Source organism: Leptonychotes weddellii, chromosome 4 (assembly GCF_054177405.1).
Source record: "Leptonychotes weddellii isolate Sample4059 chromosome 4, ASM5417740v2, whole genome shotgun sequence".
NCBI lineage: Eukaryota > Metazoa > Chordata > Mammalia > Carnivora > Phocidae > Leptonychotes > Leptonychotes weddellii.
In genome coordinates this window covers 119,967,659-120,039,747 of record NC_138372.1, presented here as the reverse complement: position 1 = coordinate 120,039,747, position 72,089 = coordinate 119,967,659, and the positions used below count along the sequence as shown (strand labels likewise).

Sequence of the window (72,089 nt, the reverse complement as noted above, 5' to 3'; positions counted from 1 at the left end):
AAGCCTCTCCTGGAAATCTACAGAAGCATGAGTTTGACAATGGTGTGCTAGAGCTGCCTTGTATAGCTCACAAGAGCCAGCTGTGCACTTCTCTTCCTAACTCTGTGTTCGGTAACCCCACATTGTGGTGGGAGCATTCATATCATGGGAATTGGCAAACATTAAAATCAGAATTTTTTTCCCAGGGAGTTGGTTATTAAAAATTTACCAGCATACTACTGTTAGTTATCCAAAATATATTAATAATGTCAATATCCGTAACTATGAGTTATGCCGTTTATGATAAATGTGAATTATACAATAAGCCATGAATTCACTCATTCTAAGAGTTCACAAAATTTACATGTGCATACCTTACATATTATTAGTTTAACATACTGCAAATTCTACAATTGATATACATCTTAATTATAGACCTGTTTCATTATTATTTGTAAGACTTTGAAACACATCCTAATATTTAACATAATTAGCTAGTTATCTTTGGTGTGAAAACCAAATTTAGCAAACCTTAGGACTTATGTGAGTGGTTTGGCACTTTTTTTATTTATTCTTTTTCTATTTTTTTTCTTTTTTTTTTTTTAGTATGTTATGTTAATCACCATACATTGCATCATTAGTTTTTGATGTAGTGTTCCATGAGTCGTTGTTTGCGTATAACACCCAGTGCTCCATGCAGTACGTGCCCTCTTTAATACCCATCACCGGGCTAACCCATCCCCCCACCCTCTCCCCTCTAGAACCCTCAGTTTGTTTTTCAGAGTCCATAGTCTCTCATGGTTCATCTCCCCACTCCAAATTCCGCCCCCTTCATTTTTCCCTTCCTGCAATCTTCTTCTTCTTCTTCTTTTTTTAACATATAATGTATTATTTGTTTCAGAGGTACAGGTCTTTTTCTATATGGTAATGAGGTTGTACATCTCAATTTTTTTCCCCTAAGTTTCTCAATGATGTAGTTCACAGACCTCAGACTTCAGAGTTCAGCGCATTCCATATATGTATTTGATCTAAATGTTTGACTAGATATTTACAGGAGCCATAGATGATGTTTTTGTCAAGAAAATTAAAGTTTACAGAATTAAATATTACAGTTATTCAAGATATTCACATCTCTGTGTACTGATTTTAAGTATAAATTTCAAAAAGGGGAAAATTTGTTCTCTTGGTTCTGTAATGATCTTTCCTTCCTGTGAAAACTTTTGTGTGAAATGGTAATCTTAGTTACTTTGTAGCATGTTAGAAAACTTTGATAATCTGATATACCTATAAGTATCAAAAAGTGTCAAGGAAGATATTGCTATTTTCTGAAATAGTACCTGTTGAAATAATTTATCCACCTCTTTCTACACACACACACACATACACACACAACTTTTTTTAAAACTCATATAACCTAAAGTTAATAATGTAAACTCTAGTTAGAGGAACATAAATACTTCAAATATACTAACAATGAGGGTTAGTATAGCTAATAACTTTTGTTCTCATACTTGACCCTCCTTCCCAGTAGCCAGAGAAAAAGGCAGGGAGAGGGGATGAAAGTTGTGTGTGCCTTACTTCTGGAAAAATTAAAATTAAAGACAGTATTAAAAATTAAAGACAATATTTCCTCTTGCTTAATTCATTTAATAAATTCATCCAGTAAATATTAATTACCTACTAAATGTTTGGCACTACACTGAAGCTGAGCATACAGAAATTAAGCAGCCATGGAACGTGGATATAAAAATCACGTAAGTGGAGGGACACCTGGGTGGCTCAGTTAGATAAGCGTCTGCCTTCGGCTCAGGTCCTGATCTCAGGGTCCTGGGATCGAGCCCCACATGGGGCTCCCTGCTCAGTGGGGAGTCTGCTTCTCCCTCTCCTCCCTGCTTGTGCTCTCTTGCGTGATCTCTCTCTCTCTCTCAAATAAATAAATAAAATCTTTTTAAAAAATCACATAAGTGGAAATAAGTATAACGTGTGCCTTGCTGTAATGGATGTAGAACACTGTGTGGCACCAAATGAGTGAGTAATATATTTAATCTAGGGGGGTGATCATAAAAGTTTTCACAGAGACTTTTCCCAGAAAGATTTTAAAATTACATGTATCTTTGTATGACAGGTATTTCAAGTAGAGAGTGTCACAAGCAAAGGAACAAAAACCTATAACAGCAGGGCACATTCAGGGAACTTCCAGTACTTTTAGTTCTGTTGGAGTATAGAGTTTGGGGAGATGGAGAGAGATTGAAGGTCACGGCGCACAGAGAGTAACAGATAATAGGAGAAGAGAATTGGGGATATTGACAGTGTCTACTCTGAGAGAAAATAAGCCTAAACCATAGGCGGTAAAGAAGGGAGGCTAATAGGGTGAAAGAAGAGATTTCTAGACACAGAGTTCTCAATGAGTGAGTTAGGAAACAGAGACAGTGGTGAGCATGTGATTGTATGACTAGACTTTCAGAGGTAGAGAATTCAGAATTCGTCCAGACTCAGAGAATTACCATGGAGGGGAATGACCAGGATAAAATAGGAATGAAGGTAACTGGAAATGAGGAGCTCAAGGAATTGAGAGTCTAAGATCTGGTTGAAATACCCAAATTAATGGTATGAACTGGGTAAAAGGGAAATGGGAAGCCATAACCTACCTACCTATACTTCTTTTGACTTTTAAAATATTGCAAATTATTTATTAGTTAAATTATTTAATTTTTCCCTAGACATTTTTGAATAAAATAGGTGCTGGAGGATGATGTGCCTTATTTATCTTCTGACTTATCACTTATGAGAAATTGTCACATCCCTTTGTGCATGTGTGCATGTATGTGTGCATGTGGTATGTGTGTGTGTTTCTATGGTAGAGAGTGGTGGCATGCTCTAGCCTGAGATATACAAAGTATGGATAGAAGATAAAAGATTGGCATTTGCAATCAGACAAATGCAGTGTTTGTTATTTGCCAGGAATGGGTATAGATTCAATTATTTCCAATAAGGAAACTAAGACTTAGCAAGCTTAAGTAAATTAGTAAGAAGCAGGGCTGTGAATAAAATCTATACTATCTGACAAAACCTCCATTCTTAATATTATACTGGGCTAATTACTTTATTATTTAAATAGGAATAACATCTACTCCATAGAGATAGAACTAAAGATTAAAAGTAAAGACTAAAAGTGGTTGAGTTGTTAACTCCCTTTGCCTGGAGGTCAGATGTTTGCTTATGAATATGTCTATGTGTTTATGTTTTTATGTAGTCATTTAGTTGCCAGCTCATTCAGAAAAAACTTCGTAAGTGTTCAATGAGCATGTCGTATATTGAACTACGATGACTGAATTTAATAATGTATAGGCAAAAAAGTAATTATATTCAGAAAGATAAACTTTCAAAAATATTTTATTTAAAAAACAGTACTTTTTACATATGTAGCAATGTTCTAAGCAAATTATCCATTACTTCATTAACTCATTACTATTCATTGTAATATAATACACATTAGCATTATCAAAGAATCAATCAATATAAACAATAAGGGCCCCTGAACTTCTTTCATAAGAATTTTCTCCACTGTTTACCTGGAGTATTACAGGATATGTCTGCATCACGGAGGGAGAGTTATGGAAAAGGGAGAGTACACTATGCTGATAAAAATTATTCAACATTTGCAATAAGATCTAATATAGCAAACAATGTCCTAATCAATATCTTCTCATTTCTTGCAATACTCCAAAATTATAAAATCAGCCTTCAACTATATCTGTTTTCTTTTAATTATATGAGCCTTTTAAAAATTCCTTTTAGGTTTTTTTCTAATGCAGTGGGCTACAAGGCCATTGTTTGTGTCTATGCAGAACAATTTCCCAGCCTTGCTCTTATTCTGGTAGCAGATGGGCTTCCCTGGTCAAAGAGAGTGGACATGTGAGCCAGGTCTGGCCAATCACGATTCCCTAAACTTTTTGGCTCAGTGACCTACATGGTATACAAATAACAAGAACTAGTGTTGTTTTCAGGTTTTTCATTAAGTTGATAAGCCAGGAACACATGGTTCTGTGGTTACTTAGGAACATCTTTTACCAGCAGCAAGAATGAGGGCTGTTCCCATAGGAGGAAAAGTGGCCACCAAAGAGAGAAGCTGATTCTGGAGATGAAAGAGAGACAATTCAATTAAACTAAAACCACTGGTACCCATAGATCAAGCATTAATTACAATCTGCCCACTTATTAATGCCATGAACAATAATTTTCCAAACCTGAATTGTTTTCTGTTTCTTACTATTCAAAAGGTCACAGCTAACACTTCAGACATAGGTCAAAAGGTGGTTTCTAGTTCCAACTAGTCGGTCACTCTTGGGCAAATCACATTTTCCCCCCTGGGTGTGAGCCTCCTTACCTAATGATTGATATGAACTTAATCCCTTGGTCTTAGTTCTAATGTTCCATGATTCTATGACCTAAAGACACAATTAAAGTGACTCTCACACTCTATCCTAGTTTTGCTCAAATAGCATTCCTTCTATAACCATTTCCCTGATTCTTACTCTGTATTATTCCTACATAGTGGAATTGACAGAAAAGAGAGTACAAAAAGAAAGCATAACCAGTGGTATTTTGCAGGGTTTAATTTTTGATTCGGCACTGTTTTCATGAGAATATGAATTGTCGATAAGTCACCTAAATGAAAGTTATTCATTCTCTATAGAAATGATCCAAGTATGTTTCTTTATGTTTAGTTTATGTTAGAACTTATTATCTAAACTTAAAACTATAATAAAGTCTATACTAATTAGATTTGATTCAGAAAAGTTTATTAAACACTTATCCCAATAAAAGAATAATTTACATATCACCCCAACTGGGTCTCTTTGGGTCTCATGCTTAGTGCTTTGCTTTGCACATTAAACACCCAATAAATGTTTGTAAATTAAATTAAATTAAAGGAGTTGCTTTTACTGCAGCTCATATGCCCTCCCATGATTAATGAATCATCACTAAGTGAGAAATTAATGAGTATGCTTGGCACATCAGGAAAAAAAATGTGTTCTGTTTTGGAGAGGGACAAAATTTCACAGCAGGGGAAGAAGAGAGGCAAATCCAGGAATTAACAAGAAAGAAGTTTGCAATTACAGCTACTGACATGTGGATAAACTCAAAATAGCTGCTAAAATCACTACCTGTGAACTGATATACACACTAGCTTCAAATTAATCAAGATTTCACAAATCTCTTCTCCATACAATTAGAAAAGAACAGAGGATGGAAGAATCTATTGAGGCCAGTTCCAAAGCAGACACAGCTCCAAAGTAAGATTTCTTATGGCTGTCATGTTTCCAGTCCCTCTACCCACATTTCTCTACCTATTTCCCATAATCAAAGAACCAGAGCACACAGGAAAAATCCTAACAGTAAAACCAGGCAACATGAATGAAAAGAAAAGGCAACTGGGGATGGATCCCAAAGTAGGAAAAGGGGGTAATTCTGAATCCACATGTGCTATGTTGGAGAATTGCAGCGAATAGAGAAATCTAAGCAATCAGGTAGGCAATTAATGGCAAGAAGATCCCAGTATACAGCAGCTACTCCTGAAGGTAGAACATAATCATCAATGGGGAGCAGCTATAAACAATGAGAAGTCTGAATAAGCAAGCAAACAGGAAAGGATATAAAGTCATCTAGGAGTCTGGTGGTAGGTAAAAGTGGGTAAGATTCAGGGAGAAGAGTAAGTAATGCAGAAATTAAGTAGGAGATGGATAAAGGTCACATTTTGGTCAAAGACTTGATGACACCACCTATTGCAACTGGGGCATAAGCAAGGGGTAATGCCTTCCTTATAAAGGGATGGCCTGATGCTGAGTTAGCAAGTTACTGTCCCAAAGCCCATTAATATTTCTCAACTATGAACAGAATTGGTCCTGGGCCTGGACGAGCAGAAAAATGATTGAGATAGTGTGTGCCAAGTGTCTAACAGAAAAGAAACACTTCACTAACACCATTCCCTTTTTTATTTTCTTCCATTCTTTCATTTGGTGACTGGAAACAGGAAAATCACACAACTAAAACACTCACTATAATTTTGCAATTTTTGCAATGTATACCCAGTCCCAGCGACATCTGACCACCTGGATTCCTAGCATATCATTTCCATTATTTGTTTTACAGCCACTGATAGTACTATGCTCATATGAAATATTATGTGCTATGAATAGACAATAAAGAGAGAATAAGTGGCCTTGGGAACTAATAAGTAGAGTCAATGAAAGGAAGAAATAAGCAAGAGAACCTGGATTTCAGAATCCCGGCAAAGTAGCTCCAGGCCCTCTCAGAACATTTAAGAATCTCCACATGTAGGAAGGAGCCCACCATTACTTCTCATGAACTCCACGGATGCTGCTGAGTGTGGTTACTGGAAATGAAAGACTGGTTTTCTTTCAGAATAACTTGCTGATTTATATAAATAAAGAGAGTAAAAGAATTGGTTAGAATATTATACCAGTGTCTCCTTTATGACTGTTCTATTCCAAAATTTTTGCACTGATACCCTCCTACCCTCCCCCCTTCTTTTGGATCTGATAAAATATAGCACTCAATAATTTCCTGTAGAATTCTGCCGTTACTTAGAATTGGCGCCCGACAAACATGAGTGGTCGCATTTTTTGGTCAAGAGATGTATGGGGGTGGAATATAGTTTTCAGATTTGACACTGACTAACATTGACATTGCAATATAATGGCAATTAAGTATAATTCTGAAAAATAGAGAGAATAATGATCTACTGAAACAAATTCCTCCTACCCTTGTCAATTAATTCCAGTCTAACAAGTTTCTCCCTTGCTACAAAGTTATATCCACCCACAGTAATCTTCACATAGTCATAGACTTTTTAGTATTTGAAAGTTTAAAAATCCATGTGAACTAGTTTTCTTCAATCATATTGGGATTTACTTATCCTTTCTAGTAAGATGCAGTCATCATAACATTTTTAAAAGTTATCTTTATTCTTTTCTGACTAGGACATGATACTGTTATGAGAATCTGATTGGGTTAAAATTATTACGACATATGTTAATTTTATGACTCTCAACTGAAAATGATGCAGAAATTTAAATCAACAATTTTTTTAAAATACAGACTTGATATGAGATGAAAGAAAACTTGTTAAAATTTACATCAAAATAACTGCGAAAAAGAAACTATGAACACATTTAATATAGGACACTGTAACAATTAGTGTTTACTCCTGCCAACAGGTTATTTTCTCCATTTATGATTTTAGGTTTTACAGTGTAATCATCAGGCCAGTCATAGCTAATCAGGGCATAAAATAAAGTTAAAATGTTTTACCAGCCTTATAAACATTTGTGCTGCTAGATTTTTCACTAGTTGAAAGCAACAAGACAGCCTGTTGGGTAGCTGAATATAGAGTATATTGGAATTGCGCCATATGCTGTTTCAAAGAAACATCTGACTTAGCTAAGAACATGCTTTTGATTTATTAGTTGACTTCTGTGCAGACATATGTGATTTCTTGATTCTTTTATTCGTGTCACACTTTTGATGCAATCAACCCTCATGTTCTCTTCTCCTTTTCTTCAATTCCTGGGAGAAAATACAATCAATCACTGAGGAAATGTGGTAGGGTAACAGCCCTTTTTCTAATACAATTTTCCTTTTTTATCCTGCTGTTTTAAAAAATACATCTTTGAGAGAGAAAATAAATGAGGTGATTTAGTGGTGGTCTTCCTCTCTGCACATTTTCAAATTTGGCCTGCCTTGATTTGTCAATTTTGATATTGGAAATGGATAGAAAATGATAAAATTCCTCTTACTCTTATACTAATTTGTTCCTAAAAAAAAAAAGTTATAGTTTTTCATATCTTCCCATAACTAGAATTCTAAAATAAAAATGGGATTTGAAAGACTAGACAGGTAATTGGTATATGCTTCAGATGCCAAGTGGCAAGCCCAATATTAAAGGTAAAGGAAATATATTTTATTATAACTTAGCACTTATCAAAAACATACTACATGCTGAGGATTATGCCCTTTGACATAATTCCCTTTACCTGGATTATCACGGGTATTGTTCCAACAATTCATAATTCAAATATTGGCCTTAGCCCCATTTTGCCCTTAAAGTAACTGAGTCTCAGGACTTGGGTCACTGTCCAAGGTCACACAGCTAGTAAGTTACAAAGCAGTGATTCAAACAGAGGCCACTAGACTTCATGGCTTACAATACTAAATCGTTCCCTCTCTTATCAACTTTAAAACATGGTAAACCACCTAGACTCTCTTAGCTTCTTTTCTTATTCTATTCTCTAAAGCATGAATAATATCATCTACCCCTACAGACATTTGGGAAGATTAAGTCGATTAAAAAAAAATGTGTGAAGAGTTGAGAGCAGTAAGGCACAGACTTTTATGGATCTAAGGAAACCATAAAGGCTCTCTCTTTTTAGAGATTAGATTTTCGTAAGTAATCTGCCCCGATACTCTTACAACCAAGAACCTTCACTGAATCACACAACTATTTTAGAATCAAGGCTAGAACTAAGCTGCTGCCCAGCCAACTATATTCTTTATCCAACTAGCTTGAAACTAAACCTGATCATTTCTGTACTTTGAATACTCGTCTGAGCAGCCATTTGATAGAACGGGAAAACAAACCCTTCAAATTGAAAGGATAAGACAAACTGTTACCATTACTAAAACTACTTCGGGCTAGCCTTCATGGCAAGTGGTGAGGTGAAATACAGGGATGGTTTCAGGGATTCTACAAACAGACCAGACCAATGGGTGAGATGCAGGCAAAGTACTAAAATATGTATAATTATTCCCATTCTCCCATTTTCTGAGAAGGAAAGATTCTCTGGCTACTGGTTTGGTTTATCCCAATTGAAGGGGTTGGCAGAAATGCAGAATTGAAGAAACTCAGAGGAAGGGAGAGATTTCTTTACATAATGCAGACACAAGACATAGATTCTGTTCCCTCTTAAATCCATTGTCATTAGGGTCCAACCTTATCACTCCACCAAAACTGCTTTAGTCCAGGTCACCAGTGACCTGTGTGGCTCAAGCAAGTGGTCAATTTTCAGTCTACATCTGTCTTGACTTTTCAACAACATTGAGCACAATTGCTAGTTTCCACGGGGCATCCCTTTTCTTGCTTTTTCTCCTCCCTCCTTGGTTTCTCCTTCTCGTTCTCCTCAGCTGGATCCTCCTCTTCTCCCTGATACTTAAATGTTGGAGTATCCCAGGGCTGGTCTTTGCTCCTCTTTTCTATGTGTTGTCACAGAAATGAAAACAACAAAAACATGAATGAGTTTCTAGCAAAGAGAGGTAAGGCAAATAGGCAAAAATGAGAAGCTGACCAAGATAACAGGCCTGTTTATAGAAATTTTGAAAATGCATGAGAGGAAAAATAAAGATACGGAACCCAGCAATTGTCTGAATGTCCAATGAACAGGATTGTCTGCAACATGGTATTTCTAACATACATAAAATGATCTAGTAACGATACTGCAAGTTGGAGGTGAAGGCTAAAAGGAGCCTGAGAACTAGAAAATGAAAACTGAGCAAGCAGGATGAGGGTCCACATGGGATTGTGTGAGCAAATGCCCTATAGCAGAATGAATAAAATCTTTCAGTTGGTCAAAATGCCTCAGAGAAAGACATCTAAAGAAGTGCCTCTCCCCTAGAAGAATGTACACTTAAGTTACCAGCAACTGAGTCTATAGAAAGAGACATGTCTCAAAAAGAATCATGGGTGTGACTATTGGCAAATTGAGCTAACCAGAATTAAAGATGCAAAGCTATGTTTTTGTGAAAGTTGTGCTGTCACCAGCCTGGATTAAAAGATGATTGTGACCATTTGTTACTATGTCCGTTGGTCTCCTACCATTCAGAAGCGGGAAGCAGAGGCTGAGAAAATCACTCAATCCCCAGAGAAGGAATGCCTTCTGCAGGTGTAGTCAAGGAGAATTATGCAGATGGAAGAGGACAGAACTAACAGTCATGGAAAATAGTAGAAAACTGGAAACTAATCAAAGAACATTTCTGCACACCTAGGGTAGAAGGCTATGTAAGTCTAGGTCTTCTGGATGCCAAGACAGGATTAAACATTAAACAATTTTATTAGGGAAAAATCCTACGTAAAAAGAGAAAGAGCCAGCCAGATTCAGCTGAGAGAGCCATCCGACCATGATACAAGTCTGTTCATGACTGAAGGAGAGAAAGGGAGAACACTGGGAAGCATTCTAGACTGCTATGCAGTTTAAGCAAAGTCTAACAAAGCCATGAGGGAGTTGGCATTACGTGGTCAACCCACCCATAATTCAAGCTTGGCCTTTTTCTTCCTCCTTCCATATATGAATATTGTCATTTTTCCCATATGAACTGTTTCTGATCCCCTTTTATCATTGGAATGAAAAATAATGCATTTTATAAGTCAATGGCCACATCCTTGTACCTAAGGCCTTAATTGAACTATTTTAGCAGCAACACCATATCTGGCAACAGCAGCTTCAGTTGGGGTTACTACTTGGTTAGACCTACAGTAGTTGATAGCCATTTTCCTGGATCCATCTGGTCTCTGCAGGGGCCAGACTGGGCAAATAACTTGACATATAATAGAGACCACCACTACTGCATCATCTAGGTCTTTAATAGTGACACTAATCTCCACCATCCCCACTGGGATAAAATACTGTTTTGATTTTCTATCTTGGCTGGGGTTAGAGGGGATTAGTTTTAGAGGTTTCCATTTGGCCTTCCCCATTATAATATCACTTACTCTACAGACCAGGGACCTAATGTGGCAGTTAATCCCATTCCAAGTATATATCGATTCTGATTATGCATTCAGGACGGGGAAATGACCACCGGGTGGGTCCATGGAACAAGTGGATGCACTGTGAGCTGGATTTTAGTCAGGACTTTATTTACTACCTGGTCCCCATAGCCCCACTCCAACAGGAGATCAGGAGGACATGTTGGTCTCTGGTTACCAATGTCAACTCAGACCCTGTGTCTAGTAGTCCTCATAACTCTTTTTATTCCCCTTTCCCCAGTGTACTCTTACCCAGATAAATGACTGTTTAAGTCTCTTTGGGGAAGGATAGGAGAAGTGTCATGGTATATACTTTACATGGGGTTGAAGAGCTCTTCCTCTTAGTCAGTGGGTTCCAGACCTGAAAATTGACTATCTCTGAGAACTGAGCAAGGGATCTTAGTTTCTTATTGTGCAGGACTATTCTCAGCCTCTTGCTCTTCTATAATTTTCTCTTTTCTCTCTCTTCCCCTCTCACTTTTCCTTTCTCCCTCTCTTTTCTCTTTCTTACTTATTGATCCTAGGCAGCACTATTCTTTGCCCTTGGGGACACACACTTTATTTACCATCTCTGCAACTCCTGGTGACCTTGCCAGATTCTAAAATAATTGTAGCCTGCTGGCTTCTGGTGGTTAAGCGCCACCACCTGGCTTCTACTACTGATGGGCCCCATAGGACATCAATTTATGAAATGAGCACAGCTCTGTGACTACCTAGCATCATTACTGACCTATATCTTTCTCACCAGCACATTCCTGATGACTTTGGTGAATGGTCTGTCCTCTCAACCTTCTCAAGGGACATAATCTCATCGTGGATTTTCTGGCCTTGCATAATATATCCACTCCAATATGCCCCTTTCTCTACCATCTGCCAGGCCAACTCAGGCATTCCTAACTTACTGAGAGTCAGCCATTATTTTTCTTGGGTTCTGAGAGCCACCATAGTAGCACATTGTCCCATGCCTAGGGTCTTTGCTATGGTGGTCATCCTTATTTCCTAAGAAAGTGCCTCCAAGTTAACATACTCTTGTTTATTCAAACTTACATTCTGGCTCCTTGACCATGCACCTTTAAAAAATCCTATCCCTACTTACTAGGAGAGGTGATGAGGGTAAATCTGAACAGGGCACAAGAAGAGGTTTCTGCAGCATCTTCCAACACAGCTGAAGTGCTAGCCCTTTCTATGGAAGGGAAGGGTGGTCACCTCCACACATCTAGAGGGTCCAGAGGGACTGTAGAGTCAGCATTCTTGGGGACATCCACAGATCTTTGTACCACTTCTCAGGATCCCCAAGTTTTCCCTACTAGGCCTCTGAGCTTCCCCTAACAGATCTGCCTTGGCCAAGTGTTCAACATCTCTGAAACTCTGCAACTCTCACAATTAGTTCTTCTCCCTGCCATTTGACTGTACCTACCTTTAAATATGCGAAAACCACCAAGCTCCCTAGTTTTCACATTTAGTCATTAACCATTAAGAATTAGCGGGCAAACTTCCATTATCCTTATTCTCCATAGCCTCATTTCGATATGGCAGTAGCCAGTCAACTCCATTGTCTTTTTTTTTTTTTAAAGATTTATTTATGTGTGTGTGTACAATGGGGGGAGGGGAAGAGTGAGAGAATCTTCAAGCAGACTCCCCACTGAGCAGGGAGCCTACTGCAGGGCTCAATCTCATGACCCATGAGATCATGATCTGAACTGAAACCAAGAGTCAGATGCTCAACTGACTGAGCACCCAGGTGTCCCTCCACTGTCTCTGTGGGCTTGGCTACCCTGTTATGGTCACCTGTGGCCATACCTAACCCTCCCGTGCCAGTGACTTGTATCTTTAGTATAATGTTTGGGATGTTTGTGGCTGATTGGAAGAATGATTTCAGTACGGCTTCCATCTCATCTAATGGCCCAAAGCAAAGCCTGCTTCACAGGCATGTGACCTGTGCAGGGCCTTGCACTCAGAAGAGCTCTTCTATTTCCATCATGAAATTCTCAATAATTTCATATTTGAACTTGTTTTGTAAGTAAAGTCCAGTGGGACAATGGAGCATACATGTGGGCAGAGGAGATAAAGCAAAATGCATGTCAGCCTGTTTTGTTTCTTACCCCCCAATTTTTATGTGTGCTCATGAGGTCCGTGAGCAGGATTCCAGGGTACCCATAATAAGCTGAAGTTTGGAGAGACTCAAATCAAGTGCACAGTAACTGTGTTATGTCTACAGATGAGTAAGCAAGGACACCAGTAGTCCCAAGAGGCTATGCTTTCTGTTCCAACCAGAATTGCTTCAGAGAGAAAACAATGGTGTTTTAAGAAATATGAACAACCAAGAAACTTTATCATATTCTTTCTAACTCACATTAGCTCCCTGTATTAGTAAACTACTTTATATTAAAAATGATGACACGGAAGGAAAGGAAAAACAGGGCAACCCACATATCCTTCTTTCAGTCCTTCCTTACTCATCAGTAAGTCAGAGGTAGAAAGTATTAGTAAAATGTATGTCAAGAAGTGACATAAAAACAGTTGAGTTAGTTTTGTGCAGTTTCCACTGTTCTGATAAGGAGAAAAGATATTCAGATATAAGCTACCAAAAAAATAGAATTTTGGTGATTCCACATACAAGTCAAATGCTCTTCTATTTGCATTTAAAAGACATTGCACAATACAAAGATGAATGGCAAAATTAATGCTAATAATTTAAACTTTTAATTTCCCTTTACTTAGAACAACATTAAATGGCAAATTAAAAATACCATGACAAGGGAGATTATGAAGGAAAGGAAAAGGCTTTATATTTTAGTACCTTTAATGATACTTTTTCCCCCTACTTTTTGAACAAGAGGCCCCATATTTTCATTTTGAACTGAGCTCTGCAAACTAGGTAGCCAGCCCTGGTCACCAGCTAGTTATTTGGCTTCTTCCCACCTCACTCATTTATTATTGAGTGATTAAGTGAAAAGCAGGTTCTGGCTGCAGGTGCTCAAGTCCCAGAACATAGCTCCCAGCCTCAAAATAAGGGAAGCTGATGTTCAGGTTGATTTGTTGGGAGGAAGCATGTCATAGTAATTAAGAACACACATGCCAGAGTCCGAGAAACTAGTGCAAATTCTGACCTGTTGCCTTCATGATCAGGGGCAATTTACTTATTCTCTGTGCCTCATTTTCTTCATCTGTAAAATGGGATTGTGATTATAACAATGTCTACTACACAAAGTTGTGAATATTAAGTGAGCTAATATATGTAAAACACTTTGAATAGTGTTGGTACTATATAAATATTAGTCATTAATATTATTTCACAAAATAGAGTGAAATAGCCTAACCTTAAGCAGAAATATGAGCCACCTATACTTCATTATAAATTAGTATTGTGTTATAGGTTAGCATTATTTTTTTTTTAATTATACCTTAGAAATATTTTCCTTCACTAATATTACTTAAACACACTCGGATATGGTGTAAGATTTTGATAGGTGAGCAGAAATCCATCATGATTACCACAAAATGAGCAGTTTCTGGTCATCTTAAGCTTATGAGTAGTGCTCAGGCACTTCGGGTAGCTGGCCTGTAGAGATGCAGACTACATTATTGCTGCATTGTGTTTGAGCTACAATTACTCAGGAAGGAGAGAAATTTACAAAATTTTATTTCCTAAGTTAAATGTGTATTTGGTAATTCACTAACCACATAGAAAAAAATAACTCACAGCAAAGCTAGCTGAAACAAACTGGCCTTCATGTATCCTAGAGACTCACCAATGCTTGGATGTTCCAGAACACACAGATCATACATTATATGGATGTAACACAACTTGGAAGGTTCAGTACTACAGAGAATAGAGCCTGAACTTGGCTACAACTGGAAGTAATGTTTGTAATTAGAGGGACCTAAGTTCCCATTTCTCTAAACAGCTACGGAACTCTTCCATGTTCCAAATCCCTTTGGAAGTACGTGAATGTAAGGAGGAAACAAGTACCCAGCCTCAGTAATTAAAAATACCACTGCAACATTTATCTTTAAAGAGAGTTTGCATGCTGGGGAAAGAAAGATCTCAACCTGATTCTAAGTAAAATAATCTTTAACAAAGTCCTCACAAAAATTATTTTATTAAAAAACCAAAGCATGCATTTTCCCTTTTAGGTTAATTCCATTCTCCTACAAAATGTCCTAGGTGTTTTGATTTTTATTGTTGTTTCTTTTCATTTCTTTGTGCTTTTCTCCTCTCCTAGTAGACAAGCACTTGCACATAAGTGTTTATATCCTTCCAAAGTGATTAATATAGTGTCAGACAAGCAGTAAAAATCTTGTATCATTGATTGTCATTAGTGAAACTTAGTAGGATTTTCTAACAAAGATAATTTTAAAATGATAGAATTTGAAAGGAATAAATACAGAAATCAGAGATTTTATACTCTTTCTATAAAAATGGCTAAAAAGAACACTGTGACGTTATTAAATCTCTGTAAGTTCAATACTATGAAACAAAACACTTAGAGATGGTATAGCAATAGCAGGCCTAACTTGCTTGACAATTCTCTGTGCTACTTTTCTCCTCAGAAGTTTCTGGAATCAAAGTGGACTAAAGCTGTGCTTCTACAACTCTGGATAATGTCAAAGCCTAGCTAAGCACGCTACCCTTTGGCATTCACTCACCTTGGTATCTGGGTCTAATCCGAAGTATCTATAGGCAAGCGGCACCTTATCCTTAGAATGGTATAAATTTAGAACTGGAAAGGTTCTCAAAACTTACCCAGCCATACTCTTCATTTTCACATGCAGTACTAGGGCCCTCAGGAGTTCTATCATTTTCCCAAGGACACTCAGCTCAACAGAGAGGGTGAACACAAGAGATCAAGTCTCCTTAACTCCAGGCCCCTTCTTTTAACCTGACAGCATTGCTTTATCCAACTTTCAGGGGATTCTCCGACCCAGAGATAATCAGAAGCAATGTTTAGTTATTAGATCCTTCTAAAATGAGTTACAGGAGAAACAATGCATTAATTCAGAAACTCAAGAGAATCAGGACTTCTGGATGCTTCCCAGACTGTTTAGAAATCATGTGAAATCCCCATGCACCTATATAAATCTTTATTCTACTTCCTACATTTTGGAGGCGCACAAGAATATTGACTGCAGACTGGTTCTAAACCTCTGATGTAATGAGTCAATAGCTCTTGTTTGAAACACCTTATGGTTTCCAAGGTTTCTTTTTGAAGAAATTTTCCCTGCCTCTCAGAGTCACTGCAATCCTCCAGGGTTGGGAGTTGGGCTGGGGATGAAGCAATGCATTGGATGCTGAGGTTGCAAAGTTTAATGGTGTCAGGTTGAATAATTGCCATCTTTTTTTTTTTTTTTCTTCTCCTCTCTAACTTCCTCTGTTATAGCAGTAAGATATACAGTACAAATACTTAAATACATGCAAAAAAGGGAGAGATTTTATAAGGAAATGACTTCAGGCTTATTCCTCCAGGGCTGGTACAGAATTCGTCTGCCTGAGAGGTGGAGGGAGTATCCGCTCCTAAACTATGAGATCAAAAATAAAAAGAAGAGGAGCCAAATTGGGGTTAGGCTAAGAATTTAGGACTTAGCCTCTCTTATGGATGTAATTATGTTATTGTGGAAAACTTGCAGACATAGAAAAGATAGCTTCAAAAAATACATGGAGACAGCGTAGAGGCCCACATGTTTAAGTGTAGAATTGGCTTGAAACTGCAGTCTTACAGAATTGTCCTTTAGATTCCTAATCCATTAAAACAAAAAAGAAATCTTAGAGGACATGTCAAACAGATGAGAGATTAAGAAACTGAGGCTCATGACAGTTAAGAGACTATCCAAAGGTCACACAACTGTCAGACACAAATCAAAGTCAAGCCTTTCTATGTATTTCATATTTGCAATCACCTGCTTAATACTGTTGTGAAACAGAAGTTCAGCCCCAAAATTTAAGAATTAAAATGTAACCTGCCTGACTCTATGGACTGGAGAGTTGTGAGACATGTCAAGGTCACAGAGAAACTATGAGAAAAGAGAACGCGTATTTTCCTTTTGTCATTATTTAATGAGCAGTCCGTTCCTCCATGGCCACTGCTTTTGGCTAGGTATGAGCTATGGAAACATTTTTCCTGGATTCATCTATTCCCTGGAAAGGAAACTCAATCTGGCTTAAGAGAAAAAGTTTCTCTCCAAGTAATGATAAATTGTCTAAATTGAAAGCTCACACCATAAACAAATTTGAACAGTACAGACATCTCACAAAATTAAATTTCCATCTAGTGAATTTGAATGATGTTTTGAGAAAAAGAGAGGATAATGTTTTCAGCCCTGCTTTATAGGATTTTCTTCCATAGTAGTGTTTTCAAGGCCTACTCCCAGGTAATTGAGAACACAATCATAATGACTTTTTATTTCTACATGCCCTATTTTTAGTGAAATACTTAATGTGCTTTGAATGTAACCACAAATAGTACTGTTTTTACAAGGAAATAAAGTCTTGCAAATTTTGATATTCATGCCATTTTACTTTAACTAAACACAAACTGAATACATCTAAGAAATCTAATCACACAAAATGCTCCATGTACATCCCTATTTTTCTTTTGCATTTCACTGTAACTAAATTTCTTATTTTCATACAATCCATATAATCGGTTTCTCCATATTTCAAAGTCACTAGTATATTATCTCTATAATAGTTCTGTTGTATAGTTTAAACTAAAATGTAGTTGATTTAAATTACTTGTCAAAAAAATTCCAGGATCAATTTTTTAATAAAAATTACTCATAATCTTTTACATAACTGTAACAAGGCTCCAAATTACCTTTCTAATTTTAATCTCCCACTATTCCTCATCCTGCCCCAGCTCTAGACACAGTGAGATGTTGTTTTCTCATCTGTCTCATGCTTTTCCACCTCTTTTGCTCATCTAATATATTCCTTCCTCTAACAGCCGCAAGCCTAAATCCTACCCAGCCGTCAGGAGTCAGATCAGAGGGCTCCCTAGCACTCTAGCATTTCCTAATACTCTGATCAGGATTAACCTCACTGCTGGTAAACTCTTAGAGCCCTTCCCTTTCTTCCTATTACACCCATATCCTTTTGCCTTATAACACAGATCTTGAAGGAACAATTTACAAACAGTCCCTGACTTACAATAGTCCAACTTACAATTTTTTGACTTTATGATGATGCAAAAGCAGTAAACATTCAGTAGAAACCGTACTTCAAATTTTGAATTTGGATCTTTTCCTGGGCTAGCAATATAAAGTACAATCTTCTCTCATGATGTGGGCAGTGGCAGCAAGCCACAGCTCCCAGTCAGCCAGGTAATCACGAGGGTAAACAGTCAACACGTTTGTGACCATTCTATGACCATCCAGCCAGTCTGTTATTCACTTTCAGTATTCAATAAATTATATGAGATATCCACGCTTCATTATAAAACAGGCTTTGTGTTGGATGATTTTGCCCAACTGTGAGCTAATAAAAATATTCTGAGCACATTTAAGGCAGGCTAGGAGAAGCTATGATGTTTGGTAGGTTAAGTGTATTAAATGCATCTTTGACTTAGGATAATTTCAACTTACAATGGTTTTATCGGGACAGAACTCTAAATAAGTAAGCCGAGGAAGATCTATATTATAGCAGTTAAGAGTGAAAACTCTAGAGTGATACAACCTGGGTTCACATCCTACCAATATGTTGACTGACTGGGGATCTTGGGAATGTCCTTTAACCTCTCCATGCTCCAATCGCATTATTTATAAAATGAGATAATTATAGTACCTATTGCGTAGAGTTGATGTAATAACCTAAGATGATATATATAAAATTATTTGAAAGGTGCCTAACATCTAGTAAGTACTCAAGAAATGTAAGCTACTATCAATTCTAATTTTATTGCTATCATCATCATTATTTCACTAACAACTGGGAGACCCGCAAAGTTGCCTTATCATGTCGGTTCTTTTTTCCTCATCTGTACTAAAACAGTATTAATATCTTTAGTTATCTATTGATGCATAAAAAATTACCCCAACACTTAATGGCTTAAAAAATATTTCTTATCTCGGGGCACCTGGGTGGCTCAGTCGTTAAGCAGCTGCCTTCGGCTCAGGTCATGATCCCAGCGTCCTGGGTTCGAGCCCCTCATCAGGCTCCCTGCTCGGCGGGAAGCCTGCTTCTCCCTCCTACTCCCCCTGCTTGTGTTCCCTCTCTCGCTATCTCTCTCTCTGTCAAATAAATAAAATCTTTAAATATATATATATATTTCTTATCTCATAAGTTCTATAGGTCAGGAATCTGGGGCGTGGATTAGCAGTGTTCTCTGCCTCTGGATCTCTCACAAAGCTGCAATCAAGGTGTTCACTGGGGCTGCTGTAATCTCAAGGCTCTATTAGAGAAGGTCCACTTCTAATTTCATGCTCTGGTTGTTGGTAGGATTCAGTTACCCACAAGCTATTGGACTGAGGGGCTTGGTTACTTCCTGGCTATTGGCTGGAGCTCACCCTCAGTTTCTTGACATGTTGGCCCCTCTATATGGCAACATACCACATTGTAGCTTGATTCATCAAAACAAGCTAGTAAAAGGGAAACAGAGATAGTATAAGCAAGAGGGGTCATTCTCTTCTGTAACCTAATCCCAGAAATAATATCCTATTGCTATTGTCCTGCTCCATTTTATTGGGATAGTCAACAGGTCCAGTGCACACTCAAAGGGACAAGATTACACAAGGTCATACAATACTAGTGGTGGGATCATTGAGGGTCATCTTTAGGCTGCTTACCACATGTTATAAAGTTATTGTGGAAATTAAATAGGACTGATATATCTGAAATTCATTGTAGAGTGCTTAGCCCCTAACAGATATTCAACTATATGAGTTTATTCTCCACTCCTTAATAAAAGTCCTTAAAAACAGACATTGATCAGTGAGCCCTGCAGTACCTTAACACTATGCTAGGCAGATACCACTCACCAACCACCAGAGGAATACATGATAAATGATACTGATACAATTGTTCACATTTTAGTTAATATTGTTTCCATTTTCAGAAAGCACAACCTATGTACCTTTTAGCAGTAATTCATTTTATAGTGCAAGTGTATGGTAGGCAGAATAATGGTCCCCTAAAAATGCCCTTACCTGAACACCCCCAGGACCCATGAATAAATTACATAGCAAATAGGGCTATGCAGATGCAATTAAGTCAAGGACTTTGAGATGGGACATTGCCCTAGGTTACCCATGTGGACCTAATTCTTATCACAAGAATCCTTAAAAACAGACAGCCTTCCCAGAGAGCCTTAAAACCCAGAGAGGTATGACTACAGATTGGTCAGAGATACAACATTGCTGGCTTTGAAGGAGAAAAGGGACCACTAGTCAAGGAATGTGGACACCTCCTAGAAGCTGGAAAAGACAAGAAAATGGAGTCTACCCAAGAGTTTGAAGAGAGGAATGCAACTCTGCTGACAACTTGATCTTAGCCTGGTGAGATTAGTGTTGGACTTCTGATCCACAGAACCATCAGATAATAAATGTATGTTATTTTAAGCCATAAGTTTGCAGTAATTTGTTACACTATGGTGGGTCACAGAAAAATAATACAAAGAGAAAATATGTAACTTACTCATGAGAGGAATCATACACAGTACTCTCTAAATGCCCAATGACTATACATGGTCATTGTATAATGTAAAATATTAAAAATCATGGAAAGTTAAAAATCTCTAAACATCACAATCACAAAACTCTGGGCTATTTTTTTAATCACTGTATTATAAAGACATTCGCTATCATCAAAAGCAATGAGAATATAAACTATTGTGTTTTCACTTAGCAAACACTTCTAGAGTATTTACTATGTGGTAGACACTATTATAGACACTTTAGAAACATTAACTCATTTGATCTGTTAACCCTAAGAGACGGTTACTACTGTCATCCCTGTCTTACAGACAAAGAAGATACAGGCTTCATTAGCTCGCCCAAGAGTGCATTTGCAGTAAGTGGCAGAGTCAGAATTCAAAGCTAGGTACTCTGGCTCCAGTTATGCTTCTTCTAAAATCATAACCTTATATATTCCCGGTAAGTTGCTTTATATACTGTTTTAGGCTTAAGCAGAATTTTTTCAATTGTATGTTTTCTGAGTTATTTTTCCTTTTCATCCATTCAGCAATTACTAAGCACCTCCTCTGTCTTGGGCATAGAGGTAAAAAGAAATGAATAAAGCAATGAGCCTCCCCTTCAAGAACTCACAGCTTAAGTGACAAGAGACAGACTTGTAAATAGATAATGACAAAATAATATAATAAATTCATTCAAGCAAAACCATCTCTTTTTTTAGGAGCATGGGGCGGGGGGCGGAGGGGAGGGAGACAAGCAGACTCTGCACTGAGTGTGGAGCCCCACATGGGGCTCAATTCCAGGACCCTGAGATCATGACCTGAGCTGATACCAAGAGTCATATGCCCAACCTATTGAGACACTCAGGCTCCCCCAAAACCATCTCTTATTCCCTATCAATGAGTTCATGATTTAGAAGGAAAGACTAGTGTTAAAAAAACAATTGTGATACCTTAAATGCTACAGTAGAAGCACCTAACTAGTGTTAAGAGACATAGAAAAAGGAATGTTTGTAGGAACTGGGGTGTGGCGGAGACACTGAAGGGTTTGAAGAAAGAGAGTAACAGAATAACATGAGTTTAGTACTTTAGAAAGATCACTCTGGTGAGCAGGGAAGAGATTAAACCTGAAGGGAGGAAGGCTGGAGGCCACAGATTTGCCAGGAAATGATTTAAAGTGCAGAGATGATGACAGCTTGAAATAAGGCAATGGCAGCAGAGATTATTAGAAGAGAGGGTGGGATTTGGAGTGGTATTAGAAGGCAATGTGGCCAGGGACCCAGGATATGCCATGGGCCTCCCTCAAGGAATAAAGCAAAGGAGAACACTGAGAAGTTAGCAATGATGGCTGTGTAAACACTAGGCTGATGGATGGTGAGAGGGCGTACTTGGATTTTGTATCCTGCTATCCTTCTAATTCATCTGGACATTAACCTGGGCAAGTAGAGTCTGGACGAAGTGCTTACAGTGTACAATCAGATAACACTAGAAACTAACAGTGCTAGAAAGATGGAAGTTATACTGGAGTGGGGAGAAATCAGTGTCTGAGAAAGGAGATAGCATTGTGGTATATTAAAAGAAAAATTTTAATTAAAAATTTATTTTTAATTTTAATTATATTTAAAAAAATCTTCCTTTATGAAGAGACTGAAATCACCTAAAGGAAACATTTTCTTTACAATTAACTACTGTTTTTAAATGTTGAATTGTCAATAATTATAGCTAGCAATAGCTTACTTTGTGAAGACACTGTTCTAAGTATTGTACATATAGGGCCTCATTTAATCCTCAAGTGTTATTATTAATTCAGTTTATTGTTAAGTGAGACCCACAGAGGTTGAGTAACTTGCCCAGGGTCATCCAGTAACTGGTAAAGGTAGAATTTGAATCCAGACATTGTGATGCCGAATCCCAAACTCATCACTATATCACTAACCATGTTTAGTAAATCCAGACATTCAGAAATAATTTTTACTGTGTTGTGGCTCAGAGCACGCAGAGGCTCTGGAACCAGACTGTGTAGGTTCAAATCCTCACTCACCACTTAATAGCTGTGAGAAGTTAGGCAAGAGACTTCCCCACTCTGCAACTGTTTTCCTATCTATAAATGGGGATAATAATAGTGCTTTTCTCCTAGGGCATTTCCGAGGATTAAATGAATAAATGCAGAAAAAGAGTTTAGAATAGTGCCTAGAACATATTACACATCCAATAAAATTTACCTGTTATTATTAACATTATTCTATCCTAAAGTACTGAGAGTACTGGTAAGAAATGCCATATATACCACATGGCCCCAATTAAGATCTGCAGTAGACAGAGTAACGGCCTCTAAAAATGCCCACGCCCTTGTCCCTGGAACCTGTAAATATGCTACCTTACCATGGCACAAGGGACATGGCAGATGTGGTTAAGGTTATGGACCGTGAGATGGAGAGATTATCCAGGATTACCTAGGTAGGCCCAATCTAATTAGATTCTTAAAAGACTGAAATTAGAAAACAACTGAAGAAAAGGTAAGAGAAATCATGAAAGGCTCTCAACCCAGCAGTGTTGGCCTTGAAGAGGAAGAGAGAGGGCCACAACCAAGGAGTATGCATGGCTTGCAGAAGTTGGGGACATGCCCTCAGCTGATGAGCTGACCTGGAACCAATACTACCACAGCAAGGAATTGAATTCCGTCAACCTGAATAAACAAAAAAACAAATTCTTCCCTACACCCTGTAGAAAGAAACACAGACCTATGTACACCTTGATTTTGGCCCAGTGAGATCAAAGTTGGACTTCTGACTACGGAACCGTGTGACAATACACTGGTGTTGTTTTGAGCTGCTAACTTTGTGGTAATTTGTTACAGCAACAGTAGTAAACTAACATAAGATCTGTTTAACTTTTTCCTAAAAGACTCCATATATTGATCTAAGAACTATGTAATATGCTAAAATGGATTTAACTTTTTAAAGTCAGCAATTTTAAACTATGTTAGGGGCGTAAATCAATGTCTCCTGTACATTTCTATTACTAAATTCCTTAGAACCTAAAAGTTGCTGAAAGGCTAGAAGAAAGTATCATAAATAAGATGCTATTATAATTCTTTTCATCTTTTCTTTATAAAGAAATACTCTAATTTTTTCTTAAGTTCTCATAATTAATGGATGAATTAATTATACTTTGATTTTTTACTAATATATTTTAAGCCCATAGCCAAGTCCTAGTAAGACTCTTAATTAACATGTTGAGCAGGAACTTATAAATTCTAGGTTTAAACAATTAACATGTTGCATTTACAGAGGTAAAACACTCAAAAGGCAAATACAGCATGCTGTGGTTATCTACTTTTTCACTGTCTCTGAATTGGTACTCATTAGCTTCAAGACAGTAAGGACCATGTCTGGGTGTTCACCTTTGCAACTGCTTAGCAATATCCTGGCCCCCAGCAAGCTTCTGTTAAATAAAGGAATGAAAAACAAATGTATTTTTAAATTAAGTATAGAAAATTGGAAGCAAAGCTTCCCTGAAATTTCAGCTTACTAGCTCACTGGAAAAATAAAGAGGTATACTCTATCAAGAGGTTAAATGATAAAAGTTGGAGCTTATTTTAAATATTTTCAACCAAAATCTTAAATGCTCTACATGTTTTACATTCTTAATCAGATTCATTAAACGTAAGTCAAATATCTTGCTAGCTTGGTCCATTTATTATTATCAACAGCTATTGTGATGTTCATGTGACATACATAAGGTTCCATGAATTAGAGCTTGCCTTCTGAAAATGTCCTCTGTATTACTCTTTTTGGGGTGCTTTTTTCCCACTTCCATAAAAATTAAATGAAGCAAGTATATCTGCTGGCCTACCTGAAAAGTACAACATGGCTGCCTTCCTTCACAATTACTAAATGAAAGCCTTGGTCTTCTTCAAAAAAGATTTTCTTACCCTCCAGAACAGCACCATTCAACATAAGTGTAACAGGAGCCACACACGTAATTTTAAATTTTCAAAAACCTTCTCATTTCAACATGTCATCAATATAAAATGAACTAGTTTACGTTCTTTTTTTTCCATTCTATATCCGTAGAAATCCAGTGTGCGTTTTACTTAGGCCTGTTTGGCCTACCCACACTTCAGGTGGCTAGCAGCTACTGTATCAGCCAACTGCAGCTCTAGAAAAATCTCCCCTCCTGTGCCAAGTGAACTACACACCCTCTTAACTTGTAGCTACTACTCTGTCTCATCTGCACTGTTGGTTCACGTGCTGGGAAGGACTTTTAACTAATTCGGGAAACCATCAACATCATCCTTCTTGGGACTGCTTTTTCCAAGATCTCCTTAACACATGGGAGACGACAAAACTGCAGGTATGTTAAATTGTACACCTTTGATGTAAGGATGAATTTGAGCAGTATTAAAATTCATTAATAAATGTTCTATTATCCATAATGTTTCATATTCTGTTCCACAGAATATGAATTCTGTTCCGAAGAAAATTATTTTTTAAAAAAGTAAAAGCTGTCTTGTAATACTGCTTCTACAGAATACGCTCTGGAACATGTTAACGGTACAGCTGTTGTAGGACTGTGTGCTCTTGGGGAGAAGAGGGTGTGAGGCAACAAAACGTTCCTAAGACCTACTATGTGCAGGAAGGTTTACCTACCTCTCTTCAAAGCTTAGAGCAAACCCTCTGGCCAAGACACCGGGGTCCGTACTACAGAATCAGTAGGCAGTGACAATTCACGCTGCTACACGATTGCTGGTGAACTCTCAAAAAACACCTTCCCTCAGGCCCCAGTCCTAGAAATTCAGACTCAGTTACCCAGGGCTGGACGACCAGGCTGTCCGGGTTCTAATTGTTCCTGGGTGATTCAGACAGACCCTGCTGCGCTCGGGTGCTCACTCCCCCACGGTGCGAGCGCGTCGAGGCGACCCGCAGGGCCTCCCGGGCCGAAGCCGTGCAAGGATGACGGCTAACTGGACGGGGCTACCCGCCTTCTAAGCCTGCAGAAGTCAACAAGCTACCCACCCTCGGCACGCACGTGCAGCAAAACCGCCCCTGCCCCGAAGCTGCCCACCCCTCCCCCAAGGGCTTCCCTCCCCAAGAGGCCATTCCGCTGTGAGCCCTCCACCCAGGGCGAGCCAGGAGCCCGGGAGCTGCGGAGGCACCCCGCTGCCACTCGGCGGCGCTGGTCTGGCCGCACGCCGCGTTGTCCAAGGGCAGGGAAAATCCTGCCCTCAGAGAGCCCCAGCTTCCCCGCGGCCTCTTTTGACACGGAGGCCTCTTCACGTACGGCCCCGACCCGGGGCTGACGGGTTCGCGACTATCCTGCCAATCAGATACGTTTTCCTCAGAGTGGCCAGCCGACCAATCACCGCGCGCGGGTGTCTTCTTCGGCTCTTCGGCTCTTCGGCCCTTCGGCCCTTCGGTTCTTCGGCGCTCGCTCCTGCTGGGCTGTCCGGGGCCTTCCGCCACGCTCGAAAGCTTAGTTCTCCTTGGTTTAATTTCCCCTTTTTTTCTCAGACACTTCCGGGTCCTGCGTCGCTCCGGAAGCCCGCGAGTTCCGGAAGCCTGGGTAATCCAGGTTCTGCTGGGAGAAACCAAGCTTCCCAGAGAATGTCTCAGAGAAAGTTACGTGGAACGGGGGCGTTTCGCACACTCCTAAGGTCAGTGTTTGCCCGAGAGAGCCGGAGTGCAAACCTGAGGTCTTGCTTACAGCCGGGAGGGCATGGAGTTTCACGACGTTGTCGCTGCCGCCCTTAGCTTGAGTTTCCCTGTTTATTGGCTTCCTGTTTTCCTGGAAGAAGCAAATCAGAGTCTGATTTGGGAAAGGCAAGGAAGTAGGCCTGAGCTCCTAAAAATAGTCTTAGAATCGCACCGTTAAAAGAAAAAAGACAAACAGCTAGACTTGAGTTCCTTTGCCTTCCACGAGAGGTGACTTTCTAAAACACTTCAAAATCTTTTCCGCGCACTTTTCGGTGGTGAGATTTACTTTTTAAGAATGCCTTAAAAATTACGCAGTGTCCAAACTACGCATGGCTCGTGTAAAGTGTTATATTTGGTACAAAAATAGAGGATGCTTAAGTTTCTAACATTTTTGAAAGCCTGTGAACTTAGACACAGTTTTAATTTTCTTCGGGAGGAAGAGCTGTTGAGAACGTTCGTACGTTATTGCTTGCGATGAGTTTGTTATATTTAACATTGATTTCTGATAACTGAGAGTGTGAGAATAATTGACATTTTTCTTCTGGTGCTTTAAATTAAAAGTCATTGTTTCTTATTTCTTTAGGTTCCATTTTCCAAAAATACCACATTTAGTGAAAGGGCTTTTCCGGAGACCAAGTTGTTGAACGTCCACATCTAACGTGTTCTGGTGTTCTGTGATGCCCCTTGAGAATTTTTTACCTTAACAATTACAGGCAATTGCAGGGAGTTTGAGATTTTATCCACACCACAATTTGCAGTCTAAACATCTTCCCCTAATGTGTTATCTTTAGTTAAACCTGAACAAAATAAACTTGGGATGGCTGACTTTTTTTTTTTTTACTTTATCTTCCCTCTGATCTGCCCATATTATCAATTACTTCCATCCAGAAACATTAGAGTTGAATGATTTGAGTCAGAAGGGGACTGGGAAAAAGAGATAGTGGAATTATTTAAAAAGTAAAAAAAAAAAAAAAAGTACATATATGTATTTGTTATTATTTATTATACAGTTATTTTTTTTTTCCTTTTTTAAAAAAAAAAGGAAGAAAATGGAAGTAACAGGACATAGTAAGGAGAATACTAGTCTAAGTCCAGAGAATTGAGTGTTAGTCCTGACTCTGGTTTCCTTTGACCAGCCCTACCTCGTGGCCTTATTCTCTTCATTTTTAGAAATTAGGGGTAGCATTCAATCTGTGGTTTTAAATATGTTCTGAAGAAGAATTCCTATAGAAATTTCCTGGAGCCACATAGGGGAGAGACAAAGCAAGCAGACACTCAACCCTATTTTACAAGAGCAGCTATTGTATGTGTTCTGTTTGAAAAAAAGTGTTTCTGTTAAGAAATTTAAATTCATGTCTTAGACTAGATCTGTGTTTTATCTAGCATTATGATTCTGTTTCAAGTTACTCATTTGTATCCAGTGTGCATTCATTCGATTAGTAGTGTTTTTTAATAGTAAAAGATACATTTGTAATTAATTCATTACTAAAAGCTACAAACAGGTCTATATTGTCTCATTTGTTTAATAAATACAAACTTCAAATTTAATTCTTTGTGATCAGAATCATAATTCTTTATTTTTCTCTCTTCCTTCTACCCTGGTATTTTAACCATAAAATTTTTGCTTATTTTTGAAGCTCATAATAATCTTTGCAATAGGAAGAGCAGATATTTTCCATTTTACATATTCTGTAACTGGATCTTAAAGACATTAACAGTCTTTCCCAACATCACATTACTAGTAAATTTGCATTTTAAGTCTTAGCCCCATGTTTTCCTCACAGCATCAGGTAATTTTAAATTTTCCTTCTCTCTTGCACTTCACTGTGCTCAGGTTCCTATAGCACAAGGGAAATGTATGCCATATGCACAATCTTTCTTTCTGGACAAAAGTTCTGCTCTGAATCACTTGCTCCTTTTTTTCCTCCCTTGATTATCTTGGGCAACCTCGAAGCAAATTGGATGTCCCCTTTACCTCCTTCCTGTGAAATGACAGCAGTTTCTAAACATTCCGTGTTCCTCTTCAGTTCCTTTGGAATGTGGAAGAAACCTCTGGAGAAAAGCTCTGTACTGCTCCATTTGCCCCATGTAATCCTGGCACTGCAAATGCCAGCGCTGTGATTTCTCTCCATGGAAGTGGAAACAGGGAAGAGGATGTCTAGCACCCTCTGTCCTTCCTATTGTGCAGTGTTAATCAACTTCTTTTCAATCTTTTACCATCTATACAATCAAAATGCCCTTTTCTATAGTGCTTGTTACTCTATTTAATATGTTTTCTTTTTTTTTTTTTTTCAGGCCTCTCCCTCCTTAACTGCCTGTCAGTAAGGTGAGATAAAATTTCATCCAAGTTGTCTTCTTACTATTAAGACAAAAAAAAAAAAAAGCTGTAGAATAATTCTGTTTTGATTCTGCATAACTGTTCCCTTCTAATGTTAGATAAATTAGCATTGCTTCTGTCTTGCATATAGTATGTGTTCATAACAGTTAAATGAATGTTCATGCCTCATCTTTTCACCCACATATTCCCTTTGTTCAAATTGGACATTCAGTCTCTTTGAATGGTTTTCTGACCACATGTATATAGTCAGGGAGAGAGAATGTACACAAGATGCATCCCAGGCAACATGGGCAACTTTACCACATTCCTTTACTTTCTTTCCCCATTTACAGTCTTGGGAGCTTGACTGGCAGTCTGGTCTTGTGAATGATCTTGAGGGAAAAAATTTTGTTTTGAGCTCTGCGGGATTGAATTTGTTCCAGGTTTACCACATATCCATACTAATTATTAACTTCCTTTGTGTGTTCAACAATTTCTGTACTGTTTACCAGAAATTTACTGATTGTTGTCTGACCTTAAACAGGTTGTTAATCTTCTCAAGCCTAACTTTTGTCTTCTAAAATGGACATGATAGTTTTTACTGTGTTATGAGGATTAAGTGAGATAAAGAGTGTGAAGAAAACATAATGCCTCACAGATAATAATGTGTCACATGGTATTTCTTTCCCATTGGTAATACCTCTGTTCCTTTGTGGATATTTCCATGTTCTTTTTTTTTTTTTTAAGATTTATTTATTTGTCAGAGAGAGAGCGTGCACACTCAAGCAGGGGGAGCAGCAGAGGCAGAGGGAGAAGCAGGCTCCCCGCTGAGCAAGGAACCCGATGTGGGACTCGGGTCTCAGGGTCCTGGGATCATGACCTGAGCCGAAGGCAGAGGCTTAACCAACTGAGCTACCTAGGTGTCCTTCCATGTTGTCTTGAATGCCATAAAATATGCAATTAAACATGTGTGCCAATAATTTGCAAGTCATTTAAAATTCTCTTCTTAGGTTCTAGAGCCCTTTTCTAAATTTATAGAGCACTTAAAAGATCTAGTTGCTTCATGTGTTTCATGTGGCTCTTGTTTGTTCATCCTGGGATTGTAATTTTTGCTGTAAGTTCATGCCTATACTCTTAATCTCTTAGTGTTTAGCCTTTTAAAATAGCCCCATTTGCATGTCCTGTGGTATCCTCCAAAAGTGTTTATGTTCATCTTTTAGGCCCATCACCACCTTGTCAGTCCAGGACACTAGTTTGGAGCATGGCTCTGCCACTCGGCAGCACATACACTAAAATAATTGTGTGATTTTACACAAGTCAGCTAATCTCTCTGTGCTTCAGTTTCCTTGTTTTAAAACAAATGATAAAAGAACCTTTTTCATAATATCGGTAAGGATTAAATGAATTAATATTTAATTTTGCAAAGGATACTTAGCTGTGATAGTCCTTTGTTAGCACTTGATAACTGGTAAGTGGTATATATTTACTACAGTTGTAAACTCATAAGCTGGTGGGTATTGTCTTCCGGATGCTTTGCTATTTTTTTTTCTATGATTGTGTCTCCATCTCACATATTCTCTTCTGATTTCTCCACTTTTCTCTAGCCTTTTTGACACTCAACATTATCATTTCTGCATTTGGAAATGGCAGTTCTTTTATTTTTTTTCCTCCTCTTCCAAGGATTCCTAAAATAGTTCTTATAAGGATTCTAAATAGGTAGACTTTTTACAGTTGATTTTTTGAAATTTATTTTTATATATTTTAACTGCTAGAGAGTATAGTGTGATAAAATGACTTGTCCAGAGTCACACAGCCTGTTGGTGAACCTGGTCTAAGATACAGAACTAATCAGTACCAGTTTAACTCTCTTTCCCTATATTCACTCAGACATCTGCTCTTTATTTTCATAACATGCTTTCTCTCTTAAAGACTCAGAAGTATCAACTTTCTGAAAGAAAAGATTATGAGTAGCATGCTTCTCTCTTAAAAATGTATTTGTAAAGCTAGACCAAGGTATTGGAGATTCTGTTTTAAGGTTTAAAAAACCAGAGGGAAACGTTGGTTGGTGTTAGTTTTAGATACTTGAATAAGTATCTTAAATAAGTAAATGAAATAGGAAATACTCCATTATATAAGACTAATTATAATCTTGATGATTGTAGTATTTGATTTCACTTCCCTTTTCTCTCCAAATTAAAAAAATGTTATCTATATATCTGCTAGGGCAAGTTACTTATTGTTGCTCATCTTTTTGAGCAATTTATGCGATTTTGAAGTTTATCCTAGAAACATTTTGTTGTGTACTCACTGCCAGTCCCAAAAAGAAAAATCCTATTTGGATTTTGATGAGGATTACATTTAAGTTAAGAGTAATTTAGAAGTCTAGCATCCACAACAGAAGTTTAAAATTACACATGTCTTGTCTGTATCCAAAAGAGTACAATTGGGATTTATAACATTAGATATCTATAAACTATTGAAACTTGGTTTATATTTGATGAAAGAGTAGAACAAAAGAGTAGTGACAAGTCATTTAGCAAGCCTGTGGCAGAAGTGGGATTTGAACTTCTAGTTGTTGATTTCTAGGCCTATTCACAGTGCCAGAGGTCACAGTGTCTTAATGAGTCTCAGTCATAGCTTTTTCTCTTTTGCTCATGTTTGAAATGTGTTCTGGGAATCGGTGTCCTGTTAAATCCCTCTTTGATGCATGTCCCATTTATTAGTATTGATTTCAATACAACGGACAGTAAATCTATCTGACTACACAAAGGAAATAAAATAGTAGGGTATAGGTTCAAAGCTTAAGATCTCCAGTTATAGAACTTGATTCACATAACCTGATAATATGAAACATTAGTTTAAATGTTTTTCAAACCTAAAAGGAAAAAATTAATATATTGTCTCATCCATTTGATTACTTGAACTCTCAGGATAGTGTGGCAGCAACATTGTCATACTAAAAATTAGTTGATTATTGTGGATCTGAGAAAGGATAGCCTGCCAGTGGGTGCATACATGGGTTTGATACCTTAGAGAATACTTGGGAATCACACGTTTCTGCTGACAAAGTTTACAGGACTGTAAATTTAAATGTAGAGTTTTTGTAGGCAGCATGCATTGACAAATATGCCTAATGGTAATACATCTAGTACTGAGAGTCTCGGAACAGGTCAATAATAATGTGTATATTGATAGCAGCAATGTAGGAGATGTTACTTGGTATTATAGCTAAAAATCCATGTTATCCCCTTAATTATAATTACATTAATATTGACAGGCCCTTGACAATACTCACATTATTATTGATAGATTTCTGTCAATAACATGTTTTAAATAAAATATATTCATTCATAATTTGTACTATACTCAGTAGAAGCTCTGAAATACATTCTGAAAATTCTTCCTTCTTTAGTGAGATCCAGTCGTTTGTTTTGGTTTTGGAATGTGATATAGATGACAAAGTTTTATTTGGGGGAATGGAAAGCATAAAAAGAAAGGATGAGTTATTTTTTTTTTAAGATTTTATTTATTTATTTGACAGAGAGACAGCAAGAGGGAACACAAGCAGGGGGAGTGGGAGAGGGAGAAGCAGGCTTCCCGCTGAGCAGGGAGCCCGATGCGGGGCTCGATCCCAAAACCCTGGGATCATGACCTGAGCCGAAGGCAGATGCTTAACAACTGAGCCACCCAGGCGCCCCAAAAGGATGAGTTATTTAAGGATAGGTTTATATATCGCTGCTCTTAGTAAACGAATTTCAGTTGTCTTTTTTTTTTTTTCTGTGAAAGAAAAGCAGTATGAGTTGTCTAGTGATAAAATGTCAGCAGGAGACCTTTTTAATAGTTTTTAGTTTTCGATCATTTTGTCTTAAACATATTTATGTGACAGGTTAATCACACTAAACCTATAGATGCGATAATTTGCCTTGAGCATCTTTTTCCCATATCCTTAACGTAGTAGTATCCTTCACTAAACACATATTGTGTAGTGCCAGTTACACTTTTAATTAATTATTTTTATGAGTCTCTTTGCATGGGACCATAAATGTTTCCCCCTGCATTGGCCCTTGAGAATCTTAAATTAGTACAGTTTGGGAAATGGGGATCGGGAAGGGAAAGGGTTATAGAATTGTGTATTAAAAGAATGAGATTTCATGGCAGAATAGGAAAAGGTATTGCCTGTTTTTGACATTCTGGAAAAATCAATTTGAATTAAATCTGATGGTGTTCATTTCAATTCTGAACAATCCCAGCTTTAAAGAAAAAGATTAGTTTGTATTTTTTTTTTTAACTATTCAAGTTGGAGCCTACTTTTGTGAAACTAGATACTAATCTACAAGAACCAATAATATGGGGATCGCTAAACCTTACTTAAACTAAATTCCTGAAGGTAAGTAGAAATAGACTGGCTAATAGTTGGGTGTGGATGGCAATCAGTGTAACAGCATCAGGAAAGGAGGGTTTACAAAAAAAGCATTGGGGATCGTCGATTAAAAAATGTCAAGACGCCATAATCTTTTTTATTTTGATTAGTTCTTAATGAGGCAGGTCATTACTTTAACTTTTTCAGAAAGTTATTAGCACCTTCATTAAGGGCCTTGCATTGTTGCAGGAATCCTCTAACTGGTCTCTGGGAGCTGCAGCCTTCGTTTTCTTCTTGAGCTTATGGAACTCTGCTATCAGATTCATCTTTTAAAAATATATCTCATTATGTCTCTCCTCTTCAGTGAATATTCATGCCTATGAAATCATTCTGGTTTCCCTACAGTGGGCTTTTGGCAGTGGGTTAACTCTTCAGCAGCCTCTCCTGCCGGCCTGTTTTGGTCAGTCATGGCAGATGACTTGGATCTTTGCTTCCAGGTAACAGGCACAGCCACAGTGAATGAGAATTAAATCACCAAGGAGGCAGCTTCTTTTGGAACCCATCCCAGTATCTCCCAGATAAACCATGGCCAGGTTTCATGGCTTGCATGTATATGGGGTTTGCACAACCTGTTCTTGTGTCTTGAATGCCATTTTTTTCTTTTCTGCCTGGGAAGTTTTATGATCCTTCATGGTGTCTTCATATTTCAAGATTCATTCTTTGCCTCAGAGATCAATGGCTAGTCCTGATTACAGTAACATCCTATTTCTTTAAAAATGCTTGAATAAAAGGAAGTGAACTGAGAGTTAAATTTTTGGCTTGAATCCCTGGTACCTAGGAGATTGCCTGGCATTTGATAAGCGCTCAAAAAATATTAAATTGAGCCATTTGTCAGGGAATTAGGATTCACTAAAACACACTCCTTACGTTATATTGAAAATAACTTTGTGACTTAAAGGCATTTATGATATTTTTCTGTGCTTTAGACCTATTATGGGCAAGTATTGTTATACAGCAGTGGAGGGAAAAGGATTCCATGATCACATTGATTGAACTTCTAGTTATTTCTATTTTATCAGTTTCTTCTACTCCTGGGCCCTCCCATCTGTAAAGCCAATATTCTAGAATAAATGTATCTGCCTGAAAGAGGAGAAAGGAAAGGAAGAGGAATGGAGTGTCCCATGTTAGTGATGAATCAAAATTGGATGCCTGTCTGGACTGCTTGTACCATGCCCCGTTCAGCAAAGCACCCTAGAGTCAGATATTATCAGTGTGCATTCCTGAAGTTTCTTTGCTTCCAGATAATAGGCATTACCATATCGATGAGGGTTAAATAACCAAGAGAGCAGGTCATGCTGGAACCCATCCCCATGCTCTCAGAATTCCCCCTCCATAATCTCCTTTTAGATAAGATACAGGAGTGTGATGTGTTCCACTGAACCGTGTCTCTGCCCCTTCCACCTAGTCCCCCTACATGCTCACACATAATAGTGACATGTTGTTCACTATTTAACTGCCACAATTATATTTTAATTTTGTAGTTAGTATTTCCTGGGAAAAAAGTTCTTTCACAGCAGATTGATTGAGGCATTAATATAAGTAATGAAAATTTCAGTCTTTTGAAATAAATTTGCCAAAACCAACTTGAAGTCTTTTTCTTCTTATGCCCATCCCTAGCCAAAGCAGCAATAATATAGTAATAATAATACTTTCCAGCTTCCAGACCACTTTCATAACATTATCTGGTTTAATCTCAACAACTTTGTTTGTGTGGTAGCTGTTCTTTCCAACTTTTTGAAGAATCTGAGGGAAGGGGTGCCTGTGTGGCGCAGTTGGTTAAGTATCAGACTCTTGGTTTCGGCTCAGGTCATGATCTCAAGGTCGTGAGATCAAGCCCCACCATCAGGCCCCATGTTGGGCTCCACACTCAGCATGGAGTCTGCTTGAGATTCTCTCTCCCTCTGCCCCTCCTGTTCTCTCTCTCTCCCCCCCCACCCCCCTCCCTAAAATTAAAAAGCAAAAAAGAATGAGGGTAATGACTTTTTCTAAGATCACATAGCAAGTAAGTGACAAAGCTGGAACTTGAGCTCAGGTCTGATTGATTTTAAATACGCTTTTTTTCTACTCTGTCACAGTTGCCTAAATAGGAATGTAAAGCAAAGGAGGAATATTCCACTTTAACTGTGGTGTGTAATGGACAGTGTCTGTTCTATGTTTACAACTAAAAGAAGTTACATAAAAATGACTAAAATGTTGGAAAATAAAATCTGAAACAAAAAAATAGAGAAATCATTCATCTGGAAAGGCAAAGGCTAAAGAACAGTTTAATGATAGTCTTTTGGTCCATTAAAGAGTCTTACCGTGGCGGGGGGCGGGGGGAAGATCGAGCCCAGCTGTTCTTAATCTACACTGAGGCCAGGCCTGGGGAGAAAAAGAGGAAAGAAAAAAATGTTAAACTGTAACAGAAGGGATAAAGAATTTTTCGATAATAAGGATTGTTAAATATTGGATTGGTTAGAGTGTGTTAAGTCTCCTTTTCTGGCAGCCATTAAAAATTCCTATCTTTGCTAAATGTTAAGTATGATTCCTCCAGAAATGAAGTATTTGAAATGGCTGATTCTTCTGAGAAAACACTCCCTCAGACCAGTTTTTCACTAAATACAAGTAAGGAACCTGAGGAGGAGAAGGCTTCACTCACCATCCAGTTCATCTAGATGCTCTCATATAGTATTCAGTCAGTATACCAATTAACTACAAACTACCCATTCTATTGCACATAGATTCAACAAACATTTACTGAGCAACTACTATGAGCCCATCTTTGTGGTATAGTCTATAATTAATAACATGTCCATCAGCCACAATGCAGAACTGATTATGACTCTAGTATTTAAAGATACATGAGTTGGTGGGGCACCTGGGTGGCTCAGTTGTTAAGTGTCTGCCTTCGGCTCAGGTCCTGATCCCGGGGTCCTGGGATCGAGCCCCGCATCGGGCTCCCTGCTCAGCGGGAAGCCTGCGTCTCCCTCTCCCACTCCCCCTGCTTGTGTTCCCTCTCTCGCTGTGTCTCTCTCTGTCAAATAAATAAATAAAATCTTTAAAAAAATAAATAAAGATACATGAATTGGCGTAACTGGTCCTCTAACACAAGCCATGTATTTTATCTGATACTCAATTGAAAAGAAATAGCTATCCAGTCCAATTTTGGGGATGTGAGAGAGGTAAGAGGAGGGAACTGGTAGTGTTAGACTTCTATCCGTGTCCAATATGGTCAGAGCCTTTCAAGGGTAATTTGACAATAAGAGATCTTCCCTTATCTTGCTGACCACAGAATATGAAATCTGGGGAAGACAGAGAGTTGTAGACACTATGGTAGTAGAGGGGTCACATGTTAATATTTCCACATACCATGAATGATTGTAGAATTTTGCATGAGGAAAACTGAGCTAGAAATCAGTCTCTTTTTAGGTGGCAGGTGCTTTGAGAAATAAGTATAAGATAAGGCACTTTCCCTTAACTAGTTTACAGATAAACTATGGAAAGAAGATGTACTGACATGACTGAAATCACAGGACAGTTGGGTGAGGGATCAAGTGAGTGACACAGTGAGTGGCACAGACAGTTGCTGTCAGAGTTAAAGGTGGTGATAATAGGAGTTGGAGATAGTTATGAAGGTTTCACAGAGAATGTTGAAATAGAGTTGGAATGTGAAGGGCAGAGAGTTGTGGCAGTGGGAAGAGTTGGCAGGAAAGGTGAGTATTTTAGGTACGTGAGAAGAGGCACAGAGTCAGGACTGAGGCATGGAATTAAGGACTCCACTAGAGAGTAGTGGCTTGTTTGCTTGCAGAGATAGAGACAGAATTGGGCTAGGTTGCATCTGAGAAGTTTGTACTTTATCCCAGAGGTAATAATGAGGTAAGAAAGAGATGATTTGGTAAATGTAGGCAAATAATTTTGTGGATTTTAATTTGCCTCTGGGGTTTAAAAAAAAATGTTCTGTTTGTTTCCCTCAATTACATAATGCATGTAAGTTAGAGAAAATGTGTAAACTGCAGAAAAAGTGAGAAAAATGGATTTTGGAATTCTTTTTCTCTTGAGATAGTTTCAAAATGTTACATACTGCCTTTGAGAATCTGCGATACCATATACCTCTGTTACTACCCTAGTTGTCCATTTACTTCCCTGCTTCCCTTACTAGACCTTGGTTAGGGTCCTTAAGTGAGAACCAGAATGTTTTGTTTATCTCTGCATCCCAAGCACCCAGCGGGGCTAGGATGTATTGATGTCCATAGAGTTTATGGAATTCATGAGTAGTCTCTAATCTCACAAGGTCCACTTAACCGAAGAAAGGGAGAGCCAGAGTCAGTGCAAGATTTGTAACAGCCACTGTGGGTACAGGGATGAGAACTAAATAGAAATGAGTGGGAGGGCTGGCAGACAGCATGGAGCTATATGGATGGTAGATATGCCAGAAGAATTACGAAGTTCGCTTTGAAGTGGACTAGCCCATTCATTCTCAACATCAGTGGGAAGCTTGTTAGAAATGCAAATTCTTGGCTCCCATTCCAGGCTTACTGATTCAGAAACTCTGGAACTGAAATACTGCAATGTAAGAAATCCAGGTGATCATGATAAATGCTCAAGTTTGAAAACCACTAGCTGAGAAGAACAGTGAGACTGCAGGACTGATGGTGAAGATTGCAGCATAGAAAGATTGAAAGCCCAAAGATGTACGTGATGCCAGTGAACAAAACCAATGAACAGCCATGCTAGCTGGAACAGGAAAACTATGAGAATAAGATTATATTATTACAAAGAAAGCTGAGCATGTTTTTTTTTTAAAGATTTATTTATTTATTTATATTTATTTGAGAGAGCGAGAATGAGAGAGAGAGAGTACATGAGAGGGGGGAGGGTCAGAGGGAGAAGCAGGCTCCCTGCTGAGCAGGGAGCCCGATGCGGGACTCGATCCCAGGACTCCAGGATCATGACCTGAGCCGAAGGCAGTCGCCCAACCAACTGAGCCACCCAGGCGCCCCGAAAGCTGAGCATGTTTTAAGTGGGCAGGATCTACTGCTCTTGCTTAATTAGTTCACTGCCTTCCTGATCTTAGTGTTTAAGTAAATCAAGTAGATTTAAAGTAGATTAGTCCTACGAGAGGGACCCCTCACTCAAAATCTCCACCCAGATTTTTTCTCCTATCTCCATACAACTGCCCACTGAGCTCTAGCTGTCTCATAGGAGCCTCAGATCTCTAACACTACTGTGGTTATTACCTCTCCTTCAAACCTGTATCACTGCATGTGTTTCCTGTTTCAGAGAATTGGACTACCATCCACTCAATTACTCAAGTCAGTTATTCTTGGCTTATTTCTCATTAAATCGTGTCACTTCTAACTTCTCATAGCTTTAAAGATACCTATTTTTCTCCATCCCTACTGATACCCTTATAATTTAGACCATTGGGATTTTCTCATTGATCACTTTAATAATCATGTAACAGTCATCTTAACTTGTCTCTCTGCCTCGAGTCTTTTCAGCTTCAAACCCATTCTGAATGTGGCCAGAACAAGCTGTCTAAAATGCAGATTTGATTAGTTCTTTTCTTAAACTATCCAGTGGCTCCCCATTAACATCTTGATAAAATACAGCCTCCTCAATTTGGCCTTTACTATTGGTCTCCTGCCTTCCTTTCCAGCCCTTTGTCCTTGCACCTTCAGTCCTTGTCGCCTGCTCTCCCTCTGCTTGGAATAGCTTTCCTTTACCTTCCTTTACCAGGCTGACATTACTAATCTTTCAGGTAGCTGCCTAGATATTAGCTCTCTGTGAAGCCTTCTCTGAACTTCTGAGGTCTGGTGTCAGAAATAATGCCCTGGATTTCCCCTTGCATATCACTCCTAACACCTTATTGTAATTGCCTGTTTATTATTTTATACAGCACATTCTTACCCACCCCTCACCTCACTACATTGTAGTCTCCACAAGGGGTTGAGACTGTCAGTTTACTATTGTATCAGTAACTGGTAAACAGCAAGTGTACAACAAATGTGTTGAAATAGGTAGTAATCAATGGTCCGGATATGATAATATGAAATAGTTTTAAAGGCTACTGGGTAGGAATTTGTATTTTCTATCCTTCAGCTACCCCTGACTTTATCCTATTCATCTAGTCTGTGTAGTATACATTGCGTGTACTGGGTGCTATGCTGGTTGCTAAGATTCAACCATAACAAGACTCAGTCTTTGCAACAGGGTTTATCCTCTAGTGGAGGAAATAGATGATTTAAAAAGTAGCCTGTGTACAGTACATAAGGGCCAAGAAGTTGGAAGAATGGAGTGCTAAGGGAACAACTAGAAGAGGCAGCCAACCCAAGTTTGGAGAGTCAGGAGGAAGTGATGCCTAAACCACTATTAAAAATTTAGGACTTAAAAACTGAAAACTGAGTTTTTCAAGTAAAGAACAGGAACATACTGTTCCAGATGGAGGGAACAGACCATAAGTGTTCACTAGGGAACAAGAGAAGGGGGCACCTTATGACTAGAGGTCAACCGATTAGGAAAGAAAGCAAGCTGGGGTAGTTTGGGAGGCTTGTGTGTTTGAACAACTGCAGTGTGGGAAATGCACTGAAAAAGGCAAAAGGTGGGATAGACCAATTAGATGTAATCCAGCAGAGAGATGAGAGCTGCTGAATTTAGGAAGAGGCCTACAGGGGATAGAGTAGTGAATGGATTAGAAAAATATTTGGGGCAAAGAGCAGAACCTTGGGGATTGATGACATTTGTAGAGAGAAGAAAGGGAACTCGGTTCTAACCCCCTTCCTCTTTTCCTGTAGCTCCTGGCTAGTATGAGGCAAGGATTTCACAGAACTTGCAGCAAATATCTCCCCTGCCATAGCTCTAAGCTGTGAAATTTTGAGGGAGCTGTAGGAAGGGGAAAAAAGTGAGATCATCCCAGAAGGCAGATAACGTTTATGGGAGAGAAACATTCCTGTCAAATATCTAGATTGAGAGGAAAGTAGTAGTATACACCTATTATTCAGTAGGCACTTTTGTTTCCTATACTTGAACTTGTTAAGCATGTAGTCTTCTGCCACTGAGTCATCTAGGATCCATGTGTAATTTGAAAACATCCCTCTGCAAAACCTCTTTAACTGTCAGAAAACAAAAACCTCTTTAATTGTCAAGGACATTCCCAGTTTCAAGAGGTACAACTTTATTTTAGGGTATACCTTTCAGTCCTTTAACTTCTAACAAATTACATATAATATCTTTTTAGTAAAAATCATAAATAGAATTTGAAAGGACCCTAGAGGTCATTTTATCTCTGGCCTTCAGTTTTGTAAGTGAAAAAAATAAAGCAGAACTAGGTGAAGTGACTTGTCCAAGATCACAACTGCCACGCTGTCAGTGACAGTGAACTTCAGTGGGACACCTGCCTCCCTCTGTAACTTAGTGTTCTATTAGTGCACTAGGTCTTTTGAAGGTCTGGAAATCATGCATGATCAAGATCAAGCTCCATGTGTTCAGGGCCCATTTTAGAAACTCAATTTAAACAGATTTCTTGTCATAGTTTGGATTTACCAGTTTTTTAATAATAAGTAAAATATCTAAACTGATTTGTACACTCCTTGACGATAGCAGCCAGAGTGTTTTAATCACTGTGGCTTGTACATAATAGGCATTTAATAAGTGTGTTTTGAATGAGTCAGATATAACTAGCTAACCACTAATCAGCTTTTTCTATTTCATTTAAAAGATTTTTGTCTCCTTAGCACCTCTGTGATTCCTTATTTTTTTTTATGAAATGGTCTTAGTATATATTTTTACATCATAGTTTTTCTTAGAAAACTGTATGATGTGTATCTTCTTAATGTCTGAATAACAGCATTTCTGCATTCATGTTGTTTTGTGCTAGTATTTATTTTCTGCCATAGTGTGATAGCATAATAAACACTGTTCATTTAATTTTTTCTCCTAACTTTATGGATATAAAACATATTTCAGAAAGATTAAATGACTTGTTAAAAAATCTATACCTTTGGAGTCAGTAGAAGTGCTGGCAATTAACCTGAGGTCTTGACTTATATCCGTTGGAATGTTCCATAGAGTTCACTGTATTTATTAAGTTCATGTATTTCTCCATTAGTCATGTTGTTATTTAGCTTCATCACTGTTAGTATCAGGATTTTATGATCTCCCTGCTAATTGACCGAGGAGGATTACTTGGATGTAATTTGTGGAAAAAGGATGCAACTTGCTACAACCTGTTATTCCTTTGATGAGGAGGGTCCAAAAAAGAAAAAAAAAAAAAAAGAATAGCAAAGAAAAGAAGGGAGGGAGGGAGGGAGGGAGGAGGGAAGGGAGAAAGAGAAGGTTCCATGTAAGAGGTGATTGATTGTTCACTGCTGTTTGACACCTACCGCCAGCTCCATCTTCAGTGGGCCCTGGTCATTTGTGCATCACAATTTTAGATGTGTAAGTTGAGGAGATGGTACAAGCTTGCAAATGTTTGATGTTCCCTAATTGTACTTTACCCCTAGAGACCTTCAAAGAAGACATGGCTTCCAGAGAAGAGAACACGAAAAGGACAAACAGAGTGCTAAGAATAAGTCAGTTGGATGCACTTGAACTGAACAAGGCCCTGGAGCAGCTAGTTTGGTCCCAGTTTTCTCAGTGCTTTCATGGATTTAAGCCAGGGCTGTTAGCCCACTTTGAACCAGAGGTGAAAGCGTTCTTGTGGCTTTTCTTGTGGCGATTCACCGTCTACTCTAAAAATGCCACTGTGGGACAATCCGTTTTGAATATTCAGTACAAAAATGACTTTTCCCCAAAGCTGAGGTACCAGCCACCGAGTAAGAATCAGAAGCTGTGGTATGCTGTGTGTACGATTGGCGGCACGTGGCTGGAAGAGCGCTGCTATGACCTGTTTCGAAACCGTCATTTGGCATCATTTGGGAAAGCCAGGCAGTGTGTGAATGTCATAGTTGGACTTTTGAAATTAGGTGGGCTGATTAATTTCCTGATTTTCCTTCAGAGGGGCAAGTTTGCAACTTTGACAGAACGTCTCCTGGGCATTCGTTCTGTGTTTTGCAAGCCCCAAAACATACGTGAAGTTGGCTTTGAGTATATGAATAGGGAACTTCTCTGGCATGGTTTTGCTGAGTTCCTGATTTTTCTCTTACCACTTATTGATATCCAGAAGTTGAAAGCTAAGTTGTCTTCATGGTGTATTCCTCTTACTGGTGCTCCTAATAGTGACAGTACATTAGCCACCAGCGGCAAACAGTGTTCTCTGTGTGGAGAGTGGCCCACCATGCCTCACACCATAGGATGTGAGCATATCTTCTGTTACTACTGCGTGAAGAGTAGTTTCTTATTTGACACGTACTTTACCTGTCCTAAGTGTGGCGCAGAGGTACACGGTGTGCAGCCACTGAAATCAGGAATCGAGGTGTCAGAAGTCAATGCTCTTTAAAAACTAAGATTGTTTCCTTTGAGGAAAACTGTTACTTGTTCAAATCCTTAATATTAGTCATCCTAAGCATAGTGTTTAGGTGTCTTTTATGAGGGGATGTGCTTCTCCAGCCACTGTCTTTTGTTCCTTTCCAAGCATGATGAAATTCTAATCACTAGAAACCACATGATTCTGAACATATTAGGTAAACAATAATGTGTTACTTTAAATCATTGCATTCAATTTTTAATGTCGAGAATAATGGACAGTTTTTGTCAGACTACTAAAAATGCTCTTTCGTTTTGCTACTTCCTAAAAAGAGGTTAGATTCTAAAATGATTTCAGAGACTCTGGGATAAGTGTGTATTTATTTTCAGAGATGGCGTTATAACATCATAATCTGACAGTGATAAGACCCTGTTGTTTTGAGCCTTAAGATCTAGTGCCCCAGTTGTAATTTTAAGCTTTTCTCTAAAACCTGTTTTTGAGGGGTTCTGTTGGCTTCATTCTCGGGCAGAATGATGGCCACCGGGAGCTCCAGACTGATGTTCTGCCAGCTTTCTGATCCCCTGGGAATGAGAGCTTCTTGCGTAATAGTTCCGGCTAAGTCCAAGACCTCATTATCTTTGGTCTGCCTGGGATTACACATTTGTGAACCAGGACAGAAAAGTACTACTCTTGATTACTAGATGTGTACCTAGTGGACCCATAGTAGGAGAGTAGGCAGTTCACCACAGGAAACTCAGGTGCCATTATAAGAATAGTGGATGGTGGGCAGCTAAAAAAAACAGATCCCTGCTAGAGTCCACATTTGCCTTAATATCAAAAGTCTGTATGCATTCTTTAATTTTACCATTGATCTGAGTTGATGACATAAGTAACTGAATGGTTGACTTAGATTGCAGATTTAAAAGGATTAAATAAATATTTTGTTATACCAACAATTTTGTTGTAGTGTTATTTTGATAAAGTGCATTCTGAGTGAATACCCATTTTGTTACCATTTTAACATGAGAATAGTACTTTACCTATATGTTAACTAATAGAATTGTCAATATTATAGGGGTTTTATGTTTTTCCAGACACTAATGGCACTTAGTACAATATGTTTTTTTAATTTTTAATTTTTATTTAGCATCTACCCCCTCACTAAGTGATTACCCACAGGAGGTCAGGGAGTATGAGTGTTCTGCTCGTCACTGGATAGCCAGTGTACCAATAGAGACATTTTGTTAGCTGGACAACTAAACCTACTATCTGAGATTGGGTTCTGCAGAAGTACGTGTTGCAAGGGACTTGAGGTATTTGGGCCTGGATTGGGTCAAAGTGGTCAGGCCTTTTTACCTACACCTCTCAGTCACTGGCTATGTGCCCTGGGAAGGGTGTGACCTGGAGCGTGCCGGCTCTCTGCAGCTGCGGCAGACCCTCAAGGAGCTGACTACCGCAGGCAGCCTGCTGACCCCACTCCCCCAGCTGGGCAACACATCCATCCCTGGAGGAGCTGGGTGACCAGCCTAGTGTTAACCACATCTAATACTGTCTCTCCATTGTTTTTCTTTATGGTTTTCCATTTCTGTTGTTCTTGCTTGTAAGCATACAGACAACACATTAGTGGCAGGAAGTGTTCCACTTAAAATCATTCGGTTTATGACTGACTTGTGTACTCAACTGCTGCCTCAGGGAACTCCCAACTCACTGCAGAGACCTAGGCCTGCTGGCTAAGTTGCTCTGACACCTGGTCCCTGCCTCCCGGTGCACTGTCAGGAGACTTGCTCTGACACTGGTGCTTCTGTTCCTACTCCCCAGTGGTCTCAGGGCTCAAGGTTCAGTATAACTGGGTCATGTTTAGCTACATGATACATTTCTGCTTTAGCCTCAAGAACCTAACCATCACCTATGAGTATCTCCCCTTGGGAAAATAAAAACTTTTACACATTGTTTTTTCTCTCCCATGTAATTTGTTCTCCAATCAGATTTGCTACTTGTGTACATAATGTATCCAGTTGCTTCAGTGAATCATATCTAAAATACATACCAGTCAAAGCTAACTCAAGGCATATCATGCTCCCTTGCTCCCAACACCCCCTGCCTCAGAACTCAGTGGGTTTTGGGTAAGTTTATTTAACTCCTCTAAGATTCAATTTGACCAACCTATGAAATGGACATTCAGTAATATCTACCTCTTAGGACTGTAATGGGAATTAAATAACATCATTCTATCAAAAATTACTTAAGCCCCTACAGGCATTCTTCTGCAGGCAGAGATGTACTCAAAAACCCCTACTCGCATAGAGTTTGTATTTGTGGTGGAATAATAGACAATAAACACATGTAAAAAATAATTTCAGTTGTTGGAAGTACTCTGAAGAAAAAAAACAGGCTGAGGGAAGGGAGAGTGACAAGGGATGCTGTTGAAGTTTGAAAAGAGATCTGAATGAAGAGGGGAAAAGCCAAGCAGAGAGGTGCCAGGATAAGGAAATGGCAGGTACCCAAGACCCTGAGACGAGAGTCCATTCCTGGTTGAGGAACAGTAAGAAATAGGGTGACGAGAGAGGTGAGGTGAGTGAGGTGAGGGGGCCCAGGGTCAGGCCAGGCAGGCCATGGTGAAAAAAATACCTGGATTTATTCCAAGTATGGGGAAGCAGAGAAGTTACAAGTTCCTATTTTTAAAGGATCCCTGTGATTAATGTATGAAGAAGTATAAATAAAAGCCAGAAAACCTAGTCAAAGGCAATTTGGTATGCCCGATGATTGTTATCATATCTATTAGGTTTGTGGTATATTAACAGTGTCACTATCTGAAATGGTCAGGAACCTGGAATTAAGCAAAGCTATAGGAAACCAAAATATATTTTCAAAGATTCCATACACCAAAGATCTACTCGAGGTATTTCCTTGAGTCCCCATTTAGAAGCTGGTTTATTTTGAATAGAATTCTAATGAACTTTCAACAACAGAATGAAAATACAGGTAAGAGGAGGGAGAAAACTGATGAAAGCAAGCATGTTTAAGTTATAAATAATAATTAAAAAAAAGAACCTGGTATCAATGAAAAAAAAAAAACCTTATAAACTGGTGACAGAGCAGGGACATACAGGCTCTAAGGACCAAATGAATAAGTATAATGGTTTTAAAAATGACCTGGGATCATCAATAAAGGGTACCTTATATTCTGTATAATTGGGTTAAGAAGGCAGGAACATTAATATTGTTATATTTGAGGAAGGCTTCAAAATATGTTGGCACTTACAGGCAAAAACTTGATTCACTTAGAACATTTGCTTTTAGCAAAGAGCTAGTTTTCCTAATAGTACTTAATAGGTGAAGTGTTAACTGAATTAAGAAACGGTTTTTTTCAGCAACAAAACAATTCCAAAGACACTTTTTAGCCAAAACAATCAGCCATATTATCTATAGAACTGATGCTCCATGGTTCTTTCCAGCTAAAGCTACTATGTAGAATACGTTTATATTCATCACAAGTAAGTTGACAAGTATTTCGCTTGTATGTCTGGGGTTTTTTATTCCTTCAAAGAGTATGTAAATCATGAAACAAGACAGACTGTGCCTTTCTGTTCCCAAGTCGTCACTTATTATCTTTTGATATTTTCAAGACAAAGCTTATGGTTTTAAAATGTCATTTTTCTTAAAAGTAAACATCATTATCATGGTGTCCAAAGGGCTTCATTGAACACTACCTTGAGTTGTTTTCTGCCAATAAGAACAAACAAGACTAATCCAAGTCATTCCTGCGGCCAGAAAATCCAAAAGTATGGTATTCAATAGGTAGTTGACTTTCCTTCTGTTTAGCAGTGGAGTAACTTGTTCTCACAGATTCATCCTGTGCTGAAATCCAAGAGCCAATAAAGCTAAGTTAAGTGAAGCTGATTTTAAAATCAGATGGATGTGGGCATGTTTATATCCATTAACCTTGAGAATTTATCTCAAGGAAACTATAAGAATTTGAAAATAGATTTATTGAAATGATTTTCACTATAGCACTATTCATAAGATGTGAAATGACACAAATGCTCAATAATGGGGAAATAAAATAGCTATTTAATTGACTCAATGCCATATAAATACCATGAAAAAAATTGTGCAAAAATATATATAAATAATTTCAATTACATGGGAAAGTGCTCACAATATAATATGAAAGAAATTGGATATTAAATACAATATGATCACAGAAGACGCATATATATCTTGAAATGAGACAAACAGACACTTATCATGAGATGAGCAGGCACATACATATATTACAATAACTGTCTCTGGGTTATTCAGCTATTCAACTTTAATCTTTACATTTTTTTATATTTCCCAAACTTTCTACATTGAGCATGTAAACTTTTTTATTACACCAAAACCAGTTATATATGTCTTTAAAATCTCATAGCCAATTTTGTTTCTGTTCATTTCTTTTTTTTTTTTTTAAGATTTTATTTATTTATTTGACAGAGAGAGACACAGCGAGAGAGGGAACACAAGCAGGGGGAGTGGGAGAGGGAGAAGCAGGCTTCCCGCAGAGCAGGACCCTGGGATCATGACCTGAGCCAAAGGCAGATGCTTAAGACTGAGCCACCCAGGTGCCCCTGTTTCAGTTCATTTCAAAGGTAAAATATCTGCATAGCTAGTAAACAAGTTAAAAATGTAAATTTAAGAGAAATAAGTTCCTAAAATATTCTAGAGTATCCATTTTTTGCATGACCATAAAATCCTGCCTTTCTGGCCAACCACAACTGTTAAAAGAGTCTGAATTATTTCAGACATTTTAAATTAAATATTAAATTTGATTCCATATAATATATACATTTTTAACCACTTAGAAGTATGTAGACAACAAAAAGGTAAACAGTGCCCACTCCCTTTTCCAAAAGTATTTGATGTTTATAAATAAGTGTATGGTATTTTTAAGTAAGTGTAGTTTACTTATTTTAAAATATCTAGAACTCATATACCAGATCAAAACAATTGACATGAATATTTTATATTATCAGTTCACCTAAGCCTGTAAGATGCCTGTATTTCCTCAACTAAGAATCAAGACCCAGGATCTGACCCAGGATTCTGTATTCCTTCCAGATGTAGACACAAAAATGCCGATATTTCTGAGGTATTTTTATGGTTTGGTTTACTAGTGAGACATATTGCAAACTTGAACTTCAGCTGAGACTTTATCTACATAGTCAAAATTCTGAATAAGTGAACCAGAGACTTTACTGTTCTGAGAGGTGTCCAGGATGGTTCCCTAGTAATCACATCTCACTAAGCATTCAGGAAATAGTATCCTCTCCTAGTAGCCTCTGTTCTTTTAAATCCACATCAGTTTATAAAAGTGCCTTTTTAGTCAAAAATTATAAAATACTACAATATGGTCAATTGCTTTAAAAATGCTTTGCTCCCGATCAAATAAAAAAGAGCAAATATATTCTTTGAAAGCAAGTCCCCCCCCATCCAATATTGCATGTGATATTTCTTAGAGCCCCTTCTCAAACCTACTAGAATAATCCTCAGTTTCAACTAGATAATCTCTTTCTCAAATAGCAAAAAGGTAGACTGTGGGCTCAAAGAGGACAGAGATTATATCTCTCTCTCTCTGTCTCTCTGTCTCTGTCTCTCATGGCACTGAACCCAAAAAGTGTGACCAGCACAATACAGTTGCTTAGGAAGTGTTTGAAGAAGGCAAGAGAGTTTGGGGTTTGAGCATGAAGCCCCTCACAAATATTGAGCAGAGCAACTGATGGTATTATTGTGGGAAAATTTCTACAAGCACTTCTTTAACAGTGTAGAGAGGACAGCACCCCCAGTTTGTCTTTTGTAGTGTATCTTAGGAGTGTCATTTTTAATTTAAAATGTTCTGTGGCATTCTTGCTTTGAGGGAAAACACAGTTGGAATTCAGGAGCGCAATAAGAGAATTAATAACTTTTCATTGAAAATATATGCAATTTTGGAGCTGTCAATTTCAGCTATGTCTCTTTAAATACCTTTTCTTCTAGAATCCAACTGGGTAGATGAGATTTTTTTTAATTCCATTATAGAAGTAATAGCCCTGTTTTGGTGTTTTGTAAGCAGATAATATTCTGCTAGTGACTGTCTTTGCAGTAATGCATTGCTCTGAATTCTGAATTCTATTATTTTACATCTACAGCAGCTTAAAGTGTATTTTTTATAAACAGCAAACTTCACCTCATAAAAATTCATTACATAAGGGCATAAACAAGTGCTTTTCCTTCTAGTCATTGGCAGTAAGTGATTCATCAGTTTTCCACAGAAAACCAATTTCATTGCAGATGTTCTGTAATTTCCAATCTCCCTGAATTGTGGAACCATATCACACAATCCCAATGCAAGGAATGTAAAGATTTTTTTTAAGGTCTGTGCTTAGTCTCTTTAATAGGATTGAATATCATTTGCTGTCTCATCAGTTTTATTTTTAAAAATTAAGTAATCAGTCCCCTATTCTTTCCTTTCTTGCCTATGTGATTCCACACATGGATGGATAACTGGTAGAAGACTCAAAACCCCAAAATGACTTGATGTCTGAAAACAGTAACATTCATTTCTTTTCCTGGAGTCAAACCAGAAATATTAAGAGGAACAAAAATTTTCCCAAGTCTAAATTCTTTTTTCTCAATGTTTACTTTTATTCTTTCAAGCCCACAGTGAATGGGAAACGTAAGGGCTATGGAAAACTGAGGATATGTCCACCTTTCTATTAACAGTGCAACCCCTGAGAGATATCCTTGGGAAAATTACCTCCACCAAGACTTGCTTGAGTTTAGTTTGGTCGAGTGTTTCAAAGTTGACAAATGGGGAATGGGCATTCAAGTATAAAAAGGGGAGTTAAGAGGGAAGAAATGCCTATAGATTCAGTGATGGTCTAAGGCCATATATGACAAAAAATTCTCAGAAATACTGATAAGGAAAAGTTTAAATATCTTCTAAAAACCTTCAAAAATTAAAGTCCAGTCTTTAAAAACAAAAACAAAAACCTCAGTCTTTAAATTGAGAGGTTGAATCAAAAGCATGATCATTAAATTTACTAACAACACAAAGTTATAAGTTCTTGCAAGGGCAAAGTGACAGATTTTCAAGATCAGCAATTAGACTCTGAAGCTGATCCTTATTTACCTCTCTGCCTTTCCACTGCAGCTCTGGTTACCTACATACTTCCTTAATGAGTTACGTAAGGAAGGCCCATGGACTTGTCTTAGCAGGGCCATTTTTCTGCAGAGGCCTCTGAGTGTGTTTTGAGAAGCATAAATATCTGCCCATGAGTCTGCCATGATCCCAGGAATTCCATCATCAATGGAGAGCCTTGTGTTATAAGGGAAGAGCATTACCTCTTAAAATAGTAAATTACATGGAATGTGCTGCCACCTCCCATGGGTTTCCTTCTGGCACCAGGCAGAGACTAGAGGCAGCCAGAGAAAGGGGAAAGTTGGCCCCTATACATGAACCATAAGCTATGGACACACCAATTAAAACCTATTCTATCTCCTCATCCCCTGAACTCCCCAATTATTGCACATTTCATCTTTTTAGTTACTATTCTTCAAGGACATTTTAAACTGACTTTTCCTTTATACAAACTGAAATTTAAAGTGATAGGAATGATTAAACATAGCTTCTCCCTCCATTCAATCCAGAAAAATAATTATTGAACACTTACTTCAGTATGCTGAGCACTAGGAATCCAAAGATAAATAAGAGATCAGAGTCTACTAAAGGAGAGGATGATGAGAGTAAGTAAAGAAAATGCCTGGAGAACCTTGAGATGTGATTAATTTATTCCACAGGGACCTGTACAAGGCCTCCCAGGAAAGGTGACATTTGGGTTCAGTCTTGATAGTAATACAGGACATCTTCAGGTGAAACAAAAGGGCATTGAAATGAAAAACAAAACACTCTTGAGATTGAACACATAAATCCTTAAATCTAAGTTCAGATGAATAGTTCATATTCAATAGATAATTATTAAGGACCTATGGAGTGCCAGACACTGCTAGGTAAACACTGTGGGATGGGAAAGACAAACAAAATAGAAGACATGTTTTCTGCCCATAAAGAGCTCACAGTTTTCCTGATAATTAGTTATCACTATGGAAAACAAGTTCTGGTCAGAGCAAGGGTTTGTACATGAGTAGTCACGGTGAAGAGGTTCGTAACATAAGGCGTCGTTTCAAAAAGAAAGCACACAATGGCCATCTCCAATGGAGAACCACGTTTTCCAGGGCCAGCAGGAATATTAAGGATGCCTGGGAAGACACAGATATTAAAATAAAAGAGAAGATTAGTGAAAGGAGACAGACTGAGTGGCAAATGAGGTCTGACTGAAACAAACCCAAAATCCTTAGCTCTGCTCAGTGGCCGGTACTCTTCTGGAATTTCTTATTCAGTGAGAAAGTGTTATATAAGTCACACTTCACAAAAGAAGCAACTAAGTAATTTGTCCAAGGTTACTGTGCAAGTGTGAGAACTAAGATCTTTCTGACTCAAAATCCACCTCTTCCTACAATATCAAACTGCCTTTCAATTTTATGTCACAATTGCTCATTGTACAACTGGCTTGTCCATACCTTCTGTGTTACATCGATCTCAACAAAAGTTAGGAATGCATCAGAAAGAAAGAAAAAGTATTACTCAGATGGAACCACCCATTAGAGTGTTGGCCATAATAGAGCAGACACTGGTTAGAATGCCCTATTGGAGTAACTATACTGTAGTTGAGAGATAGAGAAGATGCAATGTATTCTCGAGATACTTGGATACTTGAAAGGAAAAGTCTATGTCATGAATTTCTTTTTACCCAAGAAATGGAAATGATGATTCAGGAAGGGGAGGGGATATTACTGATTTCTCAGAACTCAACACTGTGCCTGGTCTGTGGTGGTGTTCCATAGTTATTTGAGTAAATACAAGAATGCATATCAAAGAAAAGGTAAAACATCAGAGATGCTAATTCTCACGAACATATTTTCAAAGTTATTTTCTGGTGGTGCTGTTTTAAATAATCATACCAAGTGCTACTGGGAGTATAGAGAATGAGCATATTCTTATATTTCTGGAGGATTATGAAGTTTTTGGAGAACACATTGGTTATATGTATCAGAAGCCTTAAAATATGCATCGTTTTTCATAAGAAATTGTAATTCTATAATTTCTTACCACTGATACATAGGAAGATTTATTTACCAGGATGTTTTTTCCTATTTACTACAGTAAAAACTGGTTAACAACCAAAAATCTCCAACAGGAAATAGGTCAAATAAATCATGCTGTAAAAACAAACAAAAAAAATTAATTACATGATAAGATTTTCATTACATATCCTGGAGTAAAAATTGAAAATGTTATAAGCAGACTATGCAATATTTTTATATTTTCCTAAAAAAATATGTGTATATGTTTACTTCTATATATCCTCAACAAAAGATTAGAGGAATTCACAGCAAAATGTTGGTAATAACCATCTCTGGGAAATTTGGGTAATTTCTATTTCCTTCTATGTGATTTTCTGTATTTTCCAAATTTTCTACAACAAATACATATTTCTTTAATAAAAAAAACTCATAAAAATGTAAAAGCAAGCAACAAAATGAGAAAAATATTTTCAAATTATATGAAAGATACAGGGTTAATGTCTTTAACCCTCTTTATTTCCCCCCAAAACAAAAGAGTAAAAAGATATAAAAAGACAGTTCTTAGAAAAAGAAATAATAAGGGCAAATAAACTTTTAAACTATGTTCCTCTTGGCCAGCATTCAAAGAAATGCTAATTAGAATAACAACATACTATATGAGTGTGAATATTCATTATTGATGAAGGCCCAGTAATGATATATGTTTGAGGAAAGCTATGTGCCAGTATGAATGAAGATACTTAAATAACTCATAGCTTTTGACCCAAGAATTCCACTTCTCTGTATCTACCATGGGAAACCAGTCCAAAATGGGGACAATGATTTATATACAAATATGTACATCAAAGATTATGTGTATTCCTAGGATTCATATATGTATATGTTAGAGGAATTTATGGAATCAGCTTTAGGGGAATGCATGTTGAATCACTTGAGGTGTTTTGACTGAGGCAGAAAGGAGGGAGAGGATTTATGCCCTGGGCCAAGACAGGGATGATGGAGAGAACGGCAGAGTGTCCTGCCCTACGTCCTGTCCACATTAGTCAGGGTTCTTCAGAAAAATAGAACCAATAGTGTGTGTGTGTGTGTGTGTGCGCGCACACGTGCGCATGCGGAGAGAGAGAAATATATTGTAAAGAATTGGCTTACATGATTATAGAGGCTAAAAAATTCCAAATCTACAAAGTAGGTCTCGCGGGCTGGAGACCCAAGAGAGCCAAAGCTGCAGTTCCAGTCTGGAGGTCAGCAGCAGCCTGATGAATTCTCTCTTGCTTGGGGGAGGCTGATCTTTTTGTTCTACTCAGGACTTCAACTGATCAGATGAGACCCACCCATGTAATGGAGGACAGTCTGCTTTACTCAAAGTCTGCCAGTTTAAATGTTAATCTCATCCAAACACCCTCACAGAAATACCAGGATAATCTTCGACCAAATATCTGGGTACCCCAGCTCAGTTGACACATGGATTTAACAAACACATCCTTGTGATGGAGCGGCTGTCAGCAGAAGGTCAAGGAAATGTTCTTAGGAAGATCCTCATTAGACATAAGCATAAGCAAGGTAGTTCTGAGGCCTGAGGGACAAAATCTGGCCAGAGTGGAGAGAGAGGCTTTTTTCTAGTTATTAAGGAAACATAGCAATGGTCTGACGCAATGAGTACTTAAAGAGTCAGCACAATTTTGATACCTCAAGCATTTGCAGCTCTGGGAACTGGCAGACAAGACCCAATCTTCAAGTGGTAATGTGTTATGCAGACGTAGATAACTAAGACAATCACTTTATAATACTGAACCTGATTCTAGACTATACTCATGCCAAATGGCAATAAACTATGAAAGGTTGCCACATAAGGCAGAGTAAGTATTATTTTGATTTTTCTTCTGCATGCTGACATAAGGTACTTTTAATTAAGTAGCAATGATAGTATCCCAAATTCAATAATACCTGGTACACCGTAAAGATGCATGTTTCTAATCACTTAAAGCCACTTGAATTGAAATATTATTTTAGGCAGTTAGCTTCGAGCTAACATCAAGCTAACAACAATGACTGTTTTTTAAAAAAGGTGTTTGGTGGTTGCTCTTGGAGACTCTTCATCTGGAGTGCCTGTCACGTGGTAGGCATCCTATAACTGATAATTGATGAATGGGTTTCCCATAAATTAAATGAGAATTCATCTTTTTAAATGATTCAGTATTTGAGTTACCATGAGTTCATGGGTTTACTGTAGCACTGAACTTTTGAATATTTATTTTATTTTATTTCCTACAATTCTGATCACACAGCTATCATTAAAAATAGGTATAGGCATCCCCTGGATTTGCCATTATGTCTTTAACCCTCTTTATTTCCCCCCAAAACAAAAGAGTAAAAAGATATAAAAAGACAGTTCTTAGAAAAAGAAATAATAAGGGCAAATAAACTTTTAAACTATGTTCCTCTTGGCCAGCATTCAAAGAAATGCTAATTAGAATAACAACATACTATATGAGTGTGAATATTCATTATTGATGAAGGCCCAGTAATGATATATGTTTGGGAAAGACCTACATTAGTACCTGTTTTGCTAAGCTAAGTAAATCCAAAGATAATTTTTGCTATTAGGAGAAAAAGGTGAAAAGCAAAAATAGCATTCAGCATTTATTTTGAAGCAAACCCTCCTAGAGGCTTCGGCACCCCAAGCAAGAATTAGCACTGCCAGGCTCCTTCCCTGGGAACTACATGCTGTGTCTCAGCTACAGCCAGCATAGCTCTGAAGTGTGTCTGTGAGCATCTGTGCCTTATCTTGATTTATTTTGTGCATTTGTTAGCAAGATATGTCAGAGGGTATCAGAAAAGCCTACGAGAGGTTAGTTTTGGGGTCTGGGAATGCTCAAATTTTTTTCCATATAAATAAATGGTAGCTACATCTTCATTTTATGCCATTTTGGCTTATGAACAATTTCATGGGAATGCCTTACTTTTCAGAGAGTGGGACAACCTGTATTGCTTTATGTAATTGCTAGACACAATATTTTACTTTGCTAAAATAAAAACATTAACTCCCAGACACTCTGATCTGTTAGAACTTGTTTCTAGTCTCCAATGAGGGCTAATTAGTTGGAAGATAGAATATGTTCCAAGATGAGCAGCAACCTCCTGAACCGGGAAGCCAGATTTTTATCTTCTTGACCTTCTATTTATCCTTTGAAAAGGCAGAAGTCACATTAGCTGTGTAACTAACCTGCTGGCTCAGGTTCGTCTTCATCTTTCTTAGTGAGCTCTTTTCCTTTCTCCATTTTCTTTCCACTTTCTCCGTTGAAAAGAAACTTGATTTTTTATCTACTCACATTCTTTTTCAAAGAAAGTTCATTTTTCTAAAATTAGTTGGATTAATTAATCTCGCATTAAATAAAAACAAGATCTTTGATATTTATTGTCCTTACTTTCTTGCTTCAGTTAAATATAAAGTTTATACCTGTACACTTATTTACAGTCAGTCCATGTAGTCAGGGAACAGGAGAGCAAGAGCATCTGGCTCCAGGGTCCCAAACAGACCAAGCTGGGCCACTTGCCACTGACAAAATCCAAAGACAGAGTAACGAGTGGTGGTGAAACAAGAAAGGAGTTTATTTCAGTGAGGCCAACACCGGGAAATTAGTGGCCTAGCATCTCAAAGACTGTCTCCAAAGTGCTGAAAATATTTCCAGATTTGCCCAAGGGAAATGTGGGGCAAAGGTGGGTAAAGATATTGAAGGTCAAATCCATCACTGTCTTGGAGTAAATCACATGTGGGGTCTCGCTGGCTCAGGGCAGCCCATATTGCTTGAGGGGGAGTTTCTGTTCCAATCCAGGGATGCTTTGGCCCCAGGGTCTTCCAGAACCAAGAGACAGAGGGAAAGAGCCCAACTAAGAAAGTTTGAGGTCAAAATGGAGGCAGCTAAAGTCCTCATTCAGCATAACGAACACCTCCATTTTGAGATAAAATTGATGTCCAAGATAATAAAGGATATCCAATCAAAGCAATGGAATTCAGAAACATAAAACAAACACTAGGCTATCCAATTATTTACATTAGAAAATCTGAGGAATACAGACAAATAATGTAGCCAAAGTTAAATCAGGATTGCATCAACCACAACTTCTGCTGGAATAATCAGTCCATTCGGGTAGAACTTTGAGGTCAAAGCAGATCTGGTACTTTTAATAGCTGAGTTATAGTCAACTGTAGCAAATATTATTCAGCTATGCAAATACTAAGAATTAAGTGTTCAGTGGGGACCTGTTATATTTTTTTCCCAAATCTTTTTATTTGAGGAAATGTTCCTCTTACAAGAACCACACCAAGTTCTGCCCTTCCCCATTCCAGTCACAGTTTTACTGGCTATAATGCTCATTTGGCAAGTAATCGTCAAATCACAGGCTTAAAAGAATTTTTGAAGAATTCCTCTATAAAAGGTTTATCAAGCAGATATCCAGACTCCATTTTGTTACTACCAATGATTGAGTTCACTGTCTCCCGAGAAAGTCAGTCATGCTTTTGGGTAGTTTTATTTACTTAAAAAGTTTACCTGCTATTTTGAAATAGTTGCTTGCTGGTCAGAATTCTGTTCTGTAAAGTCATTAGAAAAAAGTCTAATCTTCCTTCCCCCAAAGAGTCCTTTATCTACTTAAAGTAAAAACAAAACATGACTCTCTTCCTTTTCTCTTATCTAGTCAAATGCCTCCAGGCTTATCTACCCTCCCCCTGGCACCAACACCCACATACATACCCACACTGCAAAGGGAAGCTGGGTCAGAGGGCTAAATGGGAGCCAAAGTTCAGGCCACAGTCCCAGTGCTAAGTGATGACTCCCGACATGGGACTGTAGCCTCCCATAGAAGGGGGTGCCTTTTATAATTTTTACAAAGGCATCCCCTATCAGGTCCACCTGCCAAGCTTTCCACCTGCAGAATTTAATTATCCGGAGATGTCAACTTCTTAGTCAGATACAGATGTTATACAGTTGGGGGTTCTGTGTTCCTTACATGACATGACATCGAATCTCCCTTCTGTGGGAGATTTTTCTATCGCTAAATTTTTCTATTGCTATCACTGTGCCTATATCACTAGCTTCTCCAAGGTGGATTTTTCTTAATCTGTTTTTTCTTCTTAAACATGATATATGGATACACAGTAAGTTGTACTTTAACATCATCTTTACTATTCCATAATTTAGCTCTTCGGTAGCTCATGTCTAATTATTGCATCAAAGTTGAACTCTTTGACCTGCTTTTCAAAAACCATCATAAATTGGGTCTAACTTGACAATTAACTCAACAGGTTCAAAACTGAACTGATTATTATCCCCAAACCTACTTCTTTACTATGTTCTTTTCATTTTGTCACCATCTATGCAGTCACCATGAAAGGAAACTTGGGATCTTGTCTTAATTTCCGCTCCTCCTCCATTCTCACATTCAGTTGGTTCCCTAGCCTGGGGGATTCTACTTTTGCCTTCTTAACAAATCCTTTACCCACTAGCTCCATTTCTACATCCAGCCTGAGTTTGGATTATTATCTCTGACTTCCTTATCTCCAGTCATCCAACCCATCTTTTCCAATGAGGATTGTGTCCAAACTTCAAATTCATCAGGCCTCTACCCTCCGTTCAAGCCTCTGATGGTTTTTCTTTTATGTAAAAGGAAAAATAATTAATTTGGCACTACATTCAAGAGTCCTGGATTCTGTCCTTCATTTGCTGTCCACAATGGAAAGGCCATCGATGTCCATGGTTGCACACTTCAGATGATCCCCGCTCCTGTATAACTAGTGCTTCCTCCTTCTTCCCAAACACCAGCAGCCACCATTATCTTTGTTTCTAGTGCATGCCAGTAACCAGCGGCCTTACACAATAATCACACTTAATAATCAAATTAGGAACTAGTCATAGGGATTAATTTATTGTGATGAGAATAAGTCCCCTCAGAATGACACTTCAGATTTTACCATGGTTTCTGCTATTATTCTGCCCTTAAGTGCTTTATATGTATCACTTCTACTCTTAGTAGACTCTGCCTTGTTATAAATGGCAATGCCATACTTGAAGATCAGTTACTTGTACCTTTGCTTGTTATCCTGCATTTTGTGGCTTTTATATACTTTAATATACTTTCATGCATTTTTCTTTCATTTCTTTTGCTGTTCTGTAAGTCCACGGAATATGAAATCTTCTCATGCTTTTAACCATGTTGGTGAAAATATTTACTAATCATTTTTCCCCCAAACTAAGGAACATCAGAGGACTTCAACCTGTGAAGAAGGTAGGTCAGAATCTGTTTTAAATTTGCTCCTAATATGTTATGTTGAAATATTGAGATAGCTTAATGAAAAAATTTTTTAAATAAAAGTTCTTATCAGCAGAAAGCTTACTTGGCTCCTTGTCATCAAACCTTCCTGACAGTTCAGAGACAGGCTAGACAAAAAAATCTCCTTAGGGCTCAAAATAATTTGAAACCCACTGACAGGAGGTGGGCTGAGTCAGATCTAAACCTAGGATACACCAAGATATCAAGACTTCCAACATTTTTCAGAAGGGATGGAGATCCACTGTCTCTAAGCCCAATACCCTCTTGTTTGACCAACGTATTAGTTTAAAAAAAAAAAAAAAAAGACGGGTGCCTGGGTGGTTCAGTCGTTAAGCGTCTGCCTTCGGTTCAGGTCATGATCCCAGGGTCCTGGGATGGAGCCCCGCGTCGGGTTCCCGGCTCAGTGGGAAGCCTGCTTCTCCCTCTCCCACTCCCTCTGCTTGTGTTCCCGTTCCTGCTGTCTCTCTCTGTCAAATAAATAAATAAAATCTTTAAAAAAAAAAAAAATCAAAACAACCAAAAGGAGGTGAAGGTGCTATCTTGACAACATTCTTCTCTTTGAGAGCAGTTTCAAAAGTTTCAGGAAACAGTTCCTTGGTTGAGGGTACCATGAACACAGGGAGAAAAGATTTTGCTACACAGTGACAGACGTCTAGAGAGTGAACAACCTTTCTTAGAGAGAACTTTAGTATTTGAGTTAATTAAAAGGTCAGCACCCAACTGGCTCTGTGTTTATCCTGAAGGAGTCAAGCCTCAAGGAAGAAAAGCAGCTGGACAGGTAATAATTCCTGGGGATGGGCCACAGCCAGGCTGCTCCAGGAAGCTAGAAATAAGAAGTGAAAGGCTGGGAATCCTAGATTGAAGAGGACCATGCATGAAAATGTAATAGTCTGAGCCATCACAGATCAAGAAGAAAAACAACAACAACAACAAAAAAAACCCAATCATTTCAAAATTGGTATCTCGTTTTCTTTGTTCTTTCTATGGACTATCTCATTAATATTTATGATGTTTTAATAGTATTTGCCTCATTTTGAAAAAGACAGTTCTTTGTTACCAATCGATGAGAAGGCTGGGGTAGGCTTTTAGCTACCTAGAAAGACAATGGAACCACCCAATTGTGATGCATCTGAACCATAGCTCCAGAGTCTAAATCTTTAAGCCTGTGATTCAATCATTTTAATGCAAGCATCCCATTACCTTGTCTGAACTCTAACAGTCTTTAAATGGGTGTTTTTCAAACTACGGATCAGGACCTATTAGGGGGTCATTAAATCAGTTTAACAGCTTGGGACCCATATTTTTGAAAACAAAAATCAAATAGAATTAAGCAGAACAGAAAACAACTTTCCTCACACATGGAAAGGGCAATGTATTAGTCAGCATAAGATAACCCATACTGATATCTAAGTGGCTTTAACACAGTGGACTTCCTATCCCTTACACAAAACCAGTTCAGGTTAAATGAGCCTCCTCTGTCTTATAGCTTCCGAATAAGCAGCAAGTCGTCTCCAAGTCAGGGTGTCACCTCTAGCAGCAAAGAAGCGTTTGAAGCCCATACAAGGCATATTTAAGAGCCAAGCCTGCCAAGTGGCTTGTATCACATCTGCCCACATTTTATGGGCCAGCCCTCGGTCATGTGTCCAGTCTAACTTAAGGAAGGCTGCACAGCGCAGTCCTCTTCAGCACAGAAGAGAAGGTGGAAATGAAATTATATCCTAGCACTCTGTTTGCACCCACTCTTCGCTAAGTTCAACATTTGTGAGCTTCTGTGGGATATGTATGTAACTTAGATATTTTAACAAATACCTCACCTTTTCTGGAATATTAAGCAGCAATTTAATTTTCTTTTTCTGAAAAGAAGATACTTTCTGTCATCATTGGACCAAAAACACAAGTTTGTTTTAATGTATCTGGGTTTTCCTGTCAAGTTAATTAAACTGACATTGAGCATCTGCCAGTGAATCAGGCCCCACAGAAGAATCAAAGATGCATGAGACAGTAGTTCTTCTCATTTCTCTATCATCTATTTCTATTTTTTTTAAAGATTTTATTTATTTATTTGAGAGAGAGAGAGAGCACATGAGAGGAGGGAGGGTCAGAGGGAGAAGCAGACCCCCCGCTGAGCAGGGAGCCCGATGCGGGACTCGATCCCGGGACTCCAGGATCATGACCTGAGCCGAAGGCAGTCGCCCAACCAACTGAGCCACCCAGGCGCCCCTATCATCTATTTCTATATCAGCATCATTTCTTCTGCCATGCACTCCCAGTGAGCTATACCACAAGGCTTTAGGCAACCACACTTAGAGACTGTCTTTTGCCCTAAAAAAAAAAAAGGAAATATGTAACAGTTCCTAGTTTGAGAAAAATTGTCACCTTACTGTGAAGAATTTTTCTTCTGGTGAATTCCTGGTGGGCTAGAGTACTCATCTGAGCTTTGTATTCTTTTTGCTCAGCCTCTGTGGACTCTGTATCCATTGTCCCTTATTCTTCACAGTCTTGGTACCTACCTCTAACCAGGTGCTGCTATGGACTGAACTGGCTCTCCCCCATCCTTCAATTCATACGCTGAAGCCCTAACCCCCCAATGTGTATTGTATTTAAAGATAGGGATTTTAGGAAGCAGTTAAGGTTAAATGAGGTCCTAAGGGTGGGGTCCTAACTGGGTAAGATTGGAGGCCTTACACAAAATGGAAGAGATGCCAGGGAGCTCTCTCAGCGCACATGCCAGCCCACACAAAGGGAAAGACCACGTGACCTCACAGGGGGAAGGCAGCAGTCTTCGAGCCAGGAAGAGAGCTCTCACCAGATCCTAACCGTGCTGGCACCCTGGTCTAGGACTTCCAGCCTCCAGAACTGCAAGAAAACTCATTTGTGTTGCTTAAGCCACCTACTCTATGGCGCCCACTCAAACACTAAGACAGGTGCCAACCTTGGAGAATCAATGATGGTACATAAGTGGTAAGGATCTCCTTCTCTGTGCAGTTTCCCCCCACTTACCCAAGCTGAGTTCATTCCTCCCATCTTTCTGTTGCCTGAGGACCTTGCATACCCACTGCCTACATAACACTCTGTTGTTACTAATTGTGTACACATTCTCGTCTACTAAAATGTAAGTTCCTGGAGAAGAGAGATCAGTCCAAAGATAATGCCTAATGGTGGGTAAACATGAAATAACCATAAGAGGCAAACATTATTAATCCCATTTTGCAAACAAGAGAACAAGCTCTGGCATTACCCTGAGGTCTTGCTATAAGCAGTCAGTGGAACTAAGATTTGAACCAATGTATGTCAATCTCCAAGGCACATTTTCTTTTAATATTAAGTTACGGCCCTCCTCTCGTCCCTTTCCCTCTATTTTGCCGAACTTTTGGACTTGGTTCCAGAACACCAGCTCTGCCTTCACCACTGAATCATGTCTTCATTACTTACTTCCTTGCTTTTCCACCATTTCTGCCCCTTAAATCCTGTCAGCTTTCTACGTCCTGGGTCCTTAACCCATTGTCATCTATCTACATTATCGGTAGATAGATGATTGATTAAAACAATGCAATAGGATAATATTGAGTGACTCTATATTTAATTATTTAACAATGCTTTCCTAGTGGGCTAGTTATAATGGCATAGCTAATGAATCAATTAGATATAAACAAATTTGCTCTGTTTTCCTTTTAAAATTAATCTGATTCTCTTTTCATCATATTTATTACTACAAAATAACAAATGAAATGTTTTGTTAAATCACTTAAATCTGTTGGGTTTATGTTATCAGGCATAAAAATGTTTGCTATCACGAGTCTTTAATTACTTTTCCTACTCATACTAGGTTCTCCCAAGTAATATATAATATGAATTTATTAAACTATTGCAAAACAAAGAAGAGCAAAACATCAGACTTCTTAAAAGCCTGATCATCATCATATTTTGATGATTCAGATAGAGCAGCAATATAAATAGATTAATAAAATTAAGAGTGATTCATATTTGTTCCCTGGTGCAATTAGCTTCACTAAAGAAAGCATGATGCCATTCTAAGGCTAAAAGAAGACCTTTTGTAGCTGAAGTTTTAAATATGCCACTTTAAAACATGTGCTTTATTTAAATTTGATTGACTGTCCTCAAAGCATAAGGCCTTAAAATATTTATGAGTCATTTTTGGTTGAATGCAATCCACAGCAAGCCATATTGGCTATAAAAAGTACATTAAAAATATTAGTAATAATCCATAATATTACTTTCAAGATAAATCTTTTCCTGATCAGTGATAATGTTGTCTCATTCTTTGAGTTACCATCTTTATTTATTAAAAGATCTCCAAGTTTCAGCTCAAAGATGCTCTCACACTAGGGTTCCAAATAAGTTAATAGCGTGTTTTAAGAACTGTCAGAACTAGAGAGTAAAAATTGAAGCCACATTTCAATTAACTTTGCTCAAGTCTAGCATTTAGGTTTTTCCAGATTCTGGGATCAGAGGTTTCACAGAGAAAAAAAAAAAAAAATCAAGATCCCAAATTTCCAAACTGCCCTATCAAATATATTCACTGTATTTCAATATACCGAAAGAAGATTCCATGGTATAAGATAAGCTCTTAAGGCAATATAATATAAAATGGATAATAGTCTAGATCCATTGATTCTAGAGTTAAAAAAAAAAGAATGAGTATAAAGAGACTGGCATTGTTATTGACTTCTATTTATTTTTATAAGGGTTGTTAGTCTCAGGCCAGTTGCCCCTTTAATTGCTCAGCAAGGTCTTGGGTGGCTTTCTGCTCAACTTTTGTGTTCCCATGGAATGCAATCTAATTGCAAATATTGGCTATCCATGAATCATGTAAATCTCATTCTATGAAAAGGCACAGGTAAGCTTCTCCTACTAGGAATACACTCGTTCCAATGATCTGTTATTCTAGATTATTCACAATCATTCAATGTGTATCTTTTGCTTTTCTACCAGACGGCTGTTTTATTTAGCATGGGAAAAACAAAGTGAGAAGAAACGGTTCTCCCTCTCAACAAGCATACAGGATGGCAAACAGTTGTTCAATGTGTCAGGACTTACTGTGCTTTAATCCTTACAACACCTGCCTTGTAGGGTAGGTATCATCATCCTCATTTATAGATGGTGACAACAGCAAAAAATAAAGGGTAAATATTAAGTCCAAGGTTACAAAGTAAATCTGTTACAGAACTTGTGTTCACACCTAAGGTAGTTTTATTTAGTCCCCAAACCTATGGGCCTTTAATTATTGCTTTCTGCTTTCCTTCATCAGTTTAAATGTACAGTTTAAATTTAAAAATGAATTGATTTTGCTTGTAAGTCTTCCTGAAACCATCCTTATCCATTATTCTTAAAAACTGACACTTTACTATCTAGTAGGCTAAAACTTTAATACATTTGATCTCTTTTAGAAAAATAATACTATTTTAAAATATTTTAGGCACTCAAATGCCATACAGGGTCTTGGGCCATAAATATGTTTTTACTTCCCCCACAGGCGAAGAGAATAAGTCCACAGGGAGCAGTCCCAAATGAGCCCCATTCTTCAGGCCAGTCATGGGGAGTAAAACAGCTAAGATTAGAATGAGTGTGGTCATGAAGAAGCACGTCCTGAAGAAGAGCCAAAAAGGACTTGCAGTCATTCTAGAATCTGAGGAGTGATTTTTAACACGCCAGGAAGAAGTGAGTCAATAAGGAAGAATGTAAATCAAAAGGGTACAAGTGAAAGGAAAAACACAGTCACTTTTATGTAAATCGAAAGATCTGCTTTCGCCAAAAGGAAATTCTGGGAAAGATCTCTCCTGCACATCAGCAAAACACAGGCAAGTTCTCATTTGTTTTCATCCCTCTGTCAGGAACAATTTTCCCAGACCAGTGGGGCATGTAGGACTAGAATGGAAATGGATGGATTCAAATTTATCTTTGCTATGAAATCACAAAAGGTACAAAGAGACATTTTTTGTTTTCTCCTTCCTTTTTCTTGAGAAATTTTCAAGACTGCCATATGAGCTGGACTAAACTCTGAGCCAAGACTAAGTCTTTTCTAGACCATTTCAAGATTTAAATAGCAGACTGGAAGCCAAGAAATCAATCATTTTTTATTTTGTTAATCTTCCATAACAATGGAAACTAACCCCATTTTATTTTTACAAAAAAAAAAAAAGGTTTTCTTTATAAAAAATAATGATTTGCTGTGGGGCTTGATAGTATTAATAATAAGTAAAATAATAAACTAAACTTTGATCGTATTAGTAGATTATAAACCTTTTTTAGAACTAATTGTCAAACTGACATTTCACATTTGACATATTACTTACTTTTTATTTTAACGCATATAATTTGAGATCTTTTACCCCCCAAGTAACTTTATCAAAGAGTGTATGGCACTTAAAAAGTAAATTATCCACACATTTTTGGAAACCTGAGAAGTCTTTTATCAATATCCTCCTAAATATTTTCAGTGTTTTTTCTAAAATGCCCATTCTGGGGCGCCTGGGTGGCTCAGTCGTTAAGCGTCTGCCTTCGGCTCAGGTCGTGATCCCAGGACCCTGGGATCGAACCCCACATCGGGCTCCCTGCTCTGCGGGGAAGCCTGCTTCTCCCTCTCCCACTCCCCCTGCTTGTGTTCCCTCTCTCGCTGTCTCTCTCAGTCAAATAAATAAATAAAATCTTAAAATGCCCATTCTTCTGTCAGCAAATTACTTAAAGTCTCAATTTATTCCTATAATGGCCCCTGTGTTTGTTTTTTATTGCTGTTGTAACAAATGACCACAAACTTAGTGGCTTAGATGACGTACATTCATTATCTCACAGTTCCGTAGGTCAGAAGTCCAGCATGGGTCTCACAGGGACAACATGAAGTGCTGGCAGGCTGTGTTCTTATATTGAGACTCTAGGGAGAATCTGTGTCTTGCTCATGTGGATCTGGACAGAGTTCAGTGTTGTACAGTTTGCAAGACTGAGATCTTTGCTTCCTTGCTGGTTGTAGCTGAGCGGTACCTTAGCTCCTACAGAAGGTCTTTGTCTGCAGTCTTTGCACATGGCCCCTTACTTCCCAGAACCAGCAACGGGATGTCAGGTCCTCTCATGCCGTCATCTTGGACCAGGACTAGAAAATGTTTCACATTCAAGGCCTCATATGATTACGTCAGGTCCATGGAGATAATCCAAGATAATTTCCCTGTTTTATGATCCTTAAACTCAATCACATCTGCAAAGTCCTTTTTTTGCCTTGTAAGGTCAAATATGCAGAGGTCTGGTGATTGGGATGTGAGCATCTTTGGGAGGCCACTAGTCTGCCTGCCATAGCTCCCCCACTGTAAAGGACAACTGGATTCCTTCAGATGATCCAGCTTTTCCAGTAACTCTCAAATTAAGATGGTTCATTGCCCCAAATTTATAATATTTCAGAACCAGAAGATAGAGTAAAAATCCACCTTTTCTTGTTGCCAGTTAGTCTTTGCTTGCCCGGAATCATTTAATTTTTCTTCCCTATTTTTTGTATGTTTCTATTCCTATTCTTACCATGATGATTTTACTTAACTTCAGGATGTTCCCCTTCATGCATGGAATTCCTGAAACCAGTAGACCACTGGTCTAATACTCAGATATCACAGTTCCTGGACTAAATCCAACACATTTTACCCCTATTCAATTTTAACTCAGCCACACCTTAGTACCTGCAATTTTTAGAATCTTTTAGTCTTAAATATTAAATTCTAAATTCTTTGACCCTTACTGTTTTGCTTCCCATGGCCAATCCTGCACTACTACCAAGTATTCCCTGTAATTCTATCCAGTCTTCCTGGTCAAACTTCTCTCTACTCTCATCATCATTTATATCAGACTTGTTAATTTTCATCAGACCAACCTCATTCATTAACTTATTGATCAAGTGTTTATTTAAAACTTGTTCTCAGGGCACCTGGGTGGATCAGCTCAGGTCTTGATCTCAGGGCTGTGAGTTCAAGCCCCACATTGGGCTCTATGCTGGGTGTGAAACTTACTTCAAAATTAAAAAATAATAATAATAAAATAAAATCGATTCTCTGCTAGACATTGTGTTGATCAATGCAGATTTTGCAGAGACATTCCAGTTGTTCCTGATCTGTTTACAATCTGGTTTTACTCTCCTTCCTACTCATCCCGATCCTCATGAGAAGTTTCAACTGTTTATTCACGAGTATTCAGAATTTTCTTGACTACTTTACTTTGTACTAATGCCACTGTATAATTAGTTTCCCAAGTAGAATTTCCATGCTTTCCTAAGTCATTAATTAGGCAAAACAATAAATATTAGGTGGTTAAATAAATAATCATGGACAAACCTAAAATCTACTTTCTCTTTTTAATTCCCTGACTTTCTGAATGAGGTTGTCAAAAAGTAACATCACTACACTTGATTTATTTGATGACCAGGACATATGTCAGCCTTTCCTGGACCAATGCTGCTCACTAATTCATTTAATTGGTTAACTTGCTACTCTTTTTACATTGATGATTTCATATTTTTTCTGCTTTTCTTAAGTCATCCATATACCCCTATTTACAACCCATACTGTACATCATAGAAAAAATGAAGATCCTCAGGTACAAATTCTCTTAATTTCTATCACTTACTTCTCTCCAAACTTACTTATAATGGCAGTCCCTACTTTCTAGGCTAACTCTGACACTCACTTTAACCCACTTTATGAACATTGCCACTTGCCAAGTGTCTTGATACTTGCTCCATCAATTATCTACCTTTTCCTGCATCTTCCATGTCGTCTACCCCATTGGCAACAAGTCTGATTGTCTCCTATTCTAATAAAAATTTTCCCATTTGTTTCCCTTATTCCCTTCACTACTAAATATTTCATAGAAATATTCATTACTTCACTTTAATTCATTTAATTCACATTAATTCACTTCCCTCTATCTCATTTCTTTCTTAATCCCTTAAGATCTTATGACCGCCTATAAAATATCATTGCAACAATTATTTAAAAGATCATTTAGAATCTATTGGTCACTTCTCAGTTCTCATCCAGCTTGATCTCTCTATAAAAAGATGCTATTGGGCGCCTGGGTGGCTCAGTTGGTTAAAAAGATGCTATTAATAATTCTGCTATATTCGCAACTCTCCCTTGGCTTTCATGACGGTGTTGTACCTTTCTGATTGCGCATATGAGCAGCATCCTACATTTATGACTGCTCCTGCTAAGTCCTTCACTGACTCCTTTCTTTCTGTTTGTCCCACATCCACTCCTCCATAATCACCTCTCCGTCTGTGCTTGGTCCAGAGGAGACTTCTTCCATATATATGGTGTCAGTGAATACCTCTGTGCTGATTACTCTTGAGTCTCTATCTCCAGTCCTAATATCTTAACAGATGCCCTGTATTGAATCTTTAAGCAAGCTTTCTCTCAATCTTTGCAGGGCTTGGTTCAAGAGAACTAATGGAAGCTGACATATTATCTTTCTAAATATGTTAAAATTATAAATCTATCTAACAAACTGCTAAAAAATATGTATAGTTGATTCTTCTATTCTGACAAGTATTCCTCCATAAAAACTTGGAAGGCCAGGTTCAAATTTAAACTTATATTTCTGGGAATTCCTCTCCAGAATAACAGAAGGGGGCAACCATTCCAGATTTTTCCCCTCTCCTTTTCTTTATAAGGATAAAAGGAAAAAGTGACATGAACTAAGAAAAAAGCTCTGTAAGAGAGGAGAGTGTTTTGTGAGAATGCATAACTAGTTTTTCCTGGAAAGTTGGGATGAACCTCCCTGAGGAATTGACAGGCAAACTGAGATCTGAAAGACTACTAGGAGTTAACTGGATGAAGAGGGAAGAAACATCACAGGTAGGGGGGCTGAGAATGCAAAAAGCTTCATGGTGGAATGACGATGGCTTATTTAAGGAACAGAAAAAAAAGAGAGGTTGAAGTGCAGAAAGCAAGGGCTGAATGATGTAAGAGAATCTGTTGTGATAGGGAGTGTCCGTCCAGATTTTGTCCTAATTCTAAGGGAAATGGAAAACTTCTGATGAGTTTTATGCAGGGAGGTGACACAGTTTTGTAAAGAACTTTCCGGTGGTAATATGGAAAATTATTTGAGGATGACAGAACTGGATGCAGACTAACCATTCATAAAACTATTGCAGCTCAGGTGAGAATTGGTGGCTATGGTTGTGATAGTGATAAAGAGAAGTGTACATATTTGAGAAATACTGAGATCATGAAATCATCTAGACTTAGAGATGGTTTAATATGGAGGGTGAGAGAGAGGAAGATGTCAGTTGGGATTATGCCTAATGAACGGTGGTACCATCCACGAAGACAGAACACTGGAATATCAGGTCTAGGGGAGAAGATCCTTTCAGTTTGGGGAAACTTCTATTTAAGGTACACTTAAGACCAGGGGAGAAGTCTGTGTTTGACATAAATTTGAGATTCATTGGCCTAAAAATGTAATTTCTTAGAAAATGTATAGTATTAGAGGGGATAAGAGCCAAGGACCCATCCTTGAGGAACATCACCACATAAAAATCTACAAGGTGTGAGTTTTTGTGTGCAAGGGTGTTGGCATGGAGGGGAATGCACCTGCAAAGAAGTCTGGGAAATTATCTGTTTTGATTTATACTTACGCATGCTCTGTCTCCCCCACTGAAAGTTCCTTGAAGATAGGATATCTAACTTATACTTATAGTGCCCCTGCCCCCATGTCTGGGAATACCGTTAATGATATGATGCTTGAGTTGAATGTTGGTGACATTTTGACAGTGATTATTTTCTTCTTATGGAAAAACACTGTCTTTTAAATCTGGAATCATTTGTATTCATTTAATGTTTCAAAATGTAATTCAAAACTTTTTAGGCTATGGTTTAGGATAATTACTTTCAAAGAAAAGTTGCACTTTCATCCTACTCATAAGAGAATGAAGAGAAAGTCATTGCATTATCTTTCTCTTTGTTTTACTCATGAGTAAAAAACAGTCTTCTGTACTGATTTTTAATGTGACTGTCACCAGAACTTGAAACTGTCATAAACTAAAAACATAAAATCTAATAATTTTAATTTTCTGGAAGTCATAAACTTAATTCTAGGTCAATTCCATTGCAAAATAACTCTGAAAGGTGATCTTTTTCTTAACACTTTCAACAACAAAATGTTTTTGAGCTTAAATAGGTTGGTTTATACACTTTCTATTACATCATCTTTTCAGATAAATAAAAATTTTCTAACTCTGGGGTCACACCTGCATGGCAAGCCAAATCTAGGGAAATACACTTTGAGATTAATTTTACCTGCTTAAAATATTCTCTTGTCACCTTGATCTCCTTTCATAATTTTCATACACCAATCTCAATGTTCAGTTTTCTTCTCTTTTCTAATTATTTCTTATCTGACTCCTTCCACCAAAAGCAAAATTATATGCAAAAGAAGATGCTATTTGAGATCTCTAAAGCAGAGTGACATGAGTAATATTTTGCAAGATATTCTGTTGACGCCAAAGGTTGAGAGTGACATTATATATGGTCTTTTTGTGTGTGTTGAGCTGAAACTTTTCCTCTCCTTTATATTTCTTGATCAGATTTATGTAAGAATGTAAATAGTGTGTATTCACTTTCAAGGTTAACAGTTCCCTGTCTCCAAAGCAGATCACTGACAAATGAAGGCAGCGTTTATGACTTTGTCCCTGGAAGAAATTGATAATCACCTATGTCTAGTGAGTAAGTGCCTATTTGCCAAAACAATAAGCTTGTAAAAATTTAGTCTCCAAGAATCTGTTCTATCTGTTCTTTATCCCATTTACGTACTCTTACTATATTTTCAGTTCACTAAATGCAGGTTAGGGACCTCATGGCACCTCCATTTTAATGTTCTAGAGGGACTCAGTGTATGAGTGTGAGAATACCATTGAATTACAAGAAATCTTAAAAAAAAGAAGGTGGGGGAATCAAGAAGCTACACTAGTTGCATTATCTGTGGCACATATGCTGAAGAAAAAAGAACACAGATTTTTAGTGGTTAGTGAATATTGACCTTAAATTACTGGCTCACAAATTCGACAATAATTAGAGACTTCCCCTTATATTTTGCTTATATTTCACTTTATAAGACTTTAATGGCTCATTGGTTTTTCCTACATGAAATAGTAAACATCTTGACAACCATGTTATTATTCCCAGCTGTTCTGGTCTAGAAAGGACTAGTCCTTCTCTTCCAGATAATCTCTGACTATATCTATTAGTACAAGCTTTCAGGAGATGAAGCTCATTACAAAGATTAAAGGAAAATTTGAGCAAAACAAAAGATAAAAAAGTATTGAGCAAGATATCACATACATATGATAATTATAAATATTTATATAAATATAAACAAAACAGTACTTCCCATAATACATGTGTGTAAGTCTTGGGCTTTCTGAGGCAGCAAAGCAATTGCTGGATTCAAATGTTTTCCACCTTTTACCAGATGCTTTATCTTAGGCAAATCATTTCACCCTTATTAGCCTCAGTTCCCCCATCTGCAAAATGATGATAAGAGTATTTCTGACAATTTATGTCAAAATCCATGATTGTTTCAAGGATTAAAGCAAAAAAAAAATGTATAAGTGGCTGGCATAATGCATATACTAAGTATTCAATAAAAGCAACTCTCAGTGAACAGGGGATTGAAAAAAAAAACAGTTACACTTTATAATAAGCAATTTATAAGTTGTACCTAAAACCAAATGACAGAAAAGGACCAAAAATATTAAAGCATAGCCAAAGATATTACTAACGAAGATATTGAACCAAAAAGAGCCAATACAAATAATCAACAACAAAAATTCGAGACAAATAGTAGGAAGTAGGACAAAAGGGAACTATAATCTGATTTTCCTTTAAAAAAGTAAATGAGGCTATTATGTTGAGAATAGATCTTGGTGAGAACAGGGTAATAGCAACAAGTACATTTCTCTCTCATTTGAAAAAAATTCAGAGGTAAGCATTCCAAGGCCAGTATGAAGGTCTCATAAGACATTAAAGACCCACGTTCCTTCTGCTATCCTTCTTTACAATCTTTTGAACATTGATTCCAGTCTCAAAGTCACAAGGTGGCTACTGGTGGCCATCAAATTCACAATTCCGGCAGGAGGAAGTAGGGAAGACAAAGTCAACAGTTAACTTCCTTAAAAAGCCTACCTGAAATCCCACCCACAACTTTCATTTACGTTTCTTGTTAGCCAGGTTTAGGGACATGGTCACATTTAACTACAAAGGAGAGTGAAGAAGGTGGTTTTCAGACAAAACGTATTGCTGCCCAAATTAATACCAGGATTCCATTATTTAGTTAAAAAGGTGAGCTAAAGCTTCTGCTCCAAATCTTCGGCCACATAGAAATATATTTGGAGGGAAATATACTCTTACCGATACAAGTAGAAATAAAACAGAAAACAAAAAAAAGTAAAATTAATAAATTTAAAAGCTTTTTTTTTAATCAAAGAAAAAAACATCTGATGAGGTTCTTCAGTGACACAGAGAGAGAGAAAATGAATGAGATTGAGAGGGAACAGATAAAAAATTATGAAAAAAGAGATATGATATAAACAAAGTTATTGGGCAGATTTTTTAAGCATATGGAAATGTCATAAATAAAATTAAATAATAATTTTGAAAATCTTGAGAAATTTATGATATTCATGGAGAATATAGATCCCAAAATTGAGTCAAGAAAAAAAGTTCAAAAAAAGAAGTCTAAATAGATCAATAAACATGATATTTAAAATCCTGTAAAAGAATTTTCTTCAAAAGGCATGTGATTAACTTTTTTATAATCAAATTATTCAAAACTTCCAAGAAAAAAGTAAATCCCATTTTTTTTAAATGTTCCTTAGAGTAATAGGGGAAATTTTTAACTCAATATAAATAAGAAATGTAATAGTAAAATTACCTTATTAACAAAACCTAAGAAAAGATAGTAACAAAAAATAGAACTATCTCCCTTTTGAAAATAGATGCAGATCCTAAATGAAATGATAGCAAATAAACCAAGCAGTATAGGAAAAAGAGAGTTCAACTATAATTTAGTATTAGGATTCAATATAATTAATTCTCCTAATAGGTCAAAGGAGCAAAATCAAAGATCATTTTGATAGATGATCTAAAGGCAATTGAGAAATTTAATATATATTCATATTACAAAAAAAAATCTTAGCAAAAAGGAATTGAAGAATAGTTTCCTAACCCGATATAAACATCTATGTCATTTTAATAACTGTCATCATGCTTATGTTGGAATAGAAAGTAATTCCATTTAGAGTTAAGAATAAGGCAAAGGTACTCAATTCACCATTGGTATTTAACGTCTTTCTGGAAATGCTAAGTAATGCGA

General features: G+C 37.8%; 1 protein-coding gene and 1 long non-coding RNA gene across 4 annotated transcripts; both read left to right on the top strand.

The window, feature by feature from the left end:
* The first annotated feature begins 25,701 nt into the window (after nucleotides 1–25,701).
* Nucleotides 25,702–43,195, top strand: PEX2 (peroxisomal biogenesis factor 2). Of its 3 annotated transcripts, none has more exons than XM_006727303.3 (3): nucleotides 25,721–26,080; nucleotides 28,416–28,446; nucleotides 41,338–43,195. In XM_006727303.3, exon 3 carries the CDS (start codon nucleotides 41,355–41,357, stop codon nucleotides 42,270–42,272), a length of 918 nt encoding a protein of 305 aa, XP_006727366.1. In that variant the 5' UTR covers nucleotides 25,721–26,080; nucleotides 28,416–28,446; nucleotides 41,338–41,354; the 3' UTR covers nucleotides 42,273–43,195. The 3 variants fall into 3 exon arrangements, with proteins under 3 accessions (XP_006727365.1, XP_006727366.1, XP_030882711.1); XM_031026851.2 differs by lacking the exon at nucleotides 25,721–26,080 and adding an exon at nucleotides 26,096–26,348; XM_006727302.3 differs by lacking the exon at nucleotides 28,416–28,446 and having other exon boundaries at nucleotides 25,702–26,080.
* A 16,579-nt stretch (nucleotides 43,196–59,774) lies between these two features.
* Nucleotides 59,775–64,669, top strand: LOC145720920 (uncharacterized). Its single transcript, XR_014144242.1, has 2 exons — nucleotides 59,775–62,820; nucleotides 63,223–64,669. It is a non-coding gene; the product is annotated as an uncharacterized LOC145720920 (long non-coding RNA).
* The last annotated feature ends 7,420 nt before the right edge of the window (nucleotides 64,670–72,089 follow it).

Coding starts and splice junctions, on each gene's coding strand:
- PEX2 (XM_006727302.3), top strand. CDS start 41,355: ATGGCTTCCAGAGAAGAGAACACGAAAAGGACAAACAGAGTGCTAAGA.